At 42.2% G+C, this 72,089-nt stretch overlaps 2 long non-coding RNA genes across 2 annotated transcripts; both read left to right on the plus strand.

Moving 5' to 3' along the window:
- Positions 1-6,439: 6,439 nt before the first annotated feature.
- Positions 6,440-31,375, plus strand: LOC127471458 (uncharacterized). The gene is made up of 3 exons (XR_007904657.1): positions 6,440-6,694; positions 24,701-24,882; positions 28,135-31,375. It is a non-coding gene; the product is annotated as an uncharacterized LOC127471458 (long non-coding RNA).
- On the plus strand, positions 8,376-23,931 carry LOC127471460 (uncharacterized). The gene is made up of 3 exons (XR_007904661.1): positions 8,376-8,471; positions 19,723-19,945; positions 23,755-23,931. It is a non-coding gene; the product is annotated as an uncharacterized LOC127471460 (long non-coding RNA).
- Positions 31,376-72,089: the final 40,714 nt, after the last annotated feature.

A 72,089-nucleotide genomic window follows, 5' to 3' on the forward strand; every position in this document is an offset into this window, starting at 1 on the left:
TTTCTTCTATAAACAGAACTTCTATAAACAGAACTCTTTGAAAATGTATTAATGGGTAAAAAGGATAGCCTGTAGGTCAGTGGACATAAGAACTAGACTGCAACGGGGGACATAGCAAAAATTTAAAGAATTAGCTAAATGCATATATGTTCAGTAGACCAAACAGCTCAGCAGTTGGAAACAATTTTGGTCGATTACCTACAAGACTAGGTAGAGGATTAATGAACATGCAGGATCCTCAGGATCCAGGGCAGGGCATGTTCAGGAAACTGCAGGAAAAATCAAAAGCTGTGGGTACACCAAAAAGGGAATTCTGTGCCCACTTTGGTGTGAATGGCAAGTTGAGGTGTCTGCTATAAGGGCTTGGGCTTTTATCATGTCTCACTCTTTATAGCCCAGAGTGGGTTTGCTGAACCAATGTCTGCTGGGCTGTGACTTGTGCAGTACAGCTGAGTGAAAAACAGGCCTTGTAATTGTGTGGCTAATAAAACCCCAAAACTGTAGGAAAACCACTAGACAAAATACAAGAAAATTTGATAATTTAATTGAATTAATGCCCAAGTGCTAGCTGACCTGTAAAAGATGTTTCAGTTTCATTTTGACATTGCTTAATGTTCTCAAAAACATTTTTTCCCATTTTAGAGAAGAGGATACCTGGATCAGTTTTTAAGTAGAGAAAAGTATTTCAAAATAAGGAGTAGAAAAGTTTTGTTCTTCAATGTCAAATGAAAATCATAGAATCATAGAATGGCCTAGGTTGGATGGGACCTTAAAGATCATCTAGTTCCAATTGCCCTGCCAAGGGCAGGGACACCTTTCACTAGACCATGTTGCTGAGAGTTCCATTCAACCTGGCCCCATACACTTCCAGGGATGGGTCATCCACAGCGTCCTCAGCCAACCTGTCCCAGTGCTTCAACACCCTCTCACTAAAAAATTTTTTCCTAATATATCCTCAAAACCTTCTTTCAGTTTGAAGCCATTCACCCTTTTCCTGTCACTACACATAAAAAGTCCCTCTTAGTCTTTCTGATGGGCTCCTTTTAAGTATTGGAAGCCTGGAATAAGTTCACCCCAAAGTCTTCTTTTCTCCAGGCTGAACAATCCAAATTCTCTCAGCCTTTCCTCATAGGAGAGGTGCTCCATTCCTCTAATCAACTTGGTGGTACTCCTTTGGACTTGCTTCAGCAGGTCCATTTCCTTCCTGTGCTGAGGACTGAGGACCCCAGAGCTGGATGCAGTGCTCCAGGTGGGGTCTCACCAGAGCAGAGTAGAGGGGTGGAATCCCCTCCCTTGACCTGCTGTCCACACTGCTTTTGATGCAGCCCAGAATACAATTGGCTTTCTGGGCTGTGAGTGCACATTGCTGGGTCATGTCTAGCCTCTCATCTACCAGCACCCCCGAGTCCTTCTTGGCAGGGCTGCTCTTCATCTCTTCATCCCCCAGCCTGGATTGATAACAGGGGTTGCCCCGACCAAAGTGCAGCACCTTGCATTTGGTCTTGTTAAACCTCATGGAACTCCCATGGGCCCACTGGATGGCATCCTGTCCTTCAGGTGTGTCAGCTGCACCACTCAACTTGGAGTCATTTGTAAATGGTACAGCATTTCTAAAGCAAATTCTTAAATGTTAAAACCCATAAAAATCTTGAGCTTTGATATAATTGTGCCATTTTTCTTTCTCTTGTTAACTTACAAAGTTTGACACAATTCTTTCAAAAATACATATTTAAGTGTTTCTCTTGTTGACAAAAAGACTCCTTCCCCTTTAATAAGAGTTACAGCCTGTGAGCTGCAGCCTCACAAGTTAAGGCTCTCTGACTGGGGCTGTAGCTGGCTGGTGTCTTACCCTGACATAAAGTCACCAGTGAGCCTCATAACTCAGGGAAGTACAAAATTGGTTGAGCTACACAACTCTAAAACCAGAGCTATGCAATAGGCTCTAATTTCACACCATTGGGGAAAAAAAAGAAGGACCTTAAAGTTAAGTAAAATCAAAAGAATCCCTCTGTAAATTGTGTCTGAGGATGTTGGAGTGAAAAGGACATATGGCAAAGGAATATTTAAGGTAGGGAACTGAACCAGCTCTGGTAGAAGCTGGTATGGCTTTGACCTCACTGTTTTTCTTGCAGCTAAGGAAACTTAGTCACACAGGGGCTGATCCTGAGAGGCAGGATCTGGAGCCCTTTTACCTTGACCTCGGGCACTTCAAGCTCAGTTTGTTCATTGCCTTGGGCTGGGTGCTACAGAGGTCTACTGGCTGTTCCTTGCTACCCACAGTGTTTGACAGGCTGCTGACAAGGCAGAAGTCCCAAGCTGGCCTCTCAGGTGCTTGAGGAGTGTAGAGGCACAGAAGGCAGAACATGCTGCGGATTGCTGTCCACATCGGCACAGGAAGCGGGAGATGGAAAGGCATGAGGGGTCCATGGGATGTGAGACCTTACCAACACCTGCTGCTGGAAAGGATTCCCCAGCAGGGAGGGCATGTAGGGGCAGATGGAACTGCTGGGAAGAGGAGTGGCAGGTTGGGGGATGGGGGAACCACTCTGCAGGGAAGCTGCAGGTTAAAGCAATCCTTCCTGTGTCCCCCCAGCACACAGGTGTTATTTTCTTGCTGTGGCACCAGCCTTCATTCAGCAGCTTCTGCTGGAGGGGGCTTTCTTTGTGCAGCCTGGAGAATGCGTGAAACCTGCACAAGTCCTGCCTAAGGAGTTCACTCTGTTATTAATCCATCACTTGGCACCATTGGCCAAATTATGCTCTTTTTTTAACTTGCATAAAATTGAAGTAGCTCCACTAGAATCTCACCAATAATGCAGATTTATGCTCTGCTAATCAGGAACAGAGTTTGATCTTGTTGTTTTGTAGCACCGTGACTGCAGTTTTACCAGTTCTTGAGAGACAGAACAAAATATTTGTATTTACTTGGTCTGAATTTTAAGTGCATTTTTCTGTGCTACCTTAACTAAAGCATCTTTCAGATGTGTAGATCTCTTAGATCAATATGTTCTACTCTGCCAGTGAATTGTGACCTAATGACCTAAGATGTGCAGGACTCTTGAATTGCCAGTCTATAATAGCATTTCACCTCAGTGAATCTAGCAGCTCTCACCATGTTATATACAACATTAGTCCTGACCTTCCAAAGGACTGAGCAACCAGTAATCCCACCTGTCTGTGGGCTGCCTTGCTGACATGTCAGCTGGGGGGTAACTTACTGTCTTGTCATGACATTCATGTTTTCCTTTGGTGAGGTATTACTGTACATCATCACCTTTTCTTGGAGAAAGGAATCACTGCCAAAAAGCCCATTAGTGTGTTTATTTGGTGAAAATATCTGGAAACCCATTTTTCCTGCTCTCATGAATGGTTCTTTAACAAAACAAGGTGAATTTTCCCTCCTGTGGGTAGCCGTTTTGCAGCTAATGAGGTGTTACCTTGTCACAATGTCAAAGTAGCAGAAGGGGGACTTACCACGTGGATCTCTTTGGGAACATTAAATATTAAAAGTGCTTGGACCACCAACCATAAAACTCCCTATGCAAGTAGAGTGCTTGGGTCAGAAAATTCACTTGGCAAATATAGAGATAGGGACAGCAGGTGACAAGTGCAAGCAAGGACTTTTTCTTCTTCCTAATGCTGTCTTATTCCAACTTTGCAATCCAAAAAGAAGAGAATGAAAGAAAAAGCTTTCAATCCAAATAGGAAAGAGATTTCTGGAAGGATTAAATGATGTCCTGACTCCCAAGTTCTGGTTATACCTCTAATCATGCCTTTGTGACAGGCCTTTGTGACAGATTTGCTGTTGCAATCTTTCTAGAAAATGTGCTCCAGCTGTAGCAGAGAGCCTTAAGCACCAAACACTGAAACACACCATACAAGTGAAGAACGGAGCAGAGAAATTAAAGCCCTCCACTGAATACAATTAGTTTATAACAAGAAAAAAATCTGTAATTTAGTCATGGTCGAATGTTTCCTATTTTCTCTTAGCATTCACAGCTCTTTTTTACAACTGTGCTTTTGTGGAAAGAAGAATTGGAATTCTCCAAAGTTTTGGGAATATCCTTGCTTTATCCTGAAAGCACTTATCTGCTCCCTCCATGACACAGTCTCTAATCCTACCGTGGATGCAGCGAGAGGAAATGGGCTTCTAATTTCAGAGTTGAAGTCAGAAGAGATAATATCTGTTCAGTTCCCTGTGTAAAAATTGCTGTGTAACATAAACCTCCTGGAATTCTGCTTTTGTTTCCTCAAAAGGATCAGGATGTGAAGACCCATATGGGTGTGGATTATCCCTGTACAGGCTGAAAAATAGAATAGTGGGGTTGCTTGATACTATATAAAATTTTAATAAGAGATGAATCACATAAAGCTTTTCTCTGCCTTCCCCTTTTATTCTTAATATATGCTCTAGACATGTCTGTGGAATATAGGTTGTCAGTGTATGTAGGTACAGTCTGATTCATCTGACTTCTTGTAAAGATCGGGGAGGTGTTATTCAGGCAGCAGCAAGGGCAATTCTCAGAGAGTGGGAAGAAACACTTCCAACATGAGCTTTTAAGGGTTACCTCATTTGTGCAGCATGTCCAAAGACGTCAAAACCAAACTCCAGTAAGAAGCAGAGTCAAGAGAGGGTTAAGGAAGTCAGTGCTGCCTGATGTTAACATCTTTCTTTTTTTTTCAGCTTTGTAAAAGATAAATGTTTCAGATTTCAATCTGTGGTTCCCAGCAGTGCTTTGGAAACACTGCAGTAGGCCCACAAAAATCGCTAATGCTGGGCCAAGCTGAGATAATGCGTCTCAGCAGGAGTGACATAATGTCCTAAAAGAAGACTATGATGTAATGCATATCTCACAAATCAGAGCCAATTTCCATTAGGAAGCCTTGAAGTCTAGCACTAATACTTCAGTATGCAAAACTTTGTGGGTTTAGATTTTTTTCTTTTTGTTTTTTAAGAATGACTTTGTAAGGCTTATAGCACTTATGCAGTCTGTCTCAGTTACTAGAGAAGCTTCTCTCTCATTCCGCCCTTTCTTTCAATCCAGTTGCTTACTGAAAGCCATTAAGTGTTTCACCTTGGCTGAGGTGCCTGTGATATGTTAATATGAACACTGTAATTTTAACATTAGCATGGATGTTTATGCAGGTGAGGCATGAAGCACATATAATATATTACAGTAAATCCCCTATGCAGGGACTTATTAGACTCACTGATGTCTCATGTTAAGCAGTGTTTGTGCAAAGCTCAGTTTTTCTTCAGCTGGTGCAAAACCTCAGTTCTTGGTGGAGTTTGGAGTTACTCCCCTGAGTGAGCCAGATTTGGGCCTGTGCAGTTTATAAACCATCACAGTCAGTTTTCCTCTCTTTTATTAATAACCATCTCCACTCCTGCTGCTCAGTGGTCCTGTGGTGCATGAGCCAGTGGGACCAGAAACCAGAGTGCTGGGAGCTGCTGCAGGCCCTATTTCCAAGCAGGGCATGTCTGAGCAAGACTGCTGGGGTCCCACACCTGCCCCAACCCCAGCCACTCACAAAGTGGTGGGATGTTCTGAAGAGTCTCACTGTCCCCTTGACCTTCACGGTTTGCAATAAGGAGATCACAATGATTCCCAGGCATGTAGCTGCCTCTGGAGATGTGGTCTTGCACCCTTCATACGTGCTTTTGCAGATGAGGGCAGAAGTTGCTGCTACTGGCTGGCTCTGTTCCTTGGAGGCAGGACAAAACCAGGAGTCTGAGTCTGTAGATAGGGGAAAACCCCTATAGTTCCTGGCATTGGATGGAATGGCAGCAGCTCATGGATGGTAGGATGTGTCTTTGGCTACCTGTGCAGCCACATCACCCTGCGGCCATAACGTAGCAGGGTATACCTATTCATTGTGCCTTCATCTCACTATTGTCATGTCATTAGAGTTGGACCTCACATGCCTTCGAAATACCTCTAGTTCTCCAGAACTAGTCCTAGTCAGGGCTGTGCATTCAGTTCCTGGGGTGGGATCAGGGACCAGAGTCATTTCAGTCCCATCCCAGCCAAAACAGGGATCTCTGAGCCAGAACTTGTCTCCCAGAAAAAGAGAACTGTATTGCAGCCCCTTGCATCAAGTCATAGTGATATTCTCAAGAATGTATCCTGTGCATCAGAGTCACTTTAAGAGAGTTTGCAGTGGAAACCATAATCTTTAAAAAATGACCATTGAAGTAGCAAATGCATGATGGCCCTTTAATAGAGCTGGCAGCCATCAGCATGGTTTTGACTGCCATGATCTCTGTGACAGAGAGCTGATCTGTGCTTATCAAACCATCTCATCTCAAGCAACTGAGGTATTAATATGTAACCTGGACTGACTCTTGTAAATTTGAGGTTTACATATTTGCTTCCCTGTGTTAAGAAATATTGGGAGTGTCAGATACTGAAGGCTTGTGTTTACTTGCCTACGAGATGCGAGGACCCCAACTTACATTCAGCAGGCAAATAAACTTGTGACCTTGTTCTGAAAATTAATAAAATACCAGTAGCACCTCAAAGGGAGGGGAAAGCTGGCATCTGCTCCAGTTAGTTCAACACTGGACCTGCTTTTCATTCAGCATGGTCTGACTGCAGGTGGAGACTGCCTTCTAAAGGAGACTGACCCAAGATGCATGGCATCATAAATAGGAAATGATGTTGGACATGCACCACAACTACACAAGTGAAAGGTGAGTTGCTGTGTCAAATTGTTTTAAAAACTCATTATCATTAATAAATACCAAGCTGTGTTACATGCACCATTTCATTAAAAGAACATAGCCAGAAGGAGAGCTTAATTATCTAGCTCTAGCAAAAAGCTCTAGGGGCGAATGGGAAATGTATAATTATTGTGCCAATATGGTACAAATTTTTCAGATTTTACACCTATATGTATATATATCCATTTTTAAAAAAGTATTTGCCATTCGCTTTTAGCAACGGTCACATTGTTTAAATAATTTAAATTTAAGGCAAATTTAAATAAAACAGAAGCTTGAGGCTGATATGCTTAACAAAAAGACAAGCAATTAGAAACAGACTCTTACAATGGAAAATATTGTGCAGACTTTTTAAAAGGAGATGCCACCAGTTCTATCTGAGGTTATAAATTACTCATTTCAGCCTTTGAATCTCACGTTTCACAGGACTGGCAATACAATGCCTGATGGGGAATGGGCAGGTGGTGGGTGTCCCAATGGGGTGTCAGGGCACCTTGTCACAAGTAATGGTTTTGGATGGGGAGGTCTGGGTACCCCTGTCCTGGTGACACTGAGGAACTGGCTGCTGTAGCCACCCACCGCTCGCAGCTAGAATCCTCTCCAGCACATAGCAGCACTGAGATGCACAGCTTTCTCTCAGCTGAAGCCATCCAGAGTATTTATTTGATCATTGACATGCTGCTGAGAGTCTCCATGTCCTCAGAGGCTCCAGTCTGTGCCAGGGACCCAGAGACATATGTTTCTCCTAGCTGTTGTACACCGGGGTTGACACACCTTCTTCACCTGCAGCTGCCTGTGCTGCAGTGTACTGCGGCTTGGGTACATTCAAGTCCTCTAAGCACTCACCAGAAATGCAAAATGAGAAGGTAGATTGTGAGAGCATTGGGGATAGGTTCTGCTTTACGAAATTAAAGGGGTGCCCAAAGGCATCCTGAGCTGCTTCTGTCGCTGAATGCTGCCTGATCAGGACATGGTGTCTCAGGAGGCTGTGATCTGCTCAGCGCTGCCCTCAACACTATCGCCTGGAGTTGCAGCTGTGATTTATTTTTTTCTGCAAAGCTGGGGGCAGGTGAGTCATGCTGCAAAACAGCAAAGGAGTGAGAGGCTAGGCCTATGCTCAGCTATGCCCAGGTATACCCAGGTCTGCACTGTTTTCAGGTAGCTCCACTGGCAGCCAGAAGCTACTATTTCAGTGACCTGCAATAAGAAATAGGCAGTCATCCAACAGGCAGCCCCTCTGCAGGGGTGCTGGGTGCGCAGAATGTTCACGTGTGAATCAATTTTGCCTCAGCAGGAAACTGCAAGCCATTGGGACAGTCACAGAGAGAGACGCATTGTAGCTTGCTGAATTTACAGAGATTCTGCATGCAACGACACAGAACTTCCAAACCTCTCTTAGGCTGACCTCTGAGGGGCTTTGGTCTCTGGGAATGGAAGGAAGGCAGGAGGGTTGCAGTGCTGCTGTTGCAGCAAGTTATGTTTAGGCAGTGCACAGGAGCAAGATGGGCTCCCTGGAGTTGAAAAGGAAGAAGGATCTCCAGACAAAGCATGACTCTGAGGTCACAGCCTTGCCACCATCCACATCACAGCAGGTGTGTGGAGAGGCAGGGAACAGCCCACTCCTACACTTTAGCAACTCTCCACCTTTCTAAGAGGATACCTCTGTCATCTGTTATTTTCCAACTGACTTGCTCTAAAGTCCATCCAGAGAGTTAAGAGGTCCAGAGGGAGAAAACACAAGCACAGGGTAAGATGGCCTAAATTCGAACCTCCAGCTTCCCAGCTCTCCAGGCAGCAGTGACATGATTGGTATAAGCCACATGGTGCAGCAGAATTGTGCTTGGGCACAACTAACAAAAGACAGTAGAGATTTCAGCTGCAGGAGCATTATATTGGGAGCAACTGGAAGCAATTCTTAAGGTGCCTTTAAAATTATAGCAGAGGGTGTTTTGAGTTCCCTGTGAGCAAAGATAACAGGAATCACTTTCCTTCCTGTCTCAGTTGTGTAGAGTACCCACATTTCACAGCTGCTACGTTAGCTAACAGGATCAGACCTATCCAGACATTTAGGTACTCACTTCCTTCTGAGTTCAATGTCATATTGGATATACAAATAAGGAAGATCTTGATGTGTAAATTCCCTTTTGGATCTGACTTCTAGCTTTCCCATTCCATTTACTCTGGCCTCACACCTCTGGAGATATTATAAAGACTCAGAAGAAGAAAAAAAATTAGGTACACTCAGCCAGTGGTGCAGTTCTCCAACAGAGGTCCCACAGGTACCCCAGAGGTAATCAGTTGCAACTCTGCAGAATGAAATCCAGCCCTGGATTATCTTAGCACTAGATAAAGCCAGTGATGATTAAATAGGCCAATGTTTTTTAAAAATCCATTCACACATCCTTTACATTGAATGTCTGCATTCATGAAGACTACAGGCTCTCTATTCAGTGTGAAAAGCAATATCGTTTGTAATGCCTTCTAAATTTAATGTCATAGGTATCTATTGTTCAGATACTATGGGATAGGGTCAGAATCAGGGGGCTCATGAGCTCTCTCTCTCCTGCCCCTCAGAATTGGAATACCTCACTCAAATGCTTTTTAACTCAGCTCCTTGCTCAATTAGGGACAGGCTTCACTGGTCATGGATCTTGTAATTTCTCATCCTATTGAACATTTCTATGTAGACCAGTTCTTTTTCCTAAGTAGATCTTGCTGTACCTTTAAAACAGGATTATATGACCCACAGGTCTTACTACCCCTCAAAGTGGAGATGAGAGATTTAGTGAATGGGCAGTCTTGAGAGGCAAAAATGAGAAGTGCTAAAGGTAGTAACTGTTCAGGTAGAAAAGCAGGATGGCAAGACTGAGGTCTCCTCCAAGCAGTACTGCCACAAGAGTGGGGCCACACAGCACATTGCTGCACCAGTGGCACAGGAAGATAGCAGGTAGCTCAAAGCAAGCACTGGAATCAGAGCTGCCAGGGATTCTGCTGTGTTGCTTTTCCTGAGTTAACATACCCAGGCAAGGCAGTTCACCGCACTACCACTATACTGCACCCAGAATACATTATTTTCCATCATCTGCTAGCCCAACAGAGATTACCCTCCACCAAATAACAGGAGGCAACCTTCCTCATTGTACTGTACCAATGCCGTTGAAAATTCCCTTGGCACTTTCATAAACCCATAGCACTTCTCCACCAGGTGAGATGCTTCAATCTGTACCAGGTAATGTAGCTGTTGAGATTAATTAGGTGCACAAAGCAATGGACTCACTGCCAACTGCAGGTTATCAGGATACAAGCACTACATGACTGAACAGGAGAACACTTCTGGGACAGAAGATGGCTGGTCAGGTCTATGTGGTGGCACTGTTTTAGCTGGAGTGGTAGCAGTAGCTACAAACATAAGGGATGTAGGTAAATAGGCCAGCAGTACCACTGGATACTCAAAGATTGTGGTCATCCTGGGCTGGTTTGTACTGCACAAACACATTTTAGTTATGGCCTGACTCTCTCTGCACTGAGTAGGAGAGGTACCACCCATTGCACTAAGTTTGTATTTGTAGATATGTTGTAGACTTCAGCTCTTACCAAAATTAGTCCTATGTGGCTGACAATATCAGCTATGTTAGTTCCTGCATGGTTCCAAGACTGCTGACCCGGGGCAGTTTCACAGTGTGGCTGGGTGCTGGCTGCCGTGGTCTTAAACCATGCAGTGCCTCCTTAGCCAGTGTAATCCTGGTTGCTGAGTTCATGTAAGATGGGACAAGGTGAATAGGTATTTAAGTACACAAACAGGTATCTAAGGTAAAGAGGAAAAGCCAAAATATGCTTTTGTGTTGTGCCCTCTGGAATGGGAGTGCATACAATCAGCACAGGGAATTCCACCTTTTTTGTGCAAACCTGCCCAAGCTTCAAGCCCTGGCTCAGTGAGGATCTGCTGGAACTACAAGTGAACCTGGCTTCCCCGCAGACCCAGCTGCAGTAAACCCACCAGCCCATGGCTCATCAGGGAAGGCGGGGAGTATGGGATGGCCCCCTCATTCCCCCTGCCCCACCATATTTTGATCCTCCTGCTGTGGTTATCCCTTTTCTTTGTCCTTGCTGTAAGAAGTGAGTGTACAGGTACTGGCCATACATTTCTTCTTCAGACCCAGCCACAGAGTGGGTTTCTACCAGCCCAGCTGGAGATGGGGCACTGGCAGAGACTGAAAGCAGTGGATGATATTTTGAAAGGGATTTAAAATCCGAAAGAAAAGAAGCAGCCGATACTTTGCAACAGGATGTTTGTTCATGGGAAACCCAGGTTTGTGGGTTCTGCAGCTTGCAGACCAGCTTCTTGAAACACAAGAGATGAATCTTCCCTACCTTTGGCTGACTAGCGGAAATGTGAGAGTATGACTTAGAGAGGAGAGGATGGAGAGAAAAAGATGGCTCCTCTACTTCCAAAAATTATTTGCATAGGAGTATTTGCTTAGGTCAATGTTGAGGATCCTTGGGTTTGGATCCTTGGGTTTTGTTTTCTTTAAAATTCCCTGGTTGTAAGTAATGTCTGTATGTAAGAGATGTGTACTGTCCCTCAACTCTCTGTGCTGAGAATCCGTCAGACACGGGAGGGGTGCATGCAGCAGCAATTGCCGAGAATCCTATTTTTGAAGATGGTCTTAAATCTCTTCTCTGCCATGCTGCAGCTTGATTTATCTTTCACCTGAAGCTTATAACATATGTGTGCTACATCTGCATGACCAAAAGACACTTGCCTATGGTGTCTGGAAGTGGGGGATAAGCCAGTACATTGCCCTCCAGCAGTAAATCAAGGCCACCAGTTGCAATAAGCAAGGAACATTATAGCCATGTCTTTGTCCAACACCTATCAAAATGAGGTTTACTCCAAGACTGGACTCCAAGTCAGGCTTAAGTTGAAGTAATAAAATAGTAATATATAAAACCAAATAAACCTTAATGGGAATAAATACATGACTGAATTTACCAATACCCAGTGTAGGTTCACAGGAGAGGATCCCATGCTTGCTGGGATTTAGTTGAAGCACCAGTTTTTTCAAGCACCAGACATTTCAAGGAAATAATTTTGAGGGGAAGGAATTGAACACACATAGGTATCTCATGGTTTATTTAGGGTAAAGGTGTGGACCATCCACACTCAATGTTTTACGAATAGGAGTAGTTGTCAGGAGTAGCTGTCAGTAGTAGTTGTCACTAGTAATTGTCATTGTCCCACAACCCAGTTAATTCAGAAAATGGGATGAATGGGACAGTGAACTCCTTTTGAGGCCAGACATTTCACCTGCCGTGATGCTGGCTGGGGCTTGCAGCTCACTCCTCCGTGAAGCTCCAGATGCCTCATATTACTTGTTGGCCTGAGAAAGGAAACAAACAAGTCAGGCTCAACCAGACCTGAGAGCAGAGAGATGTAAGGGGACATTGTTCAGTGGTAGCAGCTAGCAACTTTTTTTTTGGCACCGGTCTCTGAAGTCGTAGGTTCTGCTAGATTTGCTTTGCCTCTCTGGACTCTGGAAACCCCATTGGACTTGCCATCTTCTCTAGGCAATCTGCAGTCCTTCATTTATTTCATCATTTTCTGCACCCTTGCATCTATTTTGCATGTGAAGTACAGGTTGTCTTCCTCCATGGTGTTGCAGCACTTGACACAAGGAGGTCCAGACCTCTTCCGGGCTCCTGCATTACAAAAATAGAGTTTGTCCCTTCTGCTTGTTTTTGCAAACAAAAATGCCTTATACCAACTTCAGTGGAAACATGCTGCCTAAGAAATGTGGCCAAAAGGAAAGGTCTTACTGCGCTTCACCAAAGTCTAGTGAAACTAATGCTTTGTTTAGGTGAGGAGTGGGTGCTCAGCAGGCAGTGGTACAGCTGTACTTTTTGTGCTTTTGGCTTCCCAAAAGGTATCTTTTGTTGACTAGATTTACCAGCCTACTCTTAAAACTAGGGTTTAAGTTAGGGTTTAGGGACTTCTTGCTGTGGAAGTAGCAAGCTAGTAGCAAGCTTTTGTCCTTCTCTTCCAGCACACTACCAGTATGAAGCCAAAGCATGACTCCTGATAGAAGCAGGTTGGGGATGTTTAATGGAGAAGCCCAATGTGGGACAGGAAGCTCTAGTGCAGCAGCAGCTGTGCTGGCACAGGACATTCAACAACACCACGGTGTATGTGTTCCTGTATATGGCAGGGGACATTAGGCAGCTGAGTACCTCACTAGGCAAATTGCTGAGAAAATCTATTCATGCTCGAGGACAGCTATTGAATTTTGAAGTCTTCCCTTTACCAAATGCTTGCCCAGGGCTATAGCTGGACTACTGACAGAGAAGTAAAATATCATATTAGCACTTCCACACAATTCAGTCAGGATGGTGTGGCAGAATGAATGGAAGCTGCTACAACACAACACCTTTACTTTCTACTTATTATTCTTTGGGCAAAGGTGGATGCAGAACTGTGCTCCTGTGCTCCTTCACTATTGACTTTGTAAGTTGGCTGGACTTCCTTTGGTCCTTTGGAGAGAGTGCACTTTCTCCTCTAGGTAAATGTTTGTCTGTTTTTCATTTAAATATTAATTTGTGCTGTCACAATGTCACGTGTGATATTGCCACTCTCTGTGAGGATTAGAGTTATCAGGAGTCTCAGAATTCACTTTAATCAGTCAGTTCAATACTGCTGAGATTTGCAATTTATCCTCTCCCATGCAACAACCAGAGTTTTTGACACGCTAACAAAATTAAAATGAGCTCCTTCATCTTAGACGAGGAAAATTAATCTTCAAACGCTGTTTGTTTTAGCCCCAAAATCCCCAGAATTCAGAACCAAATTAATTTAAAGTTTAAATCTGCTTTAGCTAGTAACTGGTTAATCAAGAGGCTTGATGTGCAGTTATATGCTTTGTTTGCACTCCTTACAGTCTTAAAAAGACCATCTAATACCTATGTTGCTTTCGTTCCTATAATTAGACCATGGGACATACAATGCTGTAGGTATAGTGAACAAATTCTTTTGTGGAATAGTTTCCCTGGGACTGTTTCCTACAGGTGAATTTGGTATTCTTTTTTAACTTGAAAAAAACTTTCATATGATTTCTTGGTTATTTTGGTTACCTGTGACTAATTTAGAGATTGTGCAAAGAGTTTTATGATTTGAATCTTTGCTCTCTGCCTGTCGCTGCAGAAATCTACACTTTTTGTTTTTTAAATTTCCTTCATTTGCATATGACACAGCTGTAATAGTGAAGGGATCCTTGCTCCCTCTGAATATTGATAGGATGAGGAAAATTCAAGATATTGTCATTCTTCCTGTCTTTCAGAAGAGACCAGCCACAAAATCTATTAGTTGGTGTTATTTTTGTGGACAGAAATTATCCTTGCTATTAGGAATAGAAGGTCTGAGGATAAATCAGAGAAGGAAATTGTGGTCTCTTTAATACAGAGTTGTGGGTCATCTTTATTTAGTGGATTCTGTCATAACCCCATTGTGGTCAGTGGTCAATGGTTTTCATATTTCTGTTCACAGGAATTTCCATCAGCTTCATGAGTATGTACATACCGGTAGAGATTAATATCCTCTCTTCTTCAATAGTCTCCTTGCTGAAGCGTATTAAAGCCCAGCATTTAACTCTAAACTATTTAATCTATTTAAACATGGTTTAACTCTATGCATGCCTAAATGTATTCCATTTTTCATTCTTGTTAATAACATATAGATTATAACTCTGAGAAACATTTCAAACTCTGCTCCTTCTGGTGAATGAGATGCAGGAGAGTTTGGCTGGCAACACCTTACTGATATCAGTTCTTAGAGGACAGGGGAATATCGGGTTTAGAAGTGTTTTGGCCCAAACCTCTGGATATGTGTGGATACATCCTGTCATTTTGCAGTGCCCTTAAAAGTGGAGCATTTGCGTATCTGTAAAGCACTTAGAGCCTGTGGGTCCTTTCTTTTGATACCTCCCCAGGAACTTCAGCAGCATGGAGGAAAAACTAAAAGGGAAGACTGCTGAAAGACTTCAGATGAGCTGCACCAGATGCAAAGGGGAGGCAACAGAGAAGCCTTTTCCCTTGTTAACAGTCAGACAGCTCTAACACACACATCTGCCCTCAGTCCCAGAAGCGTGGGGCATGTGAGCTGCCTGGGGCTCTGAAGGAGAATACTCCAGGCCAGTGAGTGGCCTGGAGCATCAATTCTCACTCTAGGCATTAGGAGATGCTATCAATGGCCTTTCTGCACGGCCAGTAGCTCCCCCATCATGATGCTGTAAAGTGAAGCTGGTGAATTAACTAGATGTGTCTTGGTGAAATTTCTAAATCTGTTCAATATCAGATTGAGAAATGAGCAGCAGCCTGGGGGTTGTTGTTGTTCTGAGTGTACCCCTCAGCCCAAACTCATCTCTAGTTTGTCAGGGACTGAATCAGCTTTCTTGGGAGAAGGACAAGGTCAGGCACACCAAAGGCACTGCCAAAAAGAGTTCTTCCCTTCAGGAAGCAACATTTTTTAAGATCTTTACCCATTAAAAAGTTTCCTAGTGATAGATTTCCAAAGGTAATGTCAAAGCACATCATAGATCAATAAAATAATTGCAGCTACCATTTAAATCCCTGCAGCTGAAGAGGTTTCCCTCCCTCTCTACCAACCTCAATGAATCCTTTTCTGACCATTTGCTATTGTATCATTATTTTTGCTAAACCGACAGTTCTTCTTACTTGCCCTCACTGCACTGTATCTCCTTGCTCCTGAACACTAGTATATGTGACAGGCCATGTTTCTCTCATTTACTCATCTTGCCAAAAAACATAACAATCAGAGAATTTCTCTACCTCCCCCACCTAAAGAGTTGCTCCTTCTACCCTAGTGCTGTGTCTCATCCAAATCCCTGGAAAAGGTGTCCCTGGGCTTGCAAGGAGCCATATTTTTAATCTTTCTCTCAAGCAGTGTCACAACTAGGAGCTCAAAATTTTAAGCAGAGAAGCAACTCGGCCTTTCCTAGAGGTCCCCTCTGCAACCAGAGGATAGAAGCAAGTAAGACTCAGCAGCCCTGAGTTACACCTCCCCAGACACACTTCTGAGGCTTCCTCTCTGAGGTGTCTTCACTCTCCAGTGGGGAGGTTACAGGACTGTTAAGTGCAGTGGTAATGATAAGCAGAGAAAATCAATTTTAAAGCTCGACGTGCAGGAATAAATGTTTGCTCTTCTGAGCGAAAACCAGAATTTTCTGCTTGTTTATGGTACTGAAAAATGCAATACGGAGAAAGAAATACAAAGGGATTTTTTGGAAGTATGGCTCTACTGTGGTGCCTCTCAGCTTTACAAGCCCAAGCCCTGAGGCTGGCACTAGGCAAAGATCTCAGGACATACTTGGCTGCTTCCCTGGACTGTGAAGTGGAGCCCCAGGTAGAGCCTCTGCCTGCAAAACCCATATGTCAACTTTCTGTTGTCCCATTTCACCATGTGTAGCACTGACTTTGGAATTACAGAGCTGTAAATCTATATTTCCTTTTATTCAGTTGCCAGCTTTTGAGCCTCTGTGAGTCACATTTTCAAGCTTTTTTTAATAAACACTGGGATAAAAATCATTCTTGAAATGTTCTTAAAAAGACTAAACAAAGCAAAACACAAATGACAGCTGCAGTTCTCCTGTAATTTCCTGTCTTGTGTAGAGAAATTCTAAGAATATACAACTGGAATATGTGCTAAGATTCTGGAAGATGGAGATGGCAGAGCAATGATATTTTGCTGGACTTTGTGAGGATACAGTAGTCTCATTCAAGCTATTAGGAACAGAGAAGGAAGAAATATTTTGAAATTTCTATATTGTTTCTGTAAGAAAACAGTTGAAACTAACTTGCTTTGACATTTTCATGATCTCACTTTTTAAAGAAGATATTACTGCCACGTTTCTAAGGGTGAAAACCTTTTATTCTGGCACGTAAACAAGTTGTTAAGAAGGCCAGTGGTGTCTTTATGTTTATATGGTAGAAAATATTCACAAAATATTTCACTTAAGCTTTGCAAAGAGGAAAAAGGGTCTCTCTCCCTTCTTCTTTTTGAAAGGTGATATTTGGACTCAAGGACCCTTCCAGCTTGAAAAATGGTGCGCAGAGATCCTTTAATAGTGATCTCCCAGGAGACCTGGAATTTCATTATCCAGTTTTCACTCTGCAGCTTCACAGTCCCAGAGCAACCTAGGAAGACTTCCTTATTTTTACCTGAGGTACATCTTGCAGACACTGCAGAGCTTAAAGTTTTGCACCTACAGGACAAATGTGTTCAAATATCCCTCATCTGTGTAGGAGGCTAAATCTTGTAGAAGGGTACACTTTGGAGACTTAATCCCATTCCCATGCAAATAATAGAGCAAGGAGAGCTGAAACAGGACAGATGGATGTAAAATGAAACCATTCAGTGAGGGACAGGACGAAGGACCTTGACAGCACATTACTGCTTGAGCAGATAGCCAGATCCTTTGCTATGTTGGGCCCTAAACCGCTCAGTAATTAAAATATTTCTGTAATATACAAGGAAGCTTGAGCTACTCAGCATTTCCCAAAGTCTCAGTTCATCCTTACCAATGTGGAGATACTGAATTAAAACTCCTAAGGACAGGCTATCTTTCCAGGGCTCCCTCTATTAGACAGAGACATGCTCTGAGGACAACCTTCTCTTTGCTCCTCAATGTTCCTCTGTCCCACCTAGTCACAGATGGGAAGCTACAAGCTTGCAGAAATCACCCCTCTCTCCCCCAAAAAGTTGCGGCATCTCCTGATTAGCTGGCTCTTGGGTTCAGTTTGAAATCCCGTTCCTTGCTTAACACTCTTCCCCACAGTATGGTAACTCTTGGAGAGTTGGCCCCTGTTGTGCAATCTCAGTATGACTCATGCAAGCACCTCCACAGCCTTTGCCTTTGGGAGCACTCTCCTTTAGAGTTCTAGTTCTATGAGAGCTCATACTTCTCAAGGCTTTGGTGTTACCTTTGGAATGACAGCTACCACAGCGAACATGCTTCTGCAGCACAGCATCTCTGCAAACTTACAGTGTCCTTACAGTACACAGAAAACCTGCAGAAGAATTTGGATACAAAATAGTGAATTTAATTCCTAAAAAGAATCACCCAAAATTTCTACTTTTGACAGCTGCAGTGTCTCTAGGACCATTTTCCTTGGAGTTCCTTACACTTCTGTCATGGTTGAAATGTCTTAATCTTTAGGCTTTTGTTGGCCTCTGCACAATGATCCTCCTTAGAAGTGCAGAGGTGTTTCTGCTTAATTATACAAATATCCTTTGGAAAGTGTGTTTCTTTCCTTTACAAGTTCAGCCTCATTGTAGGTCCAAATTTGCAGATGGAGGCAAGTACCTTACAATGGTGATGACTGATAACTGAGGATTTTTTGTGTTCACAGTATTCCCTAGTGTAGGCCACTTTTCATCATCTAAAGTTGCCTGATAATGATGTCATTTCCATTGCTTGAATGTTGAACCAGCAGCCACATATCATGGAGTTAAAATTACTGTTTACAGGGCAGTTAAATTGTGTTGTTAACAGTTTAAGGCAGTGTTTGCTTTGCTTCTGGGGACAAAATGACAGTTGGACTTTCCTAAAACTCATCAAACATGGATGAGAGTGCCAAGAATACAAATCTGCACTGTAGTCAAGGTGGGGGGGGAAAAAGGGGAGAGAAGAAAAATAAGAGAGCTATTTTTGTGTGAAGACGTGGTGACCATCAGATAAAAATGACAATGCTGTACTTGTCAGAAAATAAGTCACATTGCTGATCACCAGATAACTTTGATGTCATATTCCACAATAATTTAACTGGCAAGATTAATGGTGAAATTTTTAAAACATGCATAAAGAAGATCTTTCTTCTAATATCCATCTGTCAGACAGTCCTTATCTGGAGCTTATGTTGATTGATTATTATTATGATTGAACTAGAACGAGAACATGACCTTTAAATAATAAAGAAAATTATGTAGATTTGAATGTGAATGGTTAAGCTTTTGGGTCTTTAGTAAACATTTTGAAAAACATTTAGGCCCTCAAATGGTTGTGTATATATATATGTACTCTACATTAATACGTGCCTTTGCAGACTCAACCCCATTAATATGAAAAATCAGCAAGAAAAATCACCAAAATACTCTGTCTTCTCTATCACAAAAGACTGTGAATTAGGTTAAATGCATATTTCCAACATACAGGACTCACACTGGAATGAGTTGTTTATGAGATCCTATGTGATTGTAAGCAGGCACATGTTTTGAGTGAATGCAGAACAATTTGCTTCAAAAAAAGTGCTAGTTTCTAGTGTATGACGTTGGATAAATGGTTATACATACTTTGGAAAGAATGGTGAGCATATATCTCACTTTGGACATCTAGTGAAATATTTGCAGCATATTTTAAACTAGCATAGTTGTGTCAAATCTTCTCTAGTTCTCACTGCCTACCTTGTGTTTTTGTGGGGCACTTTGACAATGAAAGAAAGTTTGGGTGGTGCTGGTCCCTACAAGGCTGCAGCCAACTGGAGACACCCTTTTGCTCAAGAACCTCTATTCTGCAGCTGAAAGATGAAGAAATGCAGTAGGACTTTCAAATTTTGCCCTCTATTAATCTCCTCTGCAAATGAAGGAGGTTTACAGCACTGTTGTGTGTTTGAGTTGATCAGCCACCGAAAATGGACTCAAAGTATTGAGAGCATCTAGGAGATCCTAACTCTTTCAAAGCATCTCATCCTGAGCAAGGTGTTCAGGTCAAGTAGAAGGTGATATTCACTTCCATATTGTATTGCCTTGCACAGCAGAGCTACGGAACACTGACAGAGGCAGATGATGGATTAGAGGTCACAGTGTGTCTGCAAATTGATGGGTTCAAAAAACATGGATTCTGCCTTTCATGTGCCCTGACCAGCACTGCATTTCATTTGTACTCTGTCCTCTCTGTATTTTGCTTAAAAGGGACTTTTTTTCCCTTCCCCAGAACTATCACATACTAGGAAGTTTATGGAACTCACTTGCACCTGGATGAAATCCCATACCATTATGTTAATCTCTTAATTGAAAGTCATAGCCAGATGAGAAAAATGAAACAGGAGACAGGCTTGGTCTATTAGGAACTGGATTGGTACTCCGAGAATTTGAAAAAAGAATGCACTACCTCCCTATGGAATGAAGCTTCAGGTGCCTCCAAACCTATGCCTGAGGTGAGCTGAGTAAGATAGCAGGCGCATTTCTGAAGGGTGGCCATGTTTTATCTATCACATCTATGTTTGAAAAAACTGCTCATGCAACCATTGCAAAAAGAAGTGCTCTAAATCAATGTGTGAGTGAGTCCTCTCACACTAGAATGGGGGGGACAATCAAAGCGGACTGCAATAGCATTCATAATGGAAACCAACACAGTAACATTCAATCAGGTGGCCAGTGGTTTATTTCAGAAAGATACTCTTAGGCTCACAGAGGGCTGAGAAATGATGCATGGTGACTGTGCTTCTTCCCTAGCTTGTTTCATACACCTGTGCTGCAGCCTGCCAACGCTGAAGTCTGGGGCATGAGATGTTTCACAAGAAGATGTCCACCTTGAAGAACTAGGCCTTATTTTCATGTGAAATTCTGTTCCCAGCTCCTCACCTTTTTTAAGTGGCCAGTTACAAAAACAGAAGAGGAAACGAAGAGGCAGTAGAAATATTTCCCCGTTTTCTCCCCAGGAAAAAAGGCAGGAGTAATGAAAGCAGAATTCCCCCTGCCTGTTTAAACTCTTGTTTCTCTCCTCAGGCACAGTGGGTTTGGCAGCACGTGGGTTTTTTCCATCCATAATAAACCCTGGAATTCTTGAAAGGTTGCATTTAAAATAAGAGATTTGTCAGTCCAACAAAATTTTAGGGAAAGGTTTACAAAATTGATAAAAATGTATTTATTTCCTCTTCTTTCTCCTGGATCTTATTCAAGTTTCCTTTTTTTTTCATTTTGATCTTATTTGGGCTAAGTATAAAGAAGGTGTAAAAGAGAGCAAATAAGACTTAAGGGTTTGTAAGCGAACGAGTCACATGTAAGTGGGAGATATTGTGAAGAACCTGATTTTCAGAAGGGAATGTAAAGGGAATGGAGGTGGAGCCCTGACACTTCTTTTTGCTCCTGAAAGCAGAGGCTGTGCTGCATATTAGATTGCTTTTATGTGGGACACACGTAAAGGTGGCATAAACCAGATCCAAATGGCTGAGCTTCATAAATTCTGACATGGGTAAGGCTGTTCATGCCATTCACTCTCAACAGTTTTATAAATCATATTTTAAGCTATTGGAATTGTTTGGAAGAATTGGACTTGAAAAATTAAGTAATGTTCAATCATTTAGGTTAAAACGGAAACCTACTTTTTAAAGTTAAATATCTAAAGACCAGAATCACATTTTGTATGCAATATGGTGTGGGAAACAGGCTCTCTCAGCATCCTCGACAGCCCAATAGGAATGAGGGTTTGGACACTTCGATGTTAGGTGCAAAATGGAGCACTTTATTAACATGGCTCCTGCCTTTTATAGGGCAGGAGCAGAACTTGCTGGAATAAGGGGAGTAACTGGGGAGGAGCAAACTAGGACCATACAGGGAGAACAAGGGGAGGAGTATATCTATACAAGGAAGAAATGGCCATATAGGGTTGGTACTCCAATGCAGCAGCAACTGGCCAATAGAAATGCAGGGTTCAAAGGCATAGGGAAAATAAGGGAAAATAGGGCTACAATGAAAGGGAATAATATAATAACATAGTATAATAACATAAAAAAATCCTAAAACACATTTTCTCAAAAACTGGATCCCAATAATATGGGAAAACATGAAAATAATAGTAAACAACCCTGTACAGCAATATCTGCAATTGACTTCAGAATATTGCAAATTATGTTGCTGTAACCAGGTTGTCATGAGTTTTAATGGCACAAGGAAGCATGATAGCAGATTTATATCAGTCTGTTATAGCAGAGAGTCTTACAACAAGAGCAGAATGTATTTCTGTCATACTCAAAATGTCATCTCAGTCACAGACAAGACTGATGAGGAAAAAGGATTAGATGCAGCGATTTCATTTATCTTTCTTTTCCAGAATGGGGATTTTGATGATCTCCCTTTAGGTTTCAATGCTTAAAACACAAATTTCCAACCACCACTGTAACACAAAGGAGATGAGCCTTCATTTGCCTGATTTTCCTTTCATTTTTTACCCAACCGCTGGAAATCAATGAATTTTTACTAGTAAAAAAAAAATTTTTGCTCCTGTTTTGCTCCCTGTTGTAACACAGTACCACATTTCTCTGCTTAGTTATGGCCTGAACATGTGTCTCAGTTTGAAGAGACTGGAAAGTTTGCTGAAGAGGATGAGTTATGAGACAAACCAAACTCCTCTCTCTTAGCAATTGTGAATTCAAAATTAAGGGGTTTTAATCGAGGAAGTTTGGAAAAAACAGAAGAAATAACAACCCTTTATTAAGAAATACGTGTATATTGGCAAGAACAGCAACAGAACACAAAAAATCCCCCTAGGCAATAGTCCTGTACCCAAAAAAGTCCCCTTCAAACAAAAGAAAAAAAAAACCAAAAAAAGGTCTGAATGAATACTTCTCTGTCCTTTAGCGCAGTTCTAATCACGGTCGGCGGGGGCGCTGTTGGGTCACTGGAGGTGCAGAGCCTGCAGTTCTTGGTGTTGACCTGCAGGGGGCACTGTCGGGCTCTGGTGGTCACCGTGCAGGAAGGGGTCTGGGGGGTGGTCTTGAATCGCGGGAGAAGCTGAAAAGAAAAAGGAGACCCTTCCCCCAATGGAAGAAGGGCAGAAGGAAAAGCAGTCCACCCCCACGGGACTCACTGTTGTTCCCAGATGACGGTGTTTCAAAGCTCCTCCTTTTCTCCCAGCGAGCACAGAGACTCTCCGATGAAAACGCAGCAGGTCTGGGCTGGAGACAAAAGACAACTCCCAGGCAAGTTGAGGCCAGCAGTCAGGGCTGACCAGGACGGGAAGCCAGAAAGATAGACTTCCAGACCTTCTCTCCAAATGCCCGCACACAGACTCCTGTCTCCATCTGAGAGAGAGAACTCAGCCGTCCGACCTCTCCCCTTCCGAGAAGAGCTCAGTCACCCCCTCCCAAAACTCCTCCCCTCTTCCCCCAGCCTCTGATGGGTCATCCATTAGGAATGCGGTCTGGCCAGCTAGTTCTTTTGTAAGGCTGATTGACTCCTTTCCCCCTTTCCACTCAAACTCTGTCTTTCCTACAGTGGGGGGGCAGGGGAAAGAAAAAATTCTCCTGGGTTTCTAACCTGTAACAACATGGAAAGAAATCCTTTCAGCCTCAGCTCTACAAGATGAGAGGTTTTGTGTAAGGATCTCTGTCAGCCCGGCTCTTCTGGCTCTGCATCCTTGTTCCGCACCACTGTGAGCAGGACTGCCAAGGCCTATAGACACTACATTCCTAGAGATTTTACGGAACTTCAGAGCAGCCTTCAGACATATTGATCTGCTGTTAATACTCATTATAATCACCAAAGAACCTCAAAGGTCCCATACCCCGTATTGTCATCTTATTTCATAAAATTTTGGCAAATTTTATTGCACAAATACTATGAGTATTCCTAAAAAGACTTTACAGGTTTTTTTTCTCTCACAAGTGAGATTCAGACACTGTTATTTTTCAGGAGCTTATAACTGTTATTGTCAAATTGATATCACAATTTTATTAAAACTGAAAAAAACCCAGCTGTAGTTTATGTTATGTTCTCTAGTGGGAAAAAGGGCAACAAATAACAATTTTGCTTTCCCTGTATTTGCTTATTTCAGAGTGTGTGCTTTTTAATGAATTTCTTCAATTTGAATATTTGAACTAAATTGCTCTGGGTAGCAAAACGCCCCCACAAGCCCACACCCCAAGCCCTAAATGAAATGAATCAGATATTTAATCCAAAACCAGAAAATTGCAACTAGTTGGATTTACTTTGTAGAACTTTGTATGTGCATTTGTTTTCCTTCCAGAAGAGAATGCACACAATCATTTGAATATTACTGGATACCCCATTCCTAACAAGAGAAATCTTCCATCTTTTCTGAAGAGGTGCTTTGCCATTGTGTCCTGGATTGGGTTGTAGTAGTTGGCCTTGTGATTCCTGCATTGGCATCATAACTGCACGGGTTCTCTACTACTTACAACTCCCTAGGTAGGTGAAAACTGCCCCGTCCCCCCATTTTTCATTGACTGACAGTTTGGGGGGGGCTGGGAGGAGAAATCAGCATACAATAATTCTATATGTTTTTGACATTGTTAATGAACTCGGAGCATGGGAAGTGCTTATGTCTAGCTCCTATCCAGCTTCTCCCATTTGTGTTGCATCCCATGTGCAGATTCATCAAGTGCTGGGGATCAGCCAGACAAAATGCTGTCTCATACAGTACAGATATACCGGTGGAGTTTCAGAGCAATAGAAAGGAGCTTCTATTCATCATTCATCAATGTCTTCGTGCTGTTCGGAGAGTAAACATTCACGAAAAAAGTAGGAGGTTGTTATGTTCCTGTTAGCAACTACTGTACAGAAAAAGAAAATTCTGATGTGAATTGTGCAGGCTGTCAAACATCGCATGACCCTGATAGCCCCGCTCTGTGTTAAATTCAGACATCTACAACCATGTGATTCACAACCCACAGTGGTAATAGCAGTTCGGGACCCAAAAAGGTATAAGCAAGCATTAATATCACCACAGCCACATGGCAGAGATGTAACGCATTGTAATATTCCCCCTCTATGTCATCCATGCGCTGGGTTAAACGCCTGTTATTGCTTCACAGATTTTGCAAACCTGACCAGGAACATCTGCATCTGGCTATGTTTTTCTGAATATTTTTCTTTTCAATCATATGGCACTAAAAGCATTGCATGTCTTCATCTGATCTCATTTTGCAAATTTGATGTCTCTTTCACAATAGCCCTCATCAAAGCACAGAGAGTCCCTTCAGAGAAAAATCACCCTGGCAGAGAGGCTACTTCTCAGCCTTATGGATTCATAGAATCATTAAGGTTGGAAAAGACCTGCAAGACCATCAACTCCAATCTTTTACCAAGTACCACCATACACAAATCCTTTCTGTAGATGCTGTGTTTGTTACAGGTATGTGCAGTTTAGTGTGTCTGTCATCTACTATCACAGTGCTGGGAGTTTTCCTCCTCAGTTGTATGTGTTATTAGAAATTAGGCTGGAGAATTTGCATCTTTCTCCCCACACATGTGCCAGTGAAGATCATCGTTCTTTCCGCATCATTGGAAGGAGTTCTCCTTCTGCAGAGTTTTGTTTAATTCTGTACAACATGATCAAGAGGAGATTCAAGAGGTGCTCAGGTGGATTTTTTAAAAACTTTAGGCTCCTTTGTCTAGTGACGGCAACATAAAGCATCTTTCTTAAACTAGACAGAGCCTCCTGGCTGGTGATACTCAGTGCAGTCAGCAATAATAGTAGAGAATGTGAAATGGCAAGTGCAAGCAAGCACTATATGATCTAAACAGGCTTGAGAGAAAGGAGCATCCTCACTGCTTCAGACTCTTCTTGGTTCAGAAAAAGGCTGATAAGACAAAATTTCGAGGTGGCCAGAAAGGTTATCTAATGCTACAGCCAAAGGCCACATGGGTCCCCTTGAAGGGGACACAGCTAAACTGGAATTTAATGCAACTCTGTGGTGGTGGGAAAACAGTTTTTCCCCTGAAGTTATAAAATGGTAAAACCCCAGGGGGTGGTGACCCTTGAGGTTTTACCCAATGAGCGTTTTTGCAAAATATAAACATATCACAAGCAGACAGGAAGAGAAGAGGTAGGTGTAGTTGTTGTTGAAGAAGTAGCCATGTTCTAGAGCCACGAGGAGAAGCAGCAGCAGCCCCGCTGGGGGCTGGGCCCCCCCAGCCCCCAGCTGGGGGGCTGCAGGGACTTGGAACAGTGTAAAACTGGGCTAAGTACCTGTAGCTAGGAAGCTAAAGAAGTTTTCTCCACCATGAGTGAGCAGATAGAGCAGCAGCAGAAGCAGCGGCAGAACAACACTGGCTAGAGAAAGTGGCAGAGAACCAGAAGAGATAAGGAGCAGCAAACAAGCATGTAGCTGAGCAGGAAGACAGAGAGTTGCCTGAAGGAAAGAGAACCAGCAGGAGAGAGAGAGAGTGTTTGGGTAAGAACTGAAACAAAACCCCAAACTCCTTTTGTGACCTTTCCTAAGTGGAGAGGATGGACGCCTACTGAATGGAAGTCCTAAATACAGCAGCACTGCAGAGAGGAGCTGAAAAGCTCAGGCGTCCTGGAAAGCTGGACCGGGACAATTAAAGGAATGTGGAGGGGGTGAACTTGGCCCCCCTCGCTGCTGCTGCCAAGCTAAACTGGCAGCCTGAGGTCAGAGCACAGAAGCTCTGATAGAACTCTTGAGGCAAAGGCCTTCAACTGGAAGCTGCCCGAGATGTTCTGACTCAGGGGTGAATCCCCTGAGGAAGGGACCTTCATGGGATGTCTTACACTCCATGATATGACGTGGTGAAGCGAGTTTTGTCCCTGCTATGCAGCCCATGGAAGAGAAGACCCTCGCTTGGAGACGATGGGCCGAGGGGCTTGGATACCCCCTTGTGTGTACTGGCAGAGATCCAGCTACAGCTACTGCATGGAAGAGAGAGAGATAGACTGCTACTCTGAAGAGACTGCTGCTCTGAAAGTGGAAAGGATCTTTCCTTCTTCCCTCCCGGACTTTTATTTGCGGGGGAGAAGAGATTTGATCCATTGTAAATACTTTTATGTCATGGTAGAGATAGCTAAGATTGTATATAATGTATTGTAATATTTATTTGTACAGTCATTGTAATATATATTCCCTTTCCCCTATTTTGAGTCTTGTGTGGTGTCTGGAAAATCCGTCTCACACTGGGTTGAGATGTGGGAGGGGGGCTTAGATTAGGGAATTGGATTTTTGAGGTTCTCAAACCATGACAAGCTCAAAGAGAACAGTGGGTTAAATTATACATTCCTTTGCGCAGCAGGGTGCACAGATTTTCTGTTGATTTTAGTATGAAATGCTTATTTTTTCTATGCAGCATATAATAAAGTCTTCAAACCAGGAAATATCCATTTTCACAAAGGCAGCAGAGGTCTGAATTCATGGTCTTCTCATGGGTAAGCTGTAAGATTTGTGAGCTTGGATAACTGGCACTGCCAGCGAAGGTCACGAAAGTGACATCACTCTGTTGTACCAGGGGATTTAAGACTCTTATCAATTCTGAACTATAATACAAAATGCTCTTTCAAGACAACAGTGCTAGTAATTTTGTTTTGCTTTTTGTTGGGAGAAGGCTTTGATAGACAACAGCTTTGTGTCATGTAAGTTGTGTTTGCAGTTCCAGTTGAGTGTTATGAGAATGCTTTTTCATATAGTAGTTTTTTCTTTTAAACTTTTTACAAACTTTATATACAACAGCAGTTTTAATACTATTGCCTGGTATTATTGTGAATTTCTAAGCAACTCATTTGGTTGCACAGTTGCTTCTACCAAATGCAAACTAATGATGTCTATGTGGCTGCTAACACTGAAGGTACCAGGACAAAATATCTTCAAGAATACCAGATATTTTGTTAGGGATGGCTTCTAAACCCTCTGAAATGACAATCTAAATGCACAAGAACTGTAAGTGAATAAGCCAGTAAGGAATATAATACACATAGCAAAGTATCTGACTGAGATTTAGACTGGAACATTTTGAAACTCAGATAACTTAGTCCGATACACATCCGGGTTTCACTTGCATACAACAGACCTAGGTGGGAATGTTAGTGTTTATTTACCTGTTAAGATTATGCTTATTTGGAGTGGAGGGAAACATTCTGACTAATATATGAAACAGTATGGTCCAGATACACTGTAAAGTGTCTTCAAAGAGATCAGCTTTTAGCTGAGTGCTTCATCCACTTATCTTCTCACTAGCCCCTATTTTGACTAAGAGGATGCATCCTGAGGTCCAATAGCCATAGTGAAAACAGTCCTCCTTTGTGAGCATGACTATTTATGTCAAGGAATATATTCTGTTAAAAATGCAACCTCATCAAAGGTAGCTTAACATCAGTGTCCCTCCAAATTTTATGGGGAGATGGAAGAAATCTCATTAGAATTTGTGATAAGTTTCCCAGTACACTCTTTTTAGCGACAAAAGTTTAGGGTATGGTCAATAGGATTTCTTACATCTGGGAATATAACAAAACCCCTCAACAAACTCTTGGCTTTCTTTTCTCACTGCAATTAATTCCAAGCCAGCAAATGTGGAGTCATGACTGAATGGATTCATGACTCAATACTTTTAGAAACCTGACTCCAGCGACATAACTGAAAATAATTTTTTCTTTCAGGAGCTGAACAATGATAACAGTGAATCCATGAAGCCATCTATGCCAGGCAGTTAGCCTGGAAAGACAATGTAAATTCACCTCTGACCTGTATGTACCAGTTAAACCTTCTGTTAAATCGAGGAAGTGAAGTGCTTGTGGTGCTTGTTTTCCTTCGTTGCCTTCTAGGACATCCAACATGTGATGACTGCAAGATGAAGAACAGACCTCTGACATGACTACTGGCCTCAGAGCAGCAGAGTGGCATGGTGGGCCTGCAAGCTGCAGGGCTTTCACTGTCTTTTCCCCTTTTCACCTTCTCAATTTCTATTTAAAAGTTGCATGGGATTTTTTAAAGAAGTGCCCAAATTAATTAGCGCAAATCACCACACAAATCATCTTGCCCAGTCAAACGCCTAAGTGAAATGGTGTATTTTTACAAATTCAGCAGATTTAGGTGCTGTTTTGAAGACCCAGGTAGCACACACACTGAGTAGTTAGGACACGCAATTTTCTACATTTATTTTACTGGTTACCAGCCAGCCCAAATTGGTGGAAGACTGACATTTCTTCCCAGTGCCTTGTGACAGTTTATGTTCATGCAGCAGTAGGTTTTAAGTGGGTATCAGTATCGAAACAGTCAATCAATATCGTCAATAAGTGGTGGCTTCACTGCAACGTGTCCAAGCAGAGAGACTAGGATCATGGGAATACATTGAACTGCTTAGCCCCTATCTCTTAAGTACACAGCATATCTTGAGGGCTGGGCCGTGATGGCAGCCCAGAATTTGGGGGTTGATAGCAATAGCTGCGTTCCAAAAGCTCGTACCTCCTGGCTGGGCTAACAGTGCTATGGGGGTCTCAGTGGCCTTACCCACAGCAGGCCAGGACCGAAGCTGGGAGCATGATGGTGTGCCCAGCTCTGCTGCCACACCAGTGGTGAGTAAGAGCAACTTGATCAAAAGAGACAATGACATTTATAAGGAAGAAAAGAAAAAAAAAAGTCATGTACCTGGACAGTAAAAGTGCAGATGGCAGTGACATTTAAGGGAAGACACGAACTATGTCTTTCAAAACCTGATAGTCATTTGTATATGTAGGGAGGTCTGGCAAAGCAGGTAAACCTTGAGACTACTTGAAAACTACTTGTGATTAAACTGATATTCCAGGCAAAATCTACAGGGAAACAGACACTTTTTTGATTCAGAGGCTGCTAACAGTACATGACTCTGGAACAATTTATTAAGTAAGAATTAAATAAAAAAGTGTCTGGACAAAGGAGCCCCTAAAGCCTGCTACTCTTAGAATTAATAGAGTAGGGCCTCAGGCAAAGACAAAGCAGAGGACAATTACTTCAGATTTAACAGGTAGTGTTTGCAAATACATCCAGGATAACACTGTATTACTTGTTCTAGTTTCTGAAAATTTAGAACTCGGGAATAAAATACAAATGGTTATAAAGATGAATAATATTAAAGTGAAAAGCTGTAAGTCAGCTGCGAGATCAGCCTGTAGTCACAGAGATGCACTTGTTTTCTGGCATACATGCCATTTGCAGTGTTGTTTGTCTGGCATTGGTTCCCAGCGGATTGAAGAAACTAATGTTTGAGTAACAGAATACAGGATTTAAAAAATGGTCCTTGTAGTAACTGAACAAATAAGTGAATGCTGTGAGCAGAATGACTTCATCCTTTTGCACCATTGTAAAAAATATTTCTCTAAAATAAACTATAAATACAATAACACGATGTGGGCAACATGAACCACAAGACCATTTGAAAATCTATCACATTGATTTTAATATCTTTTTGAACATATATGTGTTTAACTAGACAATAGAATTATCCAAAGTGTTACTATAGTGTCACGGTCTTGTACAAATTGTGCTCATCAGAGCTTGAATTTAGAGGTGAAATGAGAGTGGAGGAGAAGGGAAATTCCAGCCTGTGTTACAAAGTGTGTAGGCAAGCTATTTTGAGGAATTGCCTCATACATCTTTGACACATGGCAAAAAACCCCTAAAGTTATTTAACTTTTATACTTTGACAATGTTGTGGCTAAAGTTCCCACTTGTGCTATCCCCTGTGATTTGTTCCGGGAGAACATTTTTCTTCCAGACAACTTCAGCAGGAATATACGCTTGCATTTTCATAGGGAAGTGCTATATTAATTCTGGCTTATTAAACTGTTCCAGCAGAGGATTTCATAGCATTACAGAGATATGAAATGTCAAACATGTACATACTCTATCCCATCACTCTGCTAATGCCTAACTACTCCCTGTGCTATGCAAAATGTGTTGTAACTCCAGGGCTTACCATAATCTCAACTGAATATCTTTTTCTGGTGTTCAGTTTCCATTTATTTCTGCTTTATGTTCTTGAACACTGGGGAAGCTAGGCAGTGGTTGTGTGTATGATGGAGATGGGAAGAGCCAGGGACAGAGCATCCCCAACCTCCTCCTCCAGGACAGAAACACCAATTTCCGCCTTCTGTTGACTTGTAAAACTCCAAGTAAACCACTAAGATGTCAACACATTCATAATCACAGTAATTGCTTTGTCTGGGAGAAACAATTCTTTTAAATGTTAATTTCGGTGGGAAAAAATATATACTTTGGGTCAAACCAGATGTAATTACTTCTCTTTACAAAAGAACCAAAAAACTGGTTCATCCAGTACGCTTGTTTGAACTCTAACATACTTAAAGAGATGGTTTATTCCCCAGTGTATCTTCCCAAGCATTTCCTTGTAATCATTATTTCTTCCTTTATTCAATCCTTCATTGCCTGTGGATGAAGAGAGAGAAGATACCAGCACTTTGGATCTAACTCAAGATTTCTGTTATTCTAGTGAATATCAGATGAACACAGCTGGCAGAAATTTCAGTTAGAAGGAACTTTCAATTTTGAAAAAAAATTGAATTCAAATTGTTGCAGTTTGAAAAGGTATAATTAATGTGTCTATGAGCTGAAAGTTTCTCTGGCAGACTTATTTGACATTGATTGACTAATGCGCATCTTGGGGCACATAAAATTAATTTTACTAATTAGTGAAAATGGTAACTAAATTGATGCGTTTTGAAGCATAACAACATATCACTCTCTTGTCTCAGAAAATAAAATCTTTGGAAGCTGAGATATCTTCAACAGAGCTTTGTTGTGAGTTCTTTATTTTTTGTGAAGATCCATTACTCTCAAGGACTGACAGTCAGGAGGGACAGGCACGTTTATCCTGGTGTCATACCTCCTGGCATGAGAACTCCTGGATTAATACCAGTGTTTCTATAGGGTTCAAAGGTAGCAGGTTCCTGACTTGGCTCTGTAATAATAAAATATTAAAAAGGACTTTGCTTGCAGATTGCAAGACAAGGAAGGTTTGGATGCTGTGAATGGGGGTGAAGAGAGAAAGTGGGCCCCTTCCTTTCACAATGGAGCTACATCCTGGGAACAGCTGTGTCACCAGCTAAAGGAACTATGGGAAGAAGTGAATAGGATACACAGTATTAAAGAAAAGGACTCAGTGATCTTGGTGGTTTGCTTCCAACTCAGAATAGTCTGCAATTCTCTCATTCTCTGACAAAGTTGAAGGAGGAGCAACTCTGTGGTCCTTGTGTTGCTTCAGAAAAATGATTTGATTTTCTGGATGCTGAATGACTCTACCAAAAATTCATGAATTCTGTGGCAATTACTGTTTTCTCTGGAGACTGCTATGAGATCATCAGAAATGCTGAATGTTATGTGTGGAGATGAGAGCTGCAGGGGACAAAAAATAACTGATTTATTGGAAAACCTAATAGACGAGTAATATGTGGGAGGAGAAGAGAGAAAGGAGATGAAGACTACAAGGATGTTATTTTGTCATTTCAATCTCATATTTATTTTATTTATTTTTTAATACCAATGAGACATGTCTCGGCTCTTCCCTGGGATACAACATGACTTCCCTGGACATCTGGCCTGTAGAAGGACAAGGAGGGTGAGAGGCCACTGATTTCAAAATGTAGCATCACTTTCTCAGCCCAGGAGATCCCCCATCAATGGGGAAAAAATGGGGAAGAACTCCATCTTTTTCCATCCTCCTGATCCTGGGAGTGTAAGCACAATGCCTGGGACTCTGGGAAATCACCCACTAGCTGCAATTCTGACCTTGGGGTTCCCTTATCTCCAAGACATTTGTTTCTGTCCAGAAGATGGGGGTGTTGCAGGGAGGCCATCAGTCCTACAGGGTGTATATGGGATGCCCTTGAGTCCCCTCTTTAGAGACCCTCTGTGGCTGCCAGATACAGGTTATTTGGTCTGTTAGTGACAGTGTGACAAACAATTTCCTTGGCTTTCCAAGTGAAATTCCTGTCTTCTTTCCACTCTTTCTCTTGTTCATCACATGCTGCCAACAGCCGCGACACTATGTTTTGCTGTATTTCAAGTAGTAACATTGAGATACTGCTTTTGAGTTTAGAAAAAAAGAATGTGATCCAGAAAAATATGACTATAAAACCCAGTGAAGAAAAGCAATGTTTGTGTAGTAGCGTGGGCTCACAGGCAAGTCAGAGGTCTTTTAAAAGTAATAATTATTACATTTGACGAAAAATATATACTACCATGGAAGGGAAGGACGAAAAACATAGCACTCTTGTCCTTGCTTCAAGAAGTTGCAAGCACAAGTGGCATCATCTAACAAGTGATGGCTGGTCCTGCCACTGGCATGGCCAGGATAAGGGAGGTGTGGAGTTTGCAGGGAGATGCCAGCACCAGTAGCCAGAGCCAGAGGAAGCATGCTCCAGCCAGAGTGATGTGGAAAAGACAGGAAAGGCACCAAATTAAGTTGGAGTGGTGCCATGTAGCAAACTTCACACCTGTCAAGTGGCAGCAGCATCCACTGGGCAGTATTCTGCTGACCTTGCTTCTTACCCTCCCAGGTCCTTTGGATTTTGTTTGGAGGGTCCTTTGAATTTTCTATGTAATAGGGTCAGGATTTTGATTTCCAGGGTAGAGTAGCATGTTCACACTGCCAGACAGACTGAGTGCCTGTAAGGTAAAACATATGCAGGTATTCTTCCCACGAATGCCAAGGTAGTGGAAGAATTAAAAAAAAGGTTTATGTCAGATGCAAGGACCATTTCTTAAGGCAGATGCACGCACGGGGTCCTCAGGGTAAACAGGCAATGCCTCACCTTCTCCAAGGCTTTTTCTATCTTCTCTCTCTCCTTCCCCACCCACTCTGGCCCAAGGATGACTTGTACATGTCTGCAAATATGTCATCTCTCTGCATATCAGGGAGATAGCTTGCTCACATCTTCTCCCTGCAACTTTCTCTGAAATGCAGAAGGAAGGAAAAAAAAAATCTAACCCATTTCAGGAGGCATTTTACAGTCCTCCTAAGCAAAATTGAGTTCTAGCTTTCTGTCAGAAATTCTTCCAAAATTGTACCTATCCCTACAACACCAGAGGGGTGAAGCAGAGTGGTGGCCGTGGGCACTTGTGCGGTGCCCCCTCAGGTAACTCAAAGTGAGAAGGTGCAGGGTTGTATGTGCTGCTATTCTGTCAGTACCAAAGGAGCTTCGGCTTTAATTACTGCCTTTATAGATCAGAGCAGCATTGACTTGAACAGCTTGTCCTTTTGGTCTGTTTTAGGCAAATCAACATGTATAAGTGCTTCCTCCCACATCATGGCAGTTATTGCTTTCGCTGCATTAAAAATGGCTCCCAATTTAGCTGTGTTGTTCAGAGGGAGGATCTGCAGTCTTGTCTTGGGTGAGGATTTAGCTGAGACACCAGAATAGCAAGATCTAGCAACAGAAGAGCATTGAAAACCTTCTGCAAGATCCTGCCGTCACCAGTGTGGGGGAAAAGCCATGACTCTGGAATGGGGTAAAGTGATCACAGTGGTAGTAAGAGAAACTGAAGTTCATTCCTTGCCTACCGCAGCTTCTCATGGCACAGTCACAAGCAGGAGATGAAATCCTGCTCTTCTGCTCTGGCTAACTAGATGATGTGTCCTGTTAGATACAGAAGAGGAGTCTCTGTATGATTAAGGTTACAACAAGTGTTAAATGATTCATACTGAAAAAGGTGTTGGGCTTTTTATTCACTGCAGTGCAGGGAAGCCTGTGCTCTGCCAGTGGTTGCCCTAGTAGTCTTGGTTTTGCAGTAAAGAAGAAACCAGAGGTATTAAAGACCTACCATGTGTTGAGATCTCCACTTCTGAAGTAGCAGATCCCCACCCCGTTGGTCAGTAATTTATACAGTGAGTCCTTCCCTCCCTCAGGCGAGACATGTACAATCCCACAGTATGCACCTCTCCATCAGTCATACAACTCTCTTCATGCACAGTGGCTTTTCTAGCCCCAAAACACTACCAAAAACTGTTGTTTTTTTCCCCTCCTCCAGTTCTGGATCTACTGAGCTTTGATGCAAAAGCTTGACTTGAAAAGGCTGAAATGATGACAGTTCTGACACCAGGTTTGGATGCATCTTCAGCAAGGATGCAGCTCTGGGATGCCAGGCACCAGATTGAGCCCTGACAGGACCAGCCTTCGCCTTGCGGAAGACTTGGGAATGAGATCAGGCAGTGCTGTCAGCGGAGGGGCTCGGGACAAACTGCAAACGACCAATGTGATCCGCAAAATGTCCGCTTTATCTACAAAAAGATACCCTTCGTATACTTTTACTACACCCCAGCGCATGATTTCTCTTCTATTATTGGTTACGTGAAAGTGTTCACAATGTAAACATGCCCTTTTGACCACTTCTAATTGGATTATTGGAGGTGCCCACACGAGGTGAGGACATATGTTTAACTCTTGGGACTCCACCTCAATTTTGGCACAGATCCTTCTTTGTTTCAGCTTTGGAGCCTGAAGCCATGATGATTGCGCAACTTTTTTTACTGTCTGTGCCTGGCCTTGTCAAGGCAAGGCCCACAAAAATGCAGAGGAAATTTCTCACACAATCCTGCTCTCCTGACACAGTACCTTGCACTTACAGGGGTCTCTATCAACACGGGAAACTTCTCTATCTATTATGCTCTACAAATAAACATTGCTTATTACAAATGAGCTGCTTCCTGTCCATTATAAGATGCAGGCAGATGAGCTGATACTCCTGTGGGAATGCCATTACGCGTTCCATCTGAAGAGTGCTTCTGCTGCTGCCTTCCTCCTGAAGCTGGCCACATCTTTATGAACAAGCAGACTTTTCACATAGTTTTGTCTTGTGACAGAGTTTTCTACACCTTCTCCAAACGTGTAGGCCTTGGGTCTGAGTATACCAGACTGCCTCACTGCAAGATGAAGTGCAGCAGTTCCTGTATACGGACCATGACTTTTGTGGGGTTTCCACCAACCACACTGTTCAGACAAAGGAGGCTGAAGCAGCTATTTTGCCACCATATAATACTGAGCTCTTACAGCATCATCAGTAGCACATCTCATGCTAATAATGTAGAATATTGTTCTGTGGCCTAAATTAAGTCTTCCACCTTCCTTTTCCTCAAGTTATAACTGGCAAATCGACGAAAGATCGCAAAACGTCTCCCTTGAACTTTCCATCTGACCCTGCTGCTTGCCAGCAGCTGGCAGGGTTTGGAAAGTGAGGAGGCTCGGGGCCCGGGCTGGTGGCACAGACGTGGTTGTGGCTGCAGCTGCAGTGTATTGCATGCCTTCCCTTATCCTGTGGCACGCCACAAGATGGACCATGTCAGTGCTAGCTCAGGGCAGGCTGCAGTCACAAAGCAGGTGCATGACATGCCTTTCACTCCAGCAGCGAGCACATGCCATACCCCTCACTGCTTGCTTGAGGTAATTGTGTTCCCCCTCCACTGCAGCTTCCCTTGTGTGGGCCACAGAGCCTTGTGAGTGGTATAAAAACATACACAGCTGTAAGAAAACTTGTCAGGGAGGCGTAACTCTGTGTCAGCTCTTTACTGTGTTGTATTTTCCAATCCATATTCAACCTGGCTACAGGATCATTGAATGACCTGGGTTGTAAAGGGCCTTAAAGACCATCTAGTTCCAACCCTCCAGGGACACCTCCACTAGAGCAGGTTGCACGTTTAATTTCTGAATTTTGAAATGGAATTAAAACTTTATTATAGTAACCTTAAATGTACTGTAATAAATCGTGGCACCTCTTGATCTTCATGATTCTATACATGAGATCAAACTAAAATTTAACTGCTAGGAAAAATGTTGGGAGACAAAAATACGCTGCAAAAAGATCAAAGCAGTTGATAGAGAGGGCAAAATTGCACATACAGGGATAAAAAAAAGCATCAGTCAGAGACTGTGACTTGGAACTATCCCAAATCTGGAACCAGTAATGTGGAGGTCCCGCAGTGGGTAAGTGAGAATGAAAAAGAGAGAGATTAAAAGGTAAATAAAAGAGGGAGTGAAACAAAACTGTGTGATTTTTTTTTTTCAGTACTGCTTTCTCGGCCTCATGCCTTGAAATAATGATTAAACAAACTTTGGCTCTGCAAAAAATTTAGAGCTCTTCAAAGACTCTTAATATATTCTGATATGTAGCTCTATATTATGTCTTTAGAAAACAGACTTTTCTAAAAAGCATCTTGTAAAAGTTAGAGTCAAGGGGACAATTCACAGTGAATAATTTATTCAGCATATTTTGTCTCATTTTTAATTCTCATGTTATCCAGGAGGCAATTATGATTACTTTGAATATGTTGGAGTTTACTCACAAAAGGGCTCTAAGGGAATTATTTTTAGACTGGATGTATGACTGCATATGATACTTGCTACTCGATCTCTGTTAGCCAGTTATTATTAGAGTCAGGCAACTATTCACAGTAGAACTAGACACAACTTATTTAAAAAATGCAGTCTAATTTCTGTTTGCAAATTATCCCCAGTGATGTCATATTTTTGTGGGATTCTTTATGTTTCACCACCTATGACCATACATGCAAACAACCAGGAAAGACCTTCAAATAATGGTAATATTTGGTATTAATTTCCTCTCATCCCAGCTTTGTGGCACTGTATCAGCTTCCTGACCAGATGATGAGAATCATGTATACTCTGTTTAAATTAGTTAATTATCAGCTAATATTCATAAATGTTCAATTAATCTGCAATTCGGACAACAAAGAGAAGGCTACTTCCTGTGAAAATTCTCCTGCAAGCATTTACTGACCACTCTTCATCAACACCTTGTGAATGTCCCTATGAATATGATTTACTTTTTGACATGTTTTCAACCATTCTCATGAAAGGAAGTTTGGATAACAAGCAGTGAATCAAAAGTTTTTGCATGCAAGTACCTCTGGTCTTCAGTGGGCCATGCTACTGTGATATGATATACAGCTATGGTTGGGTAGATAGCTAATGAGATATTGTTCCTATTCCCTGGCCAGTCAGTAATGGCTTTATCTTGTTTGGGAAGCTGCAGAGGAAAGATTCTACCTGAAGACACTGCAGTCTTTCCCGGCTCTGCTCCAGGGCCTTCTTGAGACCAGTGTAAGGCTCTCATGGAGTCCTTAATCCCTGTTCATTAACTGAGGATCAGTCATTCTGTTGGGAGAATATCAATGTGAGTTGGAAGAAGATTAGTGTCAGCTCCGATGTATTGCCTTCAGGTGAGACTGTGGCCTCAAGTGAGGTTCGTGAAAGCCTTGTTTTTCCTCCTGATCCTCAGCTTTTCTGCTATTCGTGTGTCTCCAGTATGTTTCAGAAGTAAATATTTTCTCTGGAATACCTCTTCTTATACTTCCGAAAAAAGATGAAGCACATTCGGAAAAAAACTCTGCAGCTTTCAGAGCATCAGTAAAAGCTGACAGGAATAGATGTTTCGGCTGGGTAATGCTGAGAACATCAAGGACACAGTTCTCTCTTGAAAGGAATAAGTGGATGCTTGTAAGAAGGCGGCAGACTCATAAAAGTATAAAGGCACCACATACTTTATACTGGATGTCAACTCCCTTCAGATGCTGCTTGGGGTTGGCAGCAGACAATACTTTCAGCCTCAGGTGACTCTGCAGCTGGCATTGCCCTGCCCGTGTGCAGAGAAGCTGCAGATGTCCCTACCTGACATGGCACTGCTAGGCATTTCAGAAGGTTTCTCTTGTTTCTTGTCTACATGGCCAAGCTAGGCCCAGCTATTGGAGTGGCTGCAGTAAATACCCTGCCACCGAAGAGAAACAGGTGGCTTATGCTGTGATAGGAAAGCAGAAGAAAATGCTTCCTGGCATCAGTTTAGCAGGTAAGTTTACCAAGTATCAACATTTATGGAAGTTCTGATTTGTGAAGTATATTCAGAGGTTGCACATGCCAAATCCCCATGAGAATGAGTCAGTGCTATTACTTGCAATGGAGCAGTACCAGGGGTATGTTCACACTGTCTCTTCCTCAGCAGATGAGACATGGGATGGGTGTTGGTGGCCAGCATATCCACCCACAGCATCACCACCTTAGCCCTGTAGACAGGTGATTAAATATGAATATGTTTAGGAAAAATATATATTCATATACACCTCTGTTTTCTATTTAAAAAGAAACTAAGCAAGAAACTCTGAAGCCAATGAGACAGTGCTTCATTTATTAGTGTGGTTGTTTGTAAAAAGGGTGAATTTCACATGAAATACAAACAACAGTTAATGATGAGTTCAGTAAACATAAAGAAGACTTCCATTTGCCTTTGTTTCCCCCCTTGTGCCCACGCTTTATATTAGGATACATCTACAATAGTTTTGTTAAGACACTTGGGTTAGGTTCTACTAATGTCATTATCACCTTTGCAGACATGTCATAGTTTGCTATCTCTTTTATAACTTCATGAAGATCTTTACATATGTCATACTTCTTTCCCCTGGTAATTAATGGATGAAAATGAGAGAGCTTCACCTTGCTGTCCTCTGAGAAAAAAATCACAAATTTCATGGTAGGTCAGTTTTACAAACTGTTATTTCTCAAAGGGAAGCATTCTTAGTAGAACAAAAAACCCCGTCTGTTCTAAAATTACTCCAGAAAGTCAAACAGAATGAGAAGCTAAATGAAGTTTTGATAGAAGCAGGTGCCTTGCCATGACAGCAGAACTTTTTAATTGCTTCTGTTGAAATAGTACTTCTATTGAAAAATTAGGTCTGTTTAAGTAAGTAGAATTATAGTAATTTCTGAGGCTAAACTGCACTTAGGGATAGGAAAATGCTTACTTCAGCCTGGTGCACATGAACACAGCAACAGTGAACACGAGAGTGGGTGGCAGGCTCTTCAGGATGGAAACTGCAGAGGAAGCTTTCTTTTGAAAGCACAGGCCAATATCCTTTCAAGGAAGCTCCTGCTTTGGTGAATTCTCCTTCTTGTCACCAAAGTGTAGTTATTCAAATACTCCAAGCTAGACTGAAGTTTCAGCCCAGAAAGTGCTGCTAAGACATTCTGTGTGGTCAGCTGTGATGCCCCAGCCCCTTAACCTAGCCCTGAGCTCCCCCTGGGACCACTGAGGGACAGGGGACAGGAACAGAAGGATGTGCATTTGTAGTGCTGGCTGATCTTCTACTGCAATTGCACATAGGGGTTATAATAAAAGGCTTGAATTCAGCTAAACCTTTATCAAAATATGAATTAGTACTTCTGGCTGATTTCTTTTAACTTTTGCCCCAGTCCCAGTGTCCCCTATGTCCTGCTACCCTTGTCTCCATGGCACAGAGAGATGAACTGGAGTCATGGGCTGAGAGATGGGGTCAGGCGATCAGTTCCCAAGGAGCTGGTTCCCAAGCCAGTCCCTCCAGCTTGGGACTACCCTGTCTGTCCCAAACTGCCCCAAACCACTGCAATACCCAAATTATTCACTGGGAGACTTTGCCTTGAGGCAACTGCAACAGCTCTATTTCTTTAATGATTTTAATGGTCAGAATTGTGCCAGGTCAAGCCATTTAACTGTGAATTTAATTAGTAATCTGTATGCATGCAACTTAAAGGCATTCAGCTGTGTTATTTTATAGGGATTAACTAAATGGGCAGTAAATAATCTATGCCAGTAATAAAAGTATTTATAGTGGTACTCTTTTTTTTCCTGCCTTTTGTTTTTTTTTGGTTTTGGGTTTGGGGTTTTTTTGTGTTGTTTTTGTTTGTTTGTTTGTTTGTTTGTTTGTTTGTTTTTACTATCATTGCAGCATTGTATGTACTGGTAGAGGTCTGCATAAGAATAGTTCTGCTCTAAGAGATGGGGGAAACACAGTTTGAAGTTTTCTAATGTGAAGTTCACAGCCAGACAACCCAAAAAGTTATTGCCAGCTGCATGCTTGCTGTGTTAAAGAAAATAAACATGAAAGCAACTTGGCCCAGTGGAAACTTGTAATTTAAAGAGGAATAGGAGAAGAAATATAACCAGGAACTGGTAGATAGTAGTTCTTTGGCTTGAATAAATCTTAAGAGTATTTGGCTGCTAACAGTTCACAAGTTAGCACTGGCAAAGTATTTCCTGGAACAGTAAAGTTAGCATCCCAGTCCTTCTTGGTCTGTGAGCGAACAAACCATTTTCTATGTTAGTGCCATTGAAGTGCTGAACAGAATTATGGGACTATGATCCTGCATAGATAAAATGTGTGTTTTGAAACAGGGAAATTTTTTTGTACCTACATCACATGGGTAGTCCCTCCTAAACAGAAGCAATGTGCTTCTTGCTAGTTTTGCACCAATGTTTTCTACGCTGTCTTTCACAATAGATCTTTCAGGATAACACTAGTAGTTTATAAAGAGCACTGACCTGTGAAACAGAGGTAATAGATATTGTTAAAAATCTTGGCTTGCTCACTTGGAGGTCATGTGGCAGGGCCAGGTAACTTTAGAAGCACAAGGAGTTGTTTAAGTGGGAAATGCAGCAATAACAACACACTGACCTGAGTGTGTAAGCCTCTGCACTATTTGGCATGTTTAGCCCAATAAATAACATCATGAGACATTGAATCCTGTCATGTCATTATTCCAGCATGACCCAGATGGTCAGCCAAAGGCTGTTTACCACAATCCTGCCACCCTCTGCTCATTTGGAAAGAAACAGCATGAGATATCCTTTTTGATCACAACTTTTCAAGCAGTTCTTGACCTCTAAACTTCTCCCTCATCTTTCAATTAGATCAAGAAGGCTTGCTGCCTTCTCTCTTGTTTTTCCACTATTCCTGCTACAGACATCCAGACAAACATATACCACTATCTATAAGCATACTATTTAGCACTAGGCTATGTATTTTAGCTTCTGCATGGGCAGAATTTCACAGGTGCCCTTCATGAATACTGTGCCTCTGGGAGGTGCTCGTAAGGAGTGAGGGCCCTGGATAGGGTGCAGACCTGCACAGAGGTGCTGCAAATCACTTCTGTCTTCCTCAGCTACTGAGAGCCCACAATGACTGCCTGCTCTGGCAGGAGGGATGGGACCTGGACCTGTGCTGTTGTGCAAGATGGATGTATCCATATTCTGCACAAGTCTAAAGAGAAGCTAAACAAGGACTTTGTTTCTGCCCTTCAGTCATAAACTCTCCAGAAATATTCTGCTATAGGTAGGATAAAACACTAGATAAATTCAGGTCATGTTCAGCAAATCCTTCTATTCAAATAACTAATCCTGACTAGGGAAAAGAGGATTTTTGAAAGTATGAGGCTTTTATTCTTTATTTAAAAAAAGGAAAGCAGGCCCTCAGGAGTAGCTTTTCCCATTTTGAATGAAAAGTATGTTCGGTGGAACAAACCGTTTTCTTTGCCCTGAAATAAATGAAAACATTTGTTGGGAGTGCAAATCACTGCTGATCAGCCCATAGAGCACCTCAGGAGTATGGGCTGTGAGAGAGGCCTTCTCCCCTGCTCTCCTGCTCTTCACCTTCCCTTCTGGTTCTGTTCTCACAGCTTTCTCCTCTCTTCCCAGCTGAACAATTTCCCCCATGTTTGCTCTTTTTCCCTGTTAAAAATTAATCAACTGAATAAATGTGCTGTTCTTCCAAGAGCTCATCTCTCCCTCACCATCCTGCAGTCACTTGGCTCAGCCTCTGGCTCAGAGGGTCTCCCCGGTTGCAAAGGGGCATGGAAGCATGTAACTGCTGGCCAGGAGGAGCACTCTGTTGTGAGCCAGCTGGGATAGGAAAATGCTCTTTGACAGATCCATGGATGTGCTGCTCCACTGGTGGCTCCTAGACACAGATTTAGACAGCTCCTTTACCCTTTTCTCCCTGGCCAAACAGGCAGTCCTTCGTTTGGATCTGTCAACCTCCGGTCAATGATGAGTGAGGTCTTCTGTCCTTCTGCAAAAGATGGATCAAACCAGAAAGGATAAGAGTTTTCCACTTCCCCCAAAGCCCTTGGAAGCCCTTGCTGGCTTTCTCTGTGCTCACTCATCGCCAGACCCTGTAGGAGCTCTATTTGCTCTTCCTGAGACTGCAATTACCAGCACTCCCCTTGGCAACTGTCTTGCCTTGCCACATTCCTTTTTGTTATGCTAATAAACTTATAACCAACTCCAGCTTCTGAGACTATAATACACCCCTTTTGATTCTCTAATCTACTTTCCGTGCATTAGGGCACAGAACGGTTTGCTAAGGGCCTGGCAGAAATGTGTTTAGCTGACTAACTCTAGTTGTTCCTATTAGATCCTAGCATGCTTCTGAGATTTGTAACTTCCACAAAAATCAAACTCCTAATCCTGAGGTTTAGCAAAGTTTGGATGGATTTGGATTTTACTACATCATTTTTTTTTTAGGGGAGATGACAGTGCTCTTTGATGAAAGATCTTTGGATGGAAAGTCTCTGTGCTAAGTTATGAGCATGAGAAGAACATACTTTCAGTCCAACATTTTATCTACTTTTTTTTTAGTTGAAGTGTGGGTGCTCATGTCAAGACGGCAGTGTGAATGCGTTAAGGGTCTGAACTTGTACTCAATACCTTGAGGGTGATGATGTGACTTATGGTTGCCGTAGTGGCATGTACAAACATGTATTTAACTTAGATCCTGTATTCCACAATGTGTCCCTCACAGAGCTGATAGCTCAAATTACATTTCCAGGGAGCTGTGCTTCCTGGTGGAAACCCTTTGAAGTGTTCAAGTCTAATGGGACTCTCTCTCCTTGGAACAAAATGAGTCTTCTACCTACATTGAACAAGACTATATGACTAAAAATATTGCAAGCTGATTTTATAGCCATATGCCTCTCTAATTGCAAAGATGGTTTACCTCTGGAGTGCAGTCTTTAGCACTTGTACTGCTGTACTATGTAATGCTTTTTTTTTTCTTTTTTTGTCACTGATGCAGAAGGAGCACTTGAATTTATAGAATCATATCTAAAGGTCATATATTAGCCAGCTCAGTCTATGAAGTTTGGACTGCGATATCATGTGACAGATATTATGCTATTCCACACCTAAGCAAAGCACACATCCTATCATAAATACCTACTAAAATGGGTAAAACATAAACCAGCATGCCAGAGAGTCAGGGAATTTTGGTATGAAACATTAGGCTAGTTTCACCAACAAACACAGACAGATTGGGCAGGTGCTCACATAAAAGTGTTTTTAAATTTCTTTAAAATAAAGATCTCACCCTTCCTTGCAAAATTCACCTTCAATGATGGTTGCTGATGGGGTTGTAGTTTGAAACTCACTGAGAAACCATTTGGGGATGGAGAAGGAAAAGATTCCCATGGGATGTCTAACTTTGAAGGCACAAATATCAATGAAAATTCATATGTAATTACTTTTTCATGTCAGAGAGTCGGGTCTGTGGTGACTAGTGTAAACAGCTGCACCTGTGAACTCATGAGAGTGAGGTCGGATGGTTTTTAGTAACATAAGCAGGGATGAAATGGCATGGCTGGCATGGGATTTCTTTTGAAAGACACACTACTGCTGCCTCTGCACAGATTGTCAGGCTTTCCTTGGGGTTTAGTTTGTTTAACCTCTCTCTGACAGTAAATAAGACTTGGAAGTGCTTCAAGTTCTGGAATAACACAAGTTTTGCCTTCGTACAAAATGTGACGCCTTTCAGTCTGCCAGGGGGAGCAGATAACCAGTCAAAGCTGAAGAGCCCTTTCACAAAGCAGCTCTTTCCAGCCACCTCTCAGGATGTGAGCACCAATGTTGAGCTTATCCAGTTTTCAGGGGGTTATATTTTTTTCTTTAGGAAATCCTTTCTTTATCTCTGTCTAAAAGGAAAATGTGGGCAGTGCTGCCCTCTGAAAACAGCAAGAAGTCTTTTTCACTGCCTTCCCAATTACCCATTGCTCCCCAGTTAAATTTTATGTGAATTTAATTTATTGTTCTTGATGGCTTAACAAGAAACTATTAGTACAAGAGAATTAGCTGCATGTCATATTTGGAAATTTGCTTTGTTGTTTTTGCTGTTTTGATCCTAATTTGCCACTTGAGCAGATGCTCCCTGCACCTTGACATCAAAGAGGTCTGTGTCTCCTGACTGCTGCAGCTCTTCATTCAACCAGTGGCCTGACAGACTACATACAGGACAAAACTTTCTTATTGGACAACCTGTCTCCATTAAATTTACTTTAACTGTACACCAATTTAAAAAACCCCCCAAACCAAAAAACCCCACCTAGCAACAACATTAATAACAATAACAATCATAATAAAACAGCAAAAAAAGGAGCTGTGAAAACAGCAGTAAAATGGTCCCAGTATGGAATCAGAAATTAGGGAGTGATTGCTCTGGTTACTGTGTCCCTGGCCTCAGAAACCCCCCAACAAGCATTTAAGTATTAGTGTAATGAGGCAGGAGATAAGTTAAATTTTGAGAAAGACTCTTTTGAGTAGTGGAGAAACTTTTGCCTGAATAGTCCTGCCACACCATGTAAATCAGGTGTCCAAAACCGATGTGCCCTGCCAGGCACTCAGTTTTCCAGCTCTGTTTTCCACCTTTGCATGGGTGAAACTGGGCCATGCACAAGGGGTTGAGACCCCTGCCTCTTCCTGTCCTGCCCCACAGCCCCCTGGCTCTCCACAGTACCATTTGGTATTCTGACAATGAAATTCTCTGTGGCAACCATTCTGCTGATTTGTGCAGGGGATCAATTACTTCAGTCAGCAAGAGCCAAGTGTCCATGTCTATGCTGGTTGTTGTACCAATTCCAGTTGGTTTTCAGTTTCTGGCTGTATTTTATGCAAAAGTCAGGCTATGCTGCAGATGGGGTTTAGGCTTGTAGCAGTCCTCTCCTTTAGAAAATAAGTGTTAGCAATTCCAGAATTTTAAAAGGGGGTAGTTGCAGTGGGCAGGGGATTCCAACTCAGAATATTCAGAAAGCTAAGAGAAACAAGGGACGATAAACCGTGTTTTTATTTGATTTTCTGAGGAACTTAACCTCTGCTTGGTCTGACATAAAGCAGCCCTGATGAATGCATACCACCTAGGTAGTCCCAGCTGAGCAATTTCTAGCACAAAGGAGGGGTGATTAGAGCAGTAGGAAGCCCCCTCCTGTAGTTTTTTCAAACTATATTAAAGCTGTAGGGGCACCATCAACACTATGCCACCATGTCCTGGGCCATGGATGCCAATAGAGAGCAGCCAACCCCCGTGTCCTGCCCTAAGGCAACAGCACCTGTGGTTTGGGCCAGCTCTACCCATAAGCTCCATGTCCCCCTGTGCTGCGGAGACACACTGAATGGAAAGGAGGTTGAGGATGTGGCAGCTTTCCACACTGGAGAGTGACCATTTTCTGCAGGGGTGGGAAGCAATGCTGTTTCCCCAGTGCAGTGTAGCAGGAAACAACCCTTCCTGTGGCTCCTCCAGGCTCCAGCAGCAATGGGGATGAGGTGCTGATGGTACCGGATTTGCAGAAGTCCACTGGGTGCAGGTGCAGGACGCTGCTGCCGGCCAGCATGACTGGCCTGGCATTCCTTTCAGCCACTGCACTCACAGTGGGTGTCTGGAAACCATCCAAGCAACTCATGTTCTTGCAACTGGGGCCGGTACTGCCTGGGTTTGGCTTTTTGAAGCCCTGTGTTAGTGACACTCTGGCCATAAACCAAGGTGGCATGTCACCAGGAATACAGATTATGGTTTAATTTGGAAGCAAGATCTCCTCATCAGAGTGTGAGGGATCTGCACCCTTCCTCCTCAGCCTCCTCTCCTTGCAAGGGGTAGGCTGAGGGCACTCTCCCCGGGCACGAGTGCTGGCCAGCTTGGAGCAAGGACAGCCCCGCTTTCCCTATTAGAGGCACAGATGCTATGCGAGCACCCAAACACAGCCACTGAACAGGGTTACAATGCTCCACACACTATCCAATTGCAAAAGAAGCCGCAGTTAAAGCAGACCCACAGGAGAATACAACTAGAGACACCAGCAGGACCTGATGGGAGTGATGAGGTGGCACAGCCAGTCTGTGCAGCTGCAAGATCTGAAGAATGGGGCTGAAGAGCTCAGTTTCTTTTTTTAGCATCTCAAAGGAAAGCTTCAGTGAAGGTTTAAAAGAAAATAAATGAGCTTTAATATATATCTATACATATATATATATTATAATATATGGTGGTATATTGCCCCATCCCTGGAAATGTTCAAAGAAAGTCTAGATGGAACTTTGAGCAGTGGAAGGTTTCCTGCTCATGACAGACATTGGAACTGGATGGTCTTTAATGTCCTTTCCAAAGCAAACCTTTCTGCCATTCTATTTGTGGGGTCATCCTGACAAGATTAGGTGCAGCAGGAGAGAAAGCATGGGAAGGCCTGTTCAAACCCTTGCAGGGAAGACAATTAAATCAAATATCACTGACACTGCAGACAGAGGTGAATGCATCTGTGCTGAATAAGGGGTGAAGAGCCTTGGAAGAAGGCTAAAACACTGTTCCCTCCTAAAACACTCTCCCAGGCTCATGCAATGGGAACTATTTTAAAACCTCACAGTTAGTACAAAGCTCTTGCTGCCAGCACCAGCTCTTGCAGAATATCACAGGGTTCCGTTTTACCCCTCTAAGTGACATTAAAGAGAGCCTGAGATAATGATGCAGGTCAAAAAAGACAAGTTTGTTTAAACACTATTTTCTCAGGCAATATACTATTTCAATGGGTAACAGCATCTAACAAACAGGAATCTGCATGAGGGTGCCCAGCAACCTTTATTTTTCAATCTCTGCATGGCAAGTGATTACATGGGCATTATTACAAATCAAGAGGGAAGACCCAGGCGCACTGGAACTTGAACACTGGAGCAAAATTCTGGCATTGCTACAGGCAAATCATGCACTGATCATGCTCAGGCTGGGATTTTTTGCAAGTCTCTAATGAATAAATGGGACAAATGCAGTTTTCAGCCTTTACTTAGACAGACAAACAGAGTCATTTAAAATTTTGTGAAACATGCTTAGTTAGAGCTCAGACAAATAAAATGCTGATGTAGCCAACTAATGAAATACAGCCTTAATTTTACTTGTGGGTTAAAATCAGTGCAATCATAACCTGTTTGAAGTGCTTTGCTGCGTTAGGAGGTAAAACTTTGTAAGAAAATGAATGCAGATTGAATTCCAATAGCATTTTCCATAAACTTGACAAAACTTGGAAAAGTAGCTTTTCTAGTTAACACAAGTGCCCACAGTCTTGTGGAATGAAAGTAACACGTGGGATATCTGGGTAAGTCACTCACGAGTATTTGGAAGGTGCTTTAAGGTGCTTCCTTTCACTATTGAATGCAGCCATTTGTTTTATGAAATCTGGGACAGTACTGAACAGAGCACAGCAACAGCACCCAGTAATTCAGGAAAGAAAATAAAGATGACACACTGCAGAAAACCCTAAGCATTTTCTGAATATAACAGTCAAGATACGGATTTTCTTCTGGACACTTTGATTGATGACTCTTTTTCTTGCATAAGGTGTCATGGGACCTTTTAAGGAGCACTTTTTTCCACAGAGGCTCTAACAGCATAGCTCTTCCTAATCATCTGCTGGAGTAGGATTTCAGTATTAACTTGGAAAAATACCATATACTAAATCACTAAAATGGTTTTCTGGAGCAACTTGCTTTTGTTTTGGTGGTCTTCTATTCAAGTAATAGCACAGGCCAATCTTTTATGACAATAGCCTTATTTCTTTTCTCTATTAGGTTTTGTTCCTAATGTAATTGTAGTTTTGCCATCAGAGCAGATTAATTTGCACTCCCCGCTCACTGGCAGAGGCATTCAATTATACCACACATGAAACTCTGTGCATGTCTGTGAGAGAGTGCACGTTAGGGTGTGCACAGGTGAGCTATCAAGGAATCAGCCCACTTGCCTGCTTATGAATTTAGTGAAAAATAAAACATCTTTAATTTGCTCTTGATTTCTCTCTCAAGCTGTTGTGCAAGCTCAAATAACAGCTGCTGTTGGTCTAAAGGCCCCTATGTCCATTTTCAAACTCCTTTTGTGGACAGCAGTCTGTTTCTCATGCTGCAGAAACATTGCCTTGCATGGCAACTTGCGTGCAGCAAGGAGGCCATGGGAAGAGGAGGCAGAAGCACAGGAACACTGCCAGAAACAGAAATCTCAAGTAGCATATGGCCTCAGCACCGGTGGACAGGATCAGTAGCAGTTAGTGCTGCAGCTGCCACCTTATAACAGGATACTCTAATAGACTCTCCATTTCACTAAATGATTAGAGTATTAAAGTTGATGGAAGCCAGCAACGAAATTGCTCCATGTACAATATACCCAAAATAGGCCTAATGAGGCTTCAGATTTTAATTCTGTACTTTTATTCTCTATTCTGATTGGATAGGAAAAATCTGATTTCTCCTTTTCCTGAGTTTGGATACTTATGTACGCTTTTTCTAGTGGATTAACCCCATTCTCCATCTGGAGGCCTGGGATTGCACCATATTTTCTTTGCTTTTAAAACCAGCTGGAAAATCTCCAGCCCTGAATATGGCTGTATGCCCTTGGCTTTGACATTTGGTTTCTAGTCTCCACTAATAATCAGGGTTAATTCCTTTGGTTGTGGGTTTTGAATTGCCCTAATTTATACAAGGCTTCTGTCTCTGCACCAGCCCCCCCATCCTATGTCTGGCACTCCAGTAGCATCTCCGAGTATGCTGGGAATGTGAGAATCACATACTCAAATAGGTACCTCTCTGATTTGATTTTCTCTCCTATGGGGAGGATGAGAACATGCAATATGTAGGCACACCAGTCACCTACCTTTTATGTCTCCTCTTGTCCAGAGCTCAGCCTTTCTCATCATCCTGCTCAAATGGGACCTTGACTTTTCAAGTGAAAACCAGAGAGATATACTGACATCATCTTTCATTGTATATGGCTGTATATGGCTTTCTTCTCATAGAATCAGAGAATGGTTTGGGTTGGAAGGACCCTTAAAGATCATCTGGCTCCAGCCCCCCTGTTGTGGACAGGGATACCTTCTGCTAGACCAGACTGCTCAAAAGCCCTATACAACCTGGCTTTGAACACTTTCAGAGATGGGGAATCCACATCATGTCTGGGCAACTTGTTACAGTGCCTCACCACCCTCACAGTCAAGAATTTCTTCCTAATATTTAATCTAAACTAACTCTTTTTTCAGTTTGAAGCCATTCCACTTTGTCCTATCACTACATGCGTATCTAAAAAGTCCCTCTCCAGCCTCCTTATAGGCTCCCTTCAGGTACTGGAAGGTGCTATGAGATTTTTCTGGAACCTTCTTTTCTCCGGGCTAAACAGCCCCAAATTTCTCATCCAGTTGTCTGATTATTTTAATGGCCCTTCTCTGGACTCACTCCAACAGGTCCATGTCTTTTCTGCGCTAGGGGCTCCAGAGTCTCCACAGCTGCCCTGCATAGTCTGGGCAAAATTTGCATGATCAAACAGCAGCTCGAAGTTTTATTCAGTTTTGAACCTCCATTTTCCCCCCAAATCTCCTTCACGTGTACAAACAAACACATATCCCAGCACAACAAGTACCTTGGAATGATGCAGACGTTGCCACATTAGACATGAAGAAGAAATTGGAAGGTTAAATGATACAAATTTTAGAGAACTAGAGATATTAGGATAAATAATAGCTACAAATTACTTCAGTCTCTAAGGAGTAAGAGGGACTGTGTTGCCCTTGACAAGATGACCATTTAAAAAGTGTAACAGAAAAAAAAAAGGGAGCTGTGTCATGGTAAATTGAGGAAGACAATATGGAAATACATCTTTTAGAGCTCTTTTACGTGAGATCAGATAACTGTTACAAGGTGATGTGTCACAGAGCTACTTGGAAAATGCATTGGATGGTAGGTCTTCCAGATCTCCTCTGGAGGCTTCCACTGGGAGAGACATTACTACTCATTCGGCAACCCCAAAATGAAAGAGATGATAGGCTAAAAGCAAGACATGAATTCTCATATTAACTTTGTAACTGTCATATTAACTGTCCTACTTTGTAACAGGACCTGAGAACAACTGTATATTACTCTTAAACCCTTTTCTTCTGACAGCACCCTCTTGGGCTATGTTCTGGTATTTGAAGATAGACGCTTGGCTTTCTTCTGAGGAGAGGGCAAACTGAGGCAGTGGGGTATGGCAGGCAACCCTGCAGACTGAGATAGTGTATCTACAGAGAAATTACCAAAACCTACCTCACGTCATGATCTGTGCAATCAAATACACACAACCAAACCAGCACTTTGAAAGCTGATGGCGTTTGCTAGGAGGGACAATCAAAAGAACCACTGTTTGCTCAGCTTCTCAGCAATGTTTTGATAAGATCCCAAAAAAGGGATACGTGGAAGCAAATCACTGACCACAGGACAAAGGGCAAATTTTTTTGCCATTTAATATCTGGGTAAAAAATGGGAAAAGAAAAGATCCCAGGGTCTGGTACTATTTATGGCGAAATATTTCAACTGAGAGGTGACACAGAGAGGTGGAGATACTTGGAGTTTAGGAGATTTAATGTACTTATACTGAAAAAGGGCTGACTCCTTTAGTATTTCTTACATATGTGAGCAATTATATACTCCACTGAAGATGGTAGATACCATATCTAAGGATGAAATGAGAGAAGAGTGTAATTCTCCTCAAGTTAAATGACAATTGATCTGAAAGTTACTATCCACAGAACCAAGGGACTATCAGATGAAGGAAAAGGCCAAGGGACAGTGAAGTTTTTGAGCAGTTTTGGCTAGCAAAAGGCATAGAGAGATGAGCAAGGAAGTGCCCCACAGCTCTGGGGGAAGTAGGACATTTGTCAATGTTTCCTAAAAGAGAAAATCAGACTGTACTAGACAAAGTCTTGACTAAAACATCAATTTTGCTTCCTTTTAGAAGCAATCTGCAGCACCCAGAATTGAGGTTAAGCATTTGGGCTAATCACTTTGCAATATCCTACTGAGCTGGGAGAATTAAATTGGTGACCAGGGGAAGTTGGCTGGGTTGCTTTAAGCAGTAGCAATACTATGCTACAATATTTTTTCCCTTCTCTTATACCCCTTAATCTCAAGCTTCCAATTTACGCTGGTCTGGAATAGCCTGTCAGCAGGAATAGAGAGAGAAAATTCTCCTTATGAAAGAGCTTGTATAGTGTCATTGTCTCTGGTGGACAATATTCTTCAGTACAGAAGGGTTTTTCCAAGTTTGTTTTTCCAAAAACAAACCCCAAATGCTTAATAATTTTACCACTGCACTCATTGACCTGGCTATTCTGAAATGGTGGGTCTAGCAGAAGACAGGCTAAATGGATTGCAGCAGGGTGATATACCTGCAGCTCCCATATGCAGATTTCCTCACTGCCCTTTTTATGTGTTCCATTCAGTCTACGATGAAATTCAGGTGCCTATGAAGGTGATGGAGAACTGTTCTGTGCTCCTGGCGGCCTTGGTTTCCTGACCATCAGCCATACAGGTGGTCAGCACAGCTGGCAAATGTTTGCATTAGTTTCCATCTTCATGTGGCTTAGTTGTCTGAGGCAGCTGCTAGTCCTGGTGTCCTGAAAGCCCTGTCCATGCTGGTGTCACTGCATGTGGTTTTCACTGTGCAATTGCTCTGTTGCAGTTAGATACCTGCAGTCAGAAACACCTAAACTACTCTCACAGAATCACAGAATATGCTGAGTTGCATGGGATCCACAAGGATCATCAAGTCCAATTCTTAGCCATGCACAGGACCATCCCCAAGAGTCACACCATGTGCCTGAGAGTATCATCCAAATGCTTCATGAATTCTGTCAGCTTGGTCCTGTAACCACTTCCCTGGGGAGCCTCTTTCAGTGCCGAACCAACCTCTGGGTGAAGAGCCTTTTCCTAATATCCAAACTAAACCTCCCCTGACACAACTTCAGGCCATTCCCTTGGGTCCTGTCACTGGTTACCACAGAGAAGAGATCACTTTCTATCTATTCTCTTCCCCTCACAAGGATGTTGTAGACTGCAATGAGGTCTCCCCTCAGCCTCCTCATCTCCAGGCTGAACAGACCAAGTGACCTCAGCAGCTTCTCATACAGCTTCTCCGCAAGGCCCTTCACCATCTTCGTTGCTCTCCTTTGGATGCTCTCTAACAGTTTAATATCTTTCCTGTGATGTGGTGCCCAAAACTGCACACAATATTCAAGGTGAGGCCACCCCAGTGCAGAGCAGAGCAGGAAAATCCCCTCCCTTGACTGGCTGGCGATGCTTTGCCTGATGCCCCCAGGACACGGTTGGCCACTGCTGACATCGAGCAGGACCCCCAGGTCCCTTTCAACACTACTTTCCAGCACCTCATTCCTCAGTCTCTATGTATATCCAGTGTTGCCCCATTTCACATGCAGAATCCAGCACTTGCCCTTGTTCAGCTTCGTATGGTTGGTGATTGCCCAGTCCTCTAATTTATTGAGGTCCCTCTGCAGGGCCTCCCTGCCTTTGAGGGAGTCAACAGCTTCTCCCAGTTTTGCATCATCTGCAAACTTGCTTAGTATCCCTTCCAGTCCTGTGTGCAAGTCATTTATGAAGATGTTGAAGAGCACAGGGCCCAAGATGGAGCCCTGTGGAACCCTACTAGTGACAGGTCACCAGTCTGATGTCACCCCATTCACTATTACCCGCTGTGCTCAACTCATGAGCCAATTGCTCACAAACCACATCATGTGTTTATCCAGCTGTGAGCTGGACATTTTATCCAGAAGGATCCTGTGAGAGACATATCAAAATCTTTACTGAAATCCAGAAAGATTACATCAACTGGCTTCCCCAATCAACCAGGTAGGTTACCTTGTCAAAGAAGGAAATTAGGTTTGATAAGCAGGACTTTCTTTCCTCTGATAAGGCTGTGCTGGTTGTGGCCAACGATTGTGTTGTATTTCAGGTGTTTTTCAGTACTTTACAAAATAATCTCCTCCACAACCTTACCAGGCACTGAAGTGAGACTAATAGGCCTGTAGTTTCTGGGGTCCTCCTTCTTGTCCTTCTTGAAAGTCAGGACAACATTTCACCAGCTTCCAGTTGGCTGGGACCTCTCCTCCTCAAGGCATCAAATTCGGGATGCTAAAATTCTTCTGGACCAGCTGTGAACAAGAAAATTTTAGCTGGTAACAAAGGACTTCTTTCCATGCAAGCCATTATTGTAAAAGATTAAACTCCCACCTGCTCTGTCACAGCAGGAGGATTCCAGCCTATTGCATTTCTTGCAGATTAAATCCAGTGATGAACCCAGAATACTTTGTCATATGAAAGCCTGTGAAAGGGAATGTTCTTGCTACTTCCTGGGACTGATGGTTTGGCAAGGAATAAATTCCCCTCCCAGGGAACAGGGGATTTTACTCTGCTGTCTTTACTTAGAAAGAAGCACAAAAAATGTTGAAGTTGCAGAGTAAATAAGAGATAGAAAGGGAAAGCCTGGGAGAAGGCATTACTTGGCTGGGATGTTGCAACAGTCAGAAGAGTGAGATAACAGGCATGTGGGTGTGCAGGTGGGTAGGCACATGCATATGCATGCTTATGTTACACATGTCTAGTTTCTTGACTTTATCCTCTTCACCTGGAAATAAGTCAGAGATTTTGCTTGTGCTTTATGCAAATATTTTGTCTGCTGTCTCATTGCCATCTAGCCTGTGTGAGCTTTTTTGCGGCAATGTAGACCCAAGCAGGTACGATCAGGTCTTGTTCATGAATGTGTATGTCCAATGTGTTGTGCCACTAAGCACCACTGCTGCCAACACAGTGAAGGGCAGTGGTGCTGGACATGCAGTGATTTCAGTGACAGTGTCTGAAATGAGGGAAGATTAATTACTTCCACAGTTTGAAAATATTAGCTTAATTCTGAGGTGCTATTGATTTGCCGGTCTAAGGGAGCTGTGCTCAGTCTGTGTAGTATGACATAGTGTAGGGTGGAACAGTGCAAAGAAACAACATGAATGCTTCCTTCCGCACCCACCTGGGTCATTTGTCATCTGGGGCTGGACTCTCAGAGCACTCAGCAGCACACCAGGAGGAAATGCCCCCAAGCAACAACCCCTTGCAAGCATGAAAAAGTGATTTGCAACTCTGAATGGGCAAACTTTAGTCTGCTAGATAGACCCTTTCTGATCTGGTTGCTAGAGGTTATATTGCTTCTTTGTGGTCAGGAAGGACAGTCAGTATGTTACACTGTGGCTGGACACAGGAAACAGATATGTCTGTTTATGAGTATAGCTGCTCTGGCTCCCCACTAACAGATCTAGGTGGCCCTGCTTCTCCCAGGCAATTGCAAAAGGACAGGGACTGAGCACACCTTCCCATTCTGGGTATTCCTGAGGCCTTGGTTTTATTAGTAAGGAGAAGAAAAAGCATATTATCTTCTCAAATGACATAAAGCAATTGGGTTAGTTCAAAAAACGTTCAAACCTCTATCTTATCTCATCTTGCAGCTCCTTCTGCCCTTATTTTATTGTCTGCTTCGTGCAGACAGAGTGGAATTAAAAGAGAAAAATAACTGATTAGTTTAATGATCTTACTTAAACCCAGGTGGCTGAGAGCTAAGTATGAACCTCTGCATTTGAAGTACTTGTGATTTTGTCTAGATCAAGTGGCAAGGGGCCACTTCGTATCTGATGGACCAGGCCTTCATCACAGCATGTTTCATGGTGCAAATCAGTTTTGTGCTGTTTATTCCTCTCTGCTCTAGAAGTTGGACATCTGGTCCATTCTCCTCAGGGACAGAGCTGAGGAATAAAGAAAGAAAAAAGTTGAAGACACAGCCACATTGAAGTCACTACACAGGGCTGGAATTCCATGCAGCTCTGCAATGGGTGCCATGAGCTCCTCTGCTGCAGTGTGGGTACTGAGGGCATCAGCCTCACTTGACACGAGCTATCTTCCATGTGATTTGGAAACACTGAGGTTCACTGGAACATGGTCCCTCTCGATCTCTGTGCAACTGGAATTGCCCCCACTGAGCCAAATTCATGTATGGCGTTTAGTATTCAGATTGCCAGCACTGAGGTTACATAAAAATCCTTTTCCATTAAGAGACAGAAATGCAGTTTTTGACCTTTTCTTTTTCTCAGAACAGAAAGCTGAGTTACTAATTTTAAGTGCAAATATACATTATCCACTGCTAACTGGGGACTGAGACAAAGAAAGCAAATGTGAGAGGCAACCAGACCCTGTGTTCAGCAAGTGCAAAGCCACTCATTTCTCACAAATGAGGATGAACTTGCTTGTGAAATTTGGATATTGAAAAGACTTCAGTACAATAAAGATTGTAAAAATTAATAATCTTAACCCTCTGGTACTGAGTTTACTTGCAATACTTCCTGGATTTTTTAACCTGGCCATTATACATAGGATCAACATGCTTTTTTCTTGAAGTATAGGCAAGCTCTTCTACTCTTTTATGAGCAGGCAGAGACAAATTTTAACAAACACAGTTGTCCGTTGAAGAGATTATTACAAATAGGCCTGGAATCTTGTGACGCAAGTAGCACAAGCAATGCAGTATTTGCAAATTACAAAAGAACCTCCCCTGCAAATTAGAAACAGATAATTATTTCTTCCACCATTTGCATTAAAGACAATTCATTGTGCCACTTGCATGTGATGAAACAAATGATCTACAGACTGGCTCCAGAAAGCCTTTTTTTTTCAGTTCTTTTCAGAGTGTTAACTTTTTATCATTTTATTTCACAAATTCTCCAGTGCATATTAAATCTGATGAAGAGTATAATCAGCATTTCCAGAAGTCACAATTTTGAATACTCAAATTCTAGGTATACAGAGTCAGATTTTCAGAGGTAATTCTATTTTAACATGAGTCTGAACTCATGAGCTTGACCACAAGATGCACAGTTGTGGACACCAGAAGATTTTGGAGAAGAGTGGATGAGAAAGAGGAGAAGAAGGTTAGAATCCTACCATCTCTTGGCACAACCTTAGGTGTGCTTCTGTCTGCTTCGATACCTAGCTGGAGTTTGATGAGTTTACCGGCCAATAACAAGAAAACTTCCCCCAAGTCCCTCTGGGAAGGGCTATGCCATAGGGGTAGTTGGGGTCTTGGCCAGCCCTGCACCCTGTCCAGCAATGAAGGACGGTCAGAACAAAAGGTGAAGAATGTGTTTGGCTTAAACATGCTTCCTGGTGCACTTTCTTAAAGGAGTACAGGCATTTAAACAGACATCTAAATTTGGACATTCAGAGTCAGTCAGCACCTAGGTCCTGGGTATTTTTCTCACTTATACTTTTGATTGTTGAGTCCCTACAAGATTTTCTTTGTTTTATCATGTTACTCTATCATCAACACTTTCATCCTGATGAGGGCTGTTGAGGAATGGGGATAGGATGGCCAGACTGACCACAGTGATGGCACTTCAGTTCTGCTGCAAGTACCAGGAAATGGTCTCTCTTGCCAGCTGGATGCCACCAATGTAATGCTGGTAGAGAAAAAGCAAATTAACTGTTTGCATAATAAAAGTAGATATTATACTCATTATTGCATAAGGAGTTGAGAATTAACTGTGCCACAAATGCAGAGATTAAGACTAGGCTGCTTTAAGGGATTTCTGGGACAGGCTTTAAGGGAAGCTAGTGGACTTCCTTCATCCTGGTGCAGAGATGGAGCAAATACCACTTGGGAGATGAAACCAACTCTGAGTAGACCAAACTGGAGCCACAAAGGACACAGGAAAGCTCTCCAGATTTGCTAATATAAGATACTAGCAAAAGGAAATTCATTCAAATAAAGCACAGCTTTTTTATCTCACTAAAATGTTTTTCTGTGTCCTTTCAAAGAGTGCAGTCAGCAGGCCTCCACTTCCAATGTGTTGTGGAGTGGACCAATTTTTTGATCTGAGCAGCAGGAGTCTAAATGCTCTCAATGTCTGTTTCAAATGAAATGTAATAGTCTTAAACGTTTGACCAGATATTGAAACCAAAGGATAGACGTTGATTTCCATTGGATACCTGTGTATGAGTGTTAGATGTCTTCACAACTCTAAAGAATGAACCAACAGATAATCAAGCAAAAACAGAAAAAAAAGTCAAGGTGAAAGTATGTTTAAATTCTCTTGGAATATTTTTATTTCAATGCCTCTACTGATTTTCCACAGAGACTAGAAATTATTTAAGAATTCTTCATTCTGACAAGGTTGGATTGTCCTCTCAGCTGAGCTATGTTCTTTGTGGAGAAAAAAAAAAGAGAGAGAGTAGGAGGGGATGTTTTAATGCTTTAGTGGACAAGAAGAGACTAGGTCAGCATGAGATTGGTGGTCTGTTTTACACTGGACTCTGAAGTATTCCTGTCCCCCTGTGATGTCTGCGCATTACTAAAATGAAGACTGTGCTGGAGGGAAATCTTGTCCCTCAAGGATTCCATTTTACAGGAAAAGAAATTATTTTCCGCATTGCTATTTCTGTCATCTAGGTAGATAAACGAGGTGTTTTAAGTAGCTGTTTTTTACTCATAGCCCATTGCCCTCACGTTCCTCTAGACCTGGGAAAGCCCTGTTAATCTTTCTTCAAAAATTTTGTGGGTAATTATTTGTTCCTCAGCGTTGTTGCCTTACATGTGCCGCAATCAATCCAGAAGCAAAACCTCTGCATGAGAAGAAGTTTCAACACTTAGTCCTACCTTTTGTCCTTGCTCAACATCAAAACTCCAAAGGTTGTAATTTACTACAAAATGAAGTTCTTTGGAATTTAATTTTGGAAATGCTAAGAATTCCTTTATATGAAATATGCTACTAGGAAAAGGCCCCAATGTCTTATTTTGATCAGGCCAAGACATCTTGGTCTGACTTCTTTATTGTTTAATTTTTACATAAAAACATAACACAACATAAATCATATGGGTCTATCATGTAAAAGGCATAACTATTTTTCCATTAAAAACTATAAGCAGTGACCAAGTAATTTCTTTATTGTCTTTTTTGTTTTATCAGATCAGTGTTTTCTGAAGGAAAAGAAAATCAACTGGAAAATTTGCAGCCAGTATCACTAGAAAAGATGTTTGTGCTGTCATGTCCATCTCTTTTGAGACCAGTGGTCTGGTTATTCATTGACAGGGATGTATGATAACGAATATGCTCTTATGTAAGTCAACAATTCCAGCTATTTCAGAATCTGCAAACCTTATTTAGCATAGACATGAAATCCAAAGCTAACAGAAGCTAGTCAGAATATAAAACTGCACAGATCATTGTGACTATGATAAACATTGCTTGTGTGGCTTGTCCACAAAACTGGCTACAAAGGTTTTGCTAGATGGAGAAGCATGAAACAGCACAGCACATTGGAGCAAAGCTTCCTGGGGTGCCCATCGTAGCCTGTGTGTTGGAAACCTCTCAGACACATCCAGACGGAGTGGGCAGCAAACCTTTGTCTACCCTGGAACAGCTTTACAGGGCTCCCTTTTGCCCTCCCTGGTTCTATGACAAAGTGTCAGCACTCTTCATTAGCTCTAGGTCTTAGACTGCAAGGAGGTAGATAACCAAACTGTGTCCTCTCAGTGAACCACAAAATCAGAGAACCACAGAGTCACAGAATGGATAAGACTGGAAGGGACCACAATGGGTCGTCTGCTCCTCCCTGCTACCACAGAACCCACTTGGTTTGGCTGCCCTTGTGCCAGGGAATGTGTGCATGAACCAAGAGCTTATAGTTGCTGACCTTTTGGTTTAAACTGAAACTCAGCTTAGACCTATAAAATGTGTCTGCTAAAACGCTGTTTCAATCAATGTAGATTGAGGTGTATTAAATAACATGGAAATAGTACATTTGCATCAGTTTCAACATGAAAGCAAGGAATTGGAAGAGCTCTCCCAGCAGAAAAACTCACTTTGAGGGAGATGTATCTGCTGCTGAATCCCATTCCACGCTCCTTGTTAATCACCCCTGTATAGGGATAGTGTAGATACTGTGTAGACTGTTCCCCACTGGAGTAGTGACACTGTTCCCCAGAGGAACAGTGTGAGCACTGGTGGCAGCTTGAGCTCATGAGCTAGGGGCTGGACAGCTTTCAGGATGCTGTTTACAGTCATGTTGAAAGTATCTCGTAGGACTGATCTGAGAGAAAGCCAGGCTACTCTGCAGGTCCAAATGCTTGGTCTGTGCCCCACCAGCTCATCCTGCGATTCAAGTCTCATGCAGATGAGGTGTGAGGATGAAAAGCACATTTCTATCCAGTGTCAGAGGCACGGAGCACAGTGGAAGCATTGCCCTCATGCCCTGTATGAACCTCATGCAGGCTGTGAAGCAGACTAGTCCTGAGCTGGTGTCAAGTTTGCAAGGGCAAGTTACTCTTTCACAAGGTTTTTTTTAACAAGTGTGTGTGAGTAAAACAAGTATGTTCCAGTTCAGAGCTCCACAGCCCTGTGAAGGTGATTAGCCTTCCCTGTGAAGGTACTAGCAAAACAGATTTTGTGTTTTAAACTCCAGGACCAGTGAGGGCTGATTATTATAGACAGACACAGTCACAAATGCCTTTACAAATCTCAGCAGTTACAATTATTTGGTTACAAATTTCCTGTCTGGCTACAAGGCATGAAGGGCAGTAATCTATTTATATATATACATACAAACTATACATATGTTTGTGAAAACCCTTTATCTAGGAAGAATCATCCTTTTGCTTCCTAATATACCTGAGTACTAGTTTCCCTGACTGAGTGAAAAAACAGTTTTGTCCTTGAAGGCAGCAGAAATCTGGACCATACTATGTACCGAGAACTATGACTGAAGGATGATGAGAAGACCAGGAATGCTTTTGTATGCCAATGCCTCAGTCTTGTGCTGACAGCTTTATACCTAGGCCTGATGTTCTACTTGTTTGCCCATGACCATCTGATGGTGGGCAGGATGGCAGGGCTGCTTTATGACTGTAGGAGAGAAACTTCTCTCCTAAATGAGACCATTGTGTTGTGGCAGAAAGTGATCCTACATCAGTCTCTAAAATATGTCTGGAGTATGTGCATATTCATTACTCCACTTCAGTAACTTTCTCAGTTCCTCCCCCCTTTACATTGCTCCCATATCCTGGGACAGACTTCAGTGGTGACATAAACAAAATTCTTATTAATCAAGGCCAAATGTCAAGTTTTCCATTGTAAGACTAGAAATAAATTACATGAAAGGACAATGTAAATAACAGCACTCCATATGGAAATTGGGTAGTTTTCTAGAGCCCGGGTTCTGCTATGCACCCAAACATGAAGCCCTGGCACAGGAATGCAGCACCAGCTGAGTGTTTGCTTCGCTTTCCGGAAGTGAAGCTGGGTGAGTAAAGCTGGGTGAGCGCTCTGTGCCACATCCCTTCTGGCTGTAACATGTATCAGTATATGAGTCAGAGGCCACTGATGTCACAGGGCCACTTATACTCTTTCTTACCTTTAAGTATCCTCTTCCCCCTCTTCTCCTGAACTACTGCTGCACTATAAAATTTCACTTCATTCCCCTGCCCACATTTACTGGGACTATTGTACTTTTAGGTAAAAATACAAGTATCATAGACTCGTAGAAAGTGGGCTGCTTAGGTGATTAAGGACTTCTGTCTCTGGCTCATTTCTGTCAGCTTGCTGTTTAATTACTGCTGTCCAATGGGCCATTTAAACCTTGTGCCTGTTGGGTTTACATACACATCATACTAAATAGTGAAGATAATATAAAAAGACTTAACTATACCTGTGTCCTAAGATCACTGTGATACACAGCCTGTGTGCTACCAGCCTCCTAGAGAGGTCACACTAGGTACATTGACAATACTCATAACATACTTGTTAGAACATTGTTAGTATAAAAAACTTTGTTAGTATTAAGAGATGGTCAAAAAAGATCAAAGTAGACATTTTTCAACTGAAAAATTGCACTCTGGTATCTTTAGATAAAATATGTGAAATATGTCTATTTCAATAAGCTTGCACTTAGAGAAAGGAAAATTAATAGCTTGGATTAATTTTTGACCTTATCAGAACAGAATAGTTTTCATATTTTTTTTTTTTATTACTTAGCTCTGAATTACCATCTTAAAAATCATAAAAGTTTGTGTTAACTGTATTTTCATGGAATTCAAGTCTTGCCAAAGAAAGGTAACAATCTGGTTTGACATGATTATGGGTCTGGTTGACACAGGTAACTGTATTGATAGAATAGTTAACATCTTCAAGGCATCTTCCTGGACAATTTGATCAAAACACTTGAATTATGAAAAAGTCAACCTACTGATTTATCTCAAAATGCAGTTGTCACTGAGGAAGTATCAAAGATGACATATCAGCCATATAAGGTTGATTCTGGTCAGGTTCCTCATATATATGTTCATCATCATAAAGTGTTTTGTAATTCATATACAAATAGTATCTTGTCCTGGAGTCATCATCAAACTACAAACAACAAATGGTGCAGGTATTGGCATTAAGAGGAACACATTGAGATGTTTAACTGCACACCTACGTCATTACTCTTGAAGGATAAAATTCTGGATTGAGGCTGGTATGACTCCATGTTTACAGGAGGATTTCTTTAATGAATTGTTGTGTGAGTCTGCATCTAAAGCAGCAGCATGACTCTGTACACATGTGAGTCAGATGAGAGAGTAAAGGACCTGGCAAGGAAGTTTTAAATTTGGTGAGATAAAACTACTTCCCAAAAGAATGGCTGTTAGCCCCTCCAACAGGTACAGCAAAAGAGTCTTCTGTAGACTGTAAGAGCACAGTATGACCTGTAGATCTACTTTCATTTTGTATACTTTTTTCTCTTTTGTAAAAAAAAAAAAGGAAGAAAAGGAGCAGAAATTACCTTAAGTTTCACTGTATGATTTTTTTTTTTTTGCTAAATATGGCATCAGTTACAGTACATGTTGTCTGTAACTTTTGCATAATAGCATCTGCACACACTAGAGGGGTATGGAATGAAGTTCCCTGGCTCTTGTGTGGGCAGTAATGGAGGTCCCTTACAGGTAGAGTCCTGAGATAAGAGTAATTGTAATGATCTACTAACTGGGATAGAGTCATCCCTGCCATTCTTAGTGACATTTCAGTTTAAGGAACTCATTTGCACTTGTTGCTTCTATATCTCAAATAGCTCCTTCATATTTATATATGGAAAATATGTCATCCAAAAGAAGTGCTGTCTACTCTCCAAAGAACTGTTCTAAAATTTCTGAAAGAATGATTAAGGAGTAGCAAACAGGCAATCTTTCACTTTTTTTCTTCTCTAGAGGTTCCTCATTAAAACCTGGATAATCAGAGGAAGACCAAATCCCCACTGTAACTAAACCATATGCATGAGCTTTACACAATGGACACACACATGCACAGTCCAGTTGCAGAGTCAGCTTTTTTCTGCCTTATATTTGTGCAAGACCATCCTCTGCCTTTGGATATATAAGTGTGCTTTCCATACTCTTTATTAAGAGACATGGATATGAATCTCTTCAGTAATCTTTGTTACCAAGTCCCCAGCTTCTAGGTTTTGTTTCGAAAATCTGCCTTCACCAAGATGGCAACAGTACCATCACTACTGGTACCTGGACCTTCTCTAATCTTGTCCCTGACATCATAGAGATTTACTAGTTTCATAGTCAGATATTTTCTTTGGAGGTTTGTGGCCCAAAGCATGGGGTCTTCCAATGATCTGTAAACTGAAAACAGTTGTTGGAGATGATAGAGTCACCAGTTGGAGCAAAGCTGTTTCATTTTCATCCCTCTCATAGCTCTCAAGCTATTCTTTCTTTGTAATGAATCTTTCAATTCATGTGGCTGGAACCAACAAAATACTGTCTAAACAAAGAACACTGTCTTGTTACTTTTGCATGAAAGCCTACTATCCAGTGATTGCCATGAGGTAGTCAGAAGGAACTAACGACATTTACACTGGCAGGCCTTGAAACATTCACCCACAGTTGAATGCTTATCTTGGAGACCACAGCTCTTCCCTGGCTTACCCAAACCTGTTTGTTTACAAAATAAAATTACAGATCTTCTTAATTTCTCTTTCTTTCAACACAAGGTGTTTTAATTACCAGCAGATAATTTTATAGTTGGCACAGTTGTGCAGAAACATTGCAGGAGCTTCACTTTCTACTGTCAAGGCAGGGGACACAAAGGTCCAGACCTGCTTCCCCAAGGCAGTGCTGCCATAGAGGTATCAGCCAACAGTAGGAGAACTGCAATCCACAGCTTAGGAGCTCAGGAGCTGGGACCCTGATGACCTCCAAGCCCGATGTACAACACACAGGCCTTGCACTTAACATCTCCTGCATAGCTGGGAACAAAAGCCTCAGAGGTTCTACTAATGCCTACCTGTAAGGAGGCAACTGTAATGAGTCTATTCCCCATGAAGTACTTGTTAAAGCAGAGTCACCTCTGGTGTTTCATGCAGGTGTCTCACACAGGAGACTTATGACAGACATTGGACACTTGAAAACTGTGGCTGTAATAATCACATCTCTAGTTGGTGATGCTTCACTGAAATTTTGTAACTGGGGAGATGGAAGCACCACAGGATACATGGATAACTAGACACCAAAACCACCAGTGTTTTTGGGACACTGAAGTTTTTCCTGGACTGAGAGAAAGCAGGGCTTGCAGGGTTTAGTTTTGTAGAAGATCAGTGAAGGAAGGTATCACCAGGAAAAAGAGCCCAGCTGGTTGTATTGAAGAAGACATGACATCTTGCAAACAGGGAACTGGCACTGGATTAAAAAGTGACATAAGTACCTGAAGTTTTCTCCTGGGACCAGATTAACTGGTCTGAACTAGTGCAGGTAAAAGTGAGATTTTTTCACAGGCAATGTGAAAAATGATCCATACCTGTTCTCAGTGCTTGCAGTCCTTAATTTACTGGAAAACTCAAGAGCTGAAGTGTGGCAGCTTCCAAATGCCTGAGCCCCTGGGATGTTTCCAGCGACTGTCTTGACTAGATGTCCAGCAGCACAGATCCAGATCCAGAAAAGGCTCACAAGGAAGTTTCTTGTGTGTAGCAATGCACAGCTGCATCTGAAGGGTTCATGGAGAGAATCCTGGAGAATGAACGCCTTCTGTCAAGCATTATGAGATGGCATGATGGGTGCCCAGTAGTTTGAGTTTTGGACAAGAAAGACTTGAAGAACTTGCGAGAGCAGCATCAGTGTGAACATTGTAGCTCTGTCCTGCAAAGTGTTCTAAAGAAAATTTGCTACTGGCCCACAGAACATTGTTGTATGTCAAGGGTAAACATAAGAACAACACTTGGCTGTGAGAGGGAAGCAACAGTACCTTCACCCAGAGCTCTCATGCAACTGATTGCACGAAATGCTATCCCTTCCCTCCAGCTGTACAGCTGATGCACGAGAGGAAGCCAATAAAATATTATCTCAGACATTTAGACAATTTGAGGTTGTGCTCTACCCACTCAGGATTCAGTCACAGATCTCAGTCATTAGGAGGAACAAAGTCATATGCATCAGCTGAGCTACAATAAAGAGATATGTTTTCCCTCATCATAGAAGGTGGTAGTTTAAACACCACAGAATCCCAGAATCCCAGAACGTGCTGAGTTGGAAGGCACCCACAAGGATCACTGAGTCCAGCTCCTGACCCTGCACAGGACAGCCCCAAGAGCCAAACCACATGCCTGAGAGTATCACCCAAACAACTTCTTGAACTCTGTCAGGTTTGGTTCTGTGACTATGTTTATGGGGGACCTGTTCCAGCACCCCACCACCCTCTCGGCGAAGAACCTTTTTCTGCTATCTAACCTAAACTTTCCCTGGCACAACTTCAAACCATTCCCTTGGGTCTTGCCACTGGTCACCATAGAGGAGAGATCAATATCTGCTTCTCCTCAGAAGGAAGTTGTGGACTGCAATGAGGTCTCCCCTCAGTCTCCTCGAGGCTGAAAGACCAAGTGACTTCAGCTGCTTCTCATAAGGTTTTATCTCAAGGCCCTTCACCATCTTCATTGCCCTCCTTTGGATGCTCTCTAACAGCTTAATATCTTTCCTATATTGTGGCGCCCAAAACTGCCACAATATTCAAGGTGAGGCTGCACTAGTGAAGAGCATAGTGAGACAATCCCCTCCCTCAGCTGGCTGGCAATGCTTTGCCTGATGCCCCCCAGAACACGGTTGGCCCTCCTGGCTGCCAGGGCACTGCTGACTCATATTCAGCTTGCCATCAACCAGGACTCCCAAGTTCCTTTTCAGTGGCACTGCTTTCCAGCATCTCATTCCTCAGCCTGTACATACATCCAGGGTTGTCCCATCCCACATGCAGAATCTGTCACTTCCCCTCATTAAACTTCGTATGGTTGGTGATCAGTGAAAAGCATCTGACCCATGCATTTGAGGCTAGAAATGTCCATGCTTATACTGTACTTCAGTTGGTGCAGAAAAACTTCTGCAACACAGGAGTTGAGCTGCACCTGAGATGCCTCCTACCTAAGTGGGTAACTCCATGACAGGGGCAGCCATCAAAGAGATCATAAATAAAAGACCAAGTTATAAAAATGTCGTTCTGTCACTGCTGCACATCTGCGTGGGAAGCTACGTTGTACAGCAGGGAAAGAAGAGAAGTTGGCTTTTAGAGGCACTGAGGGGCTTCCTATATGGAAGATGTCACAGAAATCGGTTCTCAGCTGCAGCTGGGAAGCAGGTGGCTGTGGACTTCAAGTAGAACGGAGCAGCAGCTTTAGTGTTTGCTCATAAAGGTGGGTTAGTGTTTAGGACCTTTCACCTGGTCATAATTGTTACTTCACTTTATAAACATATTTGTAACTTGTGTTGTACTGCAGGCTAGTCAAAAACTGTGAATTGCAGAGAGCACACCTTGTTATCTCAGATGTGCTGCTACACACAAGTTAAGAGCCTTAACCAGTGATGTTCTTTCTTTTTATTTATTTTTACTAGAGCATCAGTCCCAGAATACTATTATCAGCTTTATCCCTATGACATATTATTGAAACAAGGACTCTACAATATATATGAGATATGACCTTCGAAAGTCACAGAAAAGAAGCTCACATGCTCATATTTGGGGGGGGAGTCCAGCCCACCTGATGCAGACATTATTTATTTCCTTTGGTTTTATACACGAACATACAGCAGCCCTATCTAAATAACCTCACTATGCTGTTCATCTACAAATAGAAATGAGTAAACACCTCAAAGGTTGTCCAGGGAGTCCTCAGGCAGAACCATCAGTCTTCTGAAGGTCCATTAGACATTAGATATGGCTGTTCTATCCCAATGCTATGTTCTTTTCTGGATTGTCCCTAAAGAATGATGTTGGCTTAAGAGTAGAACTGTCAGAAGGGTCATGATATTTAGGATGGACCATTTTCATCAGAACAGTGTTGTTGCTTGTCTCCTCCTCCTCTGGCACCTAACTTGGTTAAGGTACCTCAGCCACACAGGTGTCAAGACCTGTGCAGTGTGAAAAGGATGTGGTGCCTCTTTCAAAATTGTCAACATCTACTGCAGTGGAAAATGATTAGAAAATTAAAATAATTTTTCCACCAACTGTGATTTTGTGCATGTGTGTGTGTGTATTTGTATAAACAAGAGCCATTCTGATCTGCAGAGGTCCCTTAACTGTAAAATCACCACCCCTTGTAGAGGTTATTAGCAGGCTATTGTCTTTTTTTATTGAAAGAGAGTTGATGAGTAATGACTACTATAACTTTCTTGATTGAGGCATTCACTCAACTCTTTGTAGTTTCATTGATTTCTTGTTTCATTAATTCTTTGGATCAAGGCTTGTGCAGATCACAACTTGTAATGGGCACCTTTTTGGTTTTGGTTTGGGTTTTTTTTGGTTGCTTTTTTTCTTTTGCTTTATGTGTGTGAGGTTTTTTTCTGTACTATTCTTTTTGCCAACTTAACAGCTACTTGCTAACCATTTTTTTATCAAGACTTTTAAATTCATCTTACTCCTTGGTTCCTGCTTAAGGTCATGCTACCTAATTGCATTAACTGAAATTCTTTTAGTAGGTTCTGTTTCTTCAGGTTTTTTAACAAACATGATGCTGGTTCTTCAAGCAAATTATATTCTTCAATGTAATTTTGCTGTATTTTCTTCCCGTATGATACACTGAAGAGCAAAAATAACTCTTGACTGGCTTTAATCTCAAGTTCTGCATACGGTATGAAGTCCAGGTGTAGCAAAGTACATTTATAAAGACACTCCACAGCTATTAAAATTTCATGTAACTTGTCATGAAAATTAAGGCTTAAAGTCTGCAACAGCAGATGAAACAAGTTTCTACCAATAGATTTGAGTTTTTTCAGTGTCTTCTTTCCTGACGCACTTGCTAAGAAGCAGAATTAGTCTGTAGGGGAATGCAAACTTCACCTGATCTTCCTTGCTTTTCCTCTCAGTTCAGTCGTAACCCTACCCTTGAATTTTGCCTGGGGCAAAGAAAATTTGAACAATTCTATGATGAACAATTCTGTCTATAACCATTCTTGATATCTGATAAAGTTTGAGTCTGAGTTTTTAGCTGAGGAGTGGCAAACATGGCAGCAAAATATAAAAAATGGGTTAAGTTGACACCTAAACGTCATTATATTTGAGATTTGTGGTTTGAAACCTGTTGTGAACCCACTGCTAACTGGGAACAGCTGGACAGATTGATCAGTAGCTTATTTTCTTGCAATGCTCCAGTGCTTTTGGTGTTGACACAAGGGTAAACAAAATTCTCCTTTTATTTATTACTTAGTTCTAATAGCCTTTTAAACTTGATAATTGGCAAGTATCTTATTTTAGAGGCAAAAATTCAGCAGTCTTTCCTAGATGAAACACTATTATTATCTTGAACATTCTAAGTGCAGTAAGGAACAAAGTATAGGTATGGTTCATATAGTAAGCTGAATCAGAGAGCAAGTATATTAAAAATACCCCTTGAATAATGATGCTTGCAGTCAGGAGTCAAACACTGACTACCAGATGGTGTCAGGAAACAGTGGGCACTAAACTTTCAGCTTTACAGTTTAGCTGTCTAACCTGGGAGAGCATTTCAAACAAATGCACACTGCATTTAACCCCTTCTTATCATGCCATATAGGGCCATCCTGAATATTTAAAATAACTTTTGTCAAGTGAGAAGCAAAAAAAACAGGGTCACTCTTGCAATTTCTGCTTGTTGTCTGGTTATTGACCAGTGGTTTCTGCCTTTGGGGATGGAGTATGTACAAGGTAGAGTAGGTAGGCATTTTGTATTTGCACTGCCCCAAATCATTATGAGGAATAAAATCGCTGAAATGGATAGTTCTGTGACCATTTGCAACTCTTGTGGGAGTGTTTTCCATAGCATGATTTAGTCTTATATTGCATTCCACATCAGTTAGGGTAACTTTTACTTGTCCAATATGTCTGCTTCCAATGTGGAAAAGTATTCCAGAAAAATATGGTTTGTCTGATGGCTTTATCTCCCTCCCATGCCACACTTGCCAGGACAGCTGACCGGTTTACAATAGATTTAAGTAAGTCCTGCCTACAGAGCCATCATAGCTGCTGGAGACACTGTTTGTGGTTATGATGTTGGTCTCCTCCCAACCCTTACACCTGCTGAAGCCCTGCTTTGCAGGAAGTGGTAGGACATCCATCTGCCAATGGGAAGCAGTGACTGAATTCCTCTTTTTGCTTTGCTATGCACAGGGCTTTTGCTTTCCCTAATAAAAAGCCATTCTCTCAATCCATGAGTCTCCCGACCCTCTGTTCTCTCCCCATCTTGTTGGAGAAGGGAGTGACAGAGTGTCTGGGTGTCTGGGATTTTTGCTGTTGGCCAGGAACCATCTGTGTAGTGGTGGTGGGTTTTTTCCTACATGTGGTTATTGACACATCAAGATCTCAGAAGTCATATTACTTCATGCAATGATATATAATGGAGCAGACAGCAAGCACTGAAACATGTGGAAAACTACTTTCAGCTATTTTGTCCAGGGAGTAATCGGTAGGCTTATTTAGCATTGCAAAACTGTTAACATCAAAAATAGTTTATACGTGGTGGTCCATTTTTTAATCCAGTAATTTCAGAGGAGAGAATCTAAATTTCAAATATACAGCAAGAACAGATCGTTCAAGCTGTGAATATTTTATTTCAATTAAAATATTTCTTCTCCCTTTGATTGTTGAAATGTACTGGGGCTTCAGCTGTGGGGGAGAGAGAAAAGGACTTTTCAGATTTTCCCTTCCTGTAAGTATCTTACAGATTAAATATTTCAGTGATTTTTTTCTTTATTTAATCTTAATTACAGTAGACCTGCCAGGTATATATGTGCCAAATTTCCCTACAGAGATTTATTGCCTGTCACCCACACTCACTCAGCTCACATTAGCCATCATTTTGTCACTGCCCCACAAACCCATACAACGTTTTGTGAGGGCCAGACCACTCACAGAGTACTGCCAATTGCATAAAGCCATCAGATCTACAAAAAATCCTTCTGAGTCCTAAGAAACACAGCTTTTCAGATGATTTCCCTATTCACAAGTACTTCAGCTGTAACTGGCCATTCTAACATTTGCAGAGAAGTGAGTGGTGGTAAGGGTGACCATCTGGTTCCTCAGTATTCATGACACTCCAAGCTAAAGCACAGGAGTGCTTGTGGAAAGTGAGTGTGAAAGTCAGAGGTAAGTGAATACACATGAATTTTCAAACACTAACAAGATTTCAGACATTCTCTTTTCCTCTGTGTGAGCTTGTGATGCTAGCAAAGCAAGAGCCAGTGAATGTCCTGACCTCTGGGAACTGCAGCTTGACTGAGTGTGATGGAAGTTCAGCTGCTTCTTCTTAGAAACTTACGCAAAAAAATTTATTTTCCTTTCTGTTCAGAAATACATGTTCAAATTTCCTCTAACATGTGAATCCTAACTTAAATATTTTTGTTATAATGTTTATTTCTAAATCATGTATCTTTTCTTTGCCTATGTGCTTTGTTGCCTAGGAGTATGTATATACAACTACTGACTTATGAAGAAATATAGAAGTAAAGCAATAAAAGTTTTAAAATCTTCAGTTAACAAGATAATTGCATTCCATACAAATTCTATCTTGAAAATGTTATTTGTGCACCGGGCACCAGAGAACAGCATTGCTGCCTTAGTATCCTTCCTGTGGTGAAAATTGTTAAGGTGCCTGCTGCAGGTAGCAATGGTGTTGCATGCAATACTTCCCTTATCTTATTTCTTATCAACCTGGGCTAAGATGTGGGTTCTGCCAGAAACAAGGGGAAAGCAATAAAAAAAAGTCTACTCACTTCACACAAGAAAAATATTTGTAATTTAAAAATCAAAACTAACAAGTAACATGTGATCAAGATCTCAGTTTTATCTCTCTTTTTTATATGACAAAGTGCTCTGACACATTCTCATTATTCTGCTAAACTGTCTCAATAGTGACTCAGAAAATTCCATCTGCACTTCCTACCCAGCAGCTGAGTTTTACTACAAGTCCCTTAAGAAGTAAAATTTTCCAGGTAGGCTTTTCTTAAAAGTTACTGTTCTTGCATTTGAATATCTTGTACTTACTTTGTTTTAAAATGTAGTGGTTGGCACATACAGTTTGTGGTTCTGAACAATATCCTCCAATATAACAAATACAACCAAGAGTATATATAGTGTCAGAAAACGGCTCATTGAGGGCAGGAGCCTGTTTTAATCATCATGGGAGAAAGGCAGCTTGCTACGTAGCATTGGATAGCCTTCAGGTACAGCTACTGAGCAGCTCTCAATGCTGTGAGTGAAACAATGGGAAGAAATCAGATAGGGGATTACAGGAAAGTAAAGAGCAGGGGATGGGAAGCGGCCCCAGGAGAGTCTGTGGCTAGTGTCGTGTTTAGTCACGCTATGTCAACCACCTGGATTTTTGGGAATTTAATCAAGTTCCAGAAAGCCTGAACAGTTAGCTGGTTAAGCAGTAGTTCTGCTGAACCACCCCAGCAGCACCTGGAAGTGCAGAGGAGGTTAATGAGCACCTTTGGTTCCAAAGGGGCAGGAATCAAGATGAGTAAGGGAGGAAATTATGAACTCATGGAGCAGACTCATTAGAGAGCCAGGAAAAGGAAAGCTCTCATCCTGGAAATTCCCAGCTGAACACAGAGTGGGGTAGCTTTTTGCTGACTTCCCGGGACAAGAAAACCATATATATACATTGTCTTGAGGAATATTTCCATCCCATTTGTCACACATACATGTTCAAAGCAAGAATAGCTAAACCTTTTTCCCAATAAAGGCATTAGCTTGTGAGGGACTGGGGACTCTGTGTTTTCAAGGGGAATGAAGGATACCAGAGGCACTTCTCCATGGGTTCCTATGGACTTAGTCCCTCCAGCACTGCCATTATGCTAGCTGGCTACTGACCTTCTTTGAGTCATGAACCAACTAATTCCTCTCCAGAGGAAACCCAGAGTTGATGAATAGAATCACAAAATGTTAAGGGGTTGGAATGGACCTTAAAAATCATCTAGTCCCATAGGCAGGGACACCTCCCACTAGACCAGGTTGCTCAAGTGAACCTAGGTTTGAACACTGCCAGGATTCAGGCATCAGCCTCATTGGGTAACCTGTTCCAACGTTTAACGACTCTCACAGTGAAAAATTTCTTCCTAATATCTAACCTAATTTCCCCCTCTTTCAACTCCTTGTCCTTTCACTAGAGTCCC

Source organism: Manacus candei, unplaced genomic scaffold (assembly GCF_025592945.1).
Source record: "Manacus candei isolate 608988 ecotype Guabito, Panama unplaced genomic scaffold, ASM2559294v1 h1tg000024l, whole genome shotgun sequence".
NCBI lineage: Eukaryota > Metazoa > Chordata > Aves > Passeriformes > Pipridae > Manacus > Manacus candei.